This window comes from Humulus lupulus, chromosome X (genome assembly GCF_963169125.1).
Source record: "Humulus lupulus chromosome X, drHumLupu1.1, whole genome shotgun sequence".
Lineage (NCBI taxonomy): Eukaryota > Viridiplantae > Streptophyta > Magnoliopsida > Rosales > Cannabaceae > Humulus > Humulus lupulus.
Window position 1 is genome coordinate 187,493,577 of NC_084802.1, and position 72,089 is coordinate 187,565,665.

The 72,089-nt window shown below is 38.6% G+C and overlaps 4 protein-coding genes across 4 annotated transcripts; 1 reads left to right on the plus strand and 3 right to left on the minus strand.

The window, feature by feature from the left end:
• Window positions 1-14,403: 14,403 nt before the first annotated feature.
• LOC133807418 (nucleoid-associated protein At4g30620, chloroplastic-like) lies at window positions 14,404-17,225 on the minus strand. The gene is made up of 7 exons (XM_062245740.1): window positions 17,037-17,225; window positions 16,163-16,308; window positions 15,646-15,746; window positions 15,519-15,558; window positions 15,152-15,223; window positions 14,943-14,999; window positions 14,404-14,847 (listed from the first exon to the last, which is right to left on the minus strand). The coding sequence occupies exons 1-7, from the start codon at window positions 17,113-17,115 to the stop codon at window positions 14,770-14,772; spliced, it is 573 nt and encodes a 190-aa protein (XP_062101724.1). The 5' UTR covers window positions 17,116-17,225; the 3' UTR covers window positions 14,404-14,769.
• Window positions 17,226-33,502: 16,277 nt separating this feature from the next.
• On the minus strand, window positions 33,503-34,377 carry LOC133807419 (early nodulin-like protein 15). Its single transcript, XM_062245741.1, has 2 exons — window positions 34,123-34,377; window positions 33,503-34,023 (listed from the first exon to the last, which is right to left on the minus strand). The coding sequence occupies exons 1-2, from the start codon at window positions 34,310-34,312 to the stop codon at window positions 33,674-33,676; spliced, it is 540 nt and encodes a 179-aa protein (XP_062101725.1). The 5' UTR covers window positions 34,313-34,377; the 3' UTR covers window positions 33,503-33,673.
• A 1,628-nt stretch (window positions 34,378-36,005) lies between these two features.
• Window positions 36,006-36,473, plus strand: LOC133807421 (uncharacterized). Its single transcript, XM_062245744.1, has one exon. The coding sequence runs from the start codon at window positions 36,038-36,040 to the stop codon at window positions 36,338-36,340; it is 303 nt and encodes a 100-aa protein (XP_062101728.1). The 5' UTR covers window positions 36,006-36,037; the 3' UTR covers window positions 36,341-36,473.
• A 427-nt stretch (window positions 36,474-36,900) lies between these two features.
• On the minus strand, window positions 36,901-40,847 carry LOC133807420 (transmembrane 9 superfamily member 8-like). The gene is made up of 7 exons (XM_062245742.1): window positions 40,623-40,847; window positions 39,251-39,415; window positions 39,037-39,146; window positions 38,857-38,962; window positions 38,659-38,771; window positions 38,392-38,545; window positions 36,901-38,240 (listed from the first exon to the last, which is right to left on the minus strand). Exons 1-7 carry the CDS (start codon window positions 40,740-40,742, stop codon window positions 37,083-37,085), a joined length of 1,926 nt encoding a protein of 641 aa, XP_062101726.1. The 5' UTR covers window positions 40,743-40,847; the 3' UTR covers window positions 36,901-37,082.
• Between the last annotated feature and the right edge of the window lie 31,242 nt (window positions 40,848-72,089).

The following is a 72,089-nucleotide window of genomic DNA, read 5'->3' on the forward strand; positions in this document are numbered from 1 at the left end:
GCTCTTCAAAAGAATTTTCAAAATTATTTTCAGTAGGCACATGAGAAACTGAATTAGTTTTCATAGGAAAAATATTTTCAAAAAATTCAGCATTCTTTGTTTCAATAATAGTATTACAATCAAGCACATCACTTTTCACAACAAGGAATCTATAAGCAACACTATGAATAGCATAACCAATAAACATGCAATCAGAAGTTTTAGAACCTAGCTTTCTTTTCTTAGGATCAGGTAACAAAACCTTAGCGAGACACCCCCACACTTTTAAATATTTCAAGTTAGGTTTGTATCCCTTCCATAGCTCATAAGGAGACTTACCTGTTTTCTTATATGGAATCCTATTTTGTAAGTGACAAGCAGACAAAATAGCTTCACCCCAAAGATTATTAGGTGCACAAGAACTAATAAGCATTGCATTCATCATTTCTTTTAAAGTTCTATTTTTTCGTTCTGCAACTCCATTTGATTCAGGTGAATATGGAGGAGTTACTTCATGTATTATTCCTTCTTTTTCACAAAAATCATTTATCAAAATATATTCACCTCCACGATCAGATCTAACTCTCTTAATCTTTTTATTTAATTGATTTTCTACTTCAGCTTTATAAGATAAAAACATATTAAAAGCTTCATCTTTGTTTCTAAGTAAATATACCTTAGCATATCTAGAAAAGTCATCTATAAAAGTCACATAATATTTTTTCCCACCTCTTGTCATAGTTTGCTTTAAATCTCCCAAATCAGTGTGAATTAAACTTAACAATTCAGATTCTCTTTGAACAGATTTACAAGACTTCTTAGTTAATTTAGCTTCAGCACAAATTTCACATTTATTTAGACTAAAATTATTAACTCCAGAAATTAGACCAAGAGATTGCATTTTATTTATATAACTAACACTAACATGTCCTAGTCTAGCATGCCATAAATCAATAGAATCAACCAAGTAGGCAGAAGAAGATGCATTCTCATTAATAACATCAGAAACATTCAATACAAAAAGACCCTGATTACAATAGCCTTTCCCCACAAATATATTATTTTTGGTCATTACAATCTTGTCAGATTCAAATGACACCTTAACTCCAACCTTTCCTAATAGAGCCACAGAAATTAAATTTGCTCTTATATTAGGAACATGAAGTACATCATTGAGAGCCAAAGTCTTGCCAGTTGTGAGTTTAAGAACAACTTTTCCTTTACCAAGAACTTGAGCAGTTCGAGAATCACCAAGATACACATGTTCTTCTCCATCCCCTACTGGTTTATAGGAGGAAAAGACATCTTTGTTAGCACAAATATGTCTAGTAGCACCAGAGTCTACCACCCATTCTTTCACATTGGCCACAAGATAAGCTTGAGAAATGACCGCAGCAATAATATCATCTCCTTCCACCAAATTTGCATTTGGTTTAGGAGGATTGTCATTTCTCACCCTTTTCCTACATTGAGGTGCATGATGACCTGGCTTTCCACAAACAAAACAACTCCCTTTTTTCTTAAAGGAAGTGGTGTTATTAGCTTTAAGTTTGTAATCAGAGTTATTTGAATGATTGGGTTTGTTGGCATACCTTTTATTTTTGTTTGAGTTTGCACCAAATTTGCCTTTGCTGCCATTTCTCTTGCTTTGGTAGCTTGGAGTTCCTTGCGATTAGTATCTTCAATAATGATGTGAGTAATCAAATCTGCAAGGGACAACTGCTTGTGCTTGTGCTTTAGGTGACTCTTATATTCTTTCCAGGATTCAGGAAGCTTCTCAATCAATAGTCCAGTCAAAAAATTTTCTGGTAGGATAATGTTTTCTGCCTTGAGATCTTCATTAAGTTTGTGGTATTCATTAATCTGAACCTTGATGTCTTTGTTATCCTCCATCCTCCAACGATCAAGATTACCAACCACAAACTTTTGTTTTCCAGCATCTTCAGCGGTATACTTTGCAATCATAGAGTTCCATATCTCCTTGGCTTCCTTGTAAGAGCAGTAGACATCAAACAAATCATTAGAAAGAGTACTTAAAATTGTGTGTCTACATACCTTATTGGCATGAGTCCAAGCATCAGAATTGGTGTCTGTTTTCTCTTCAGAAAGTGCCCAAGCAACAGCATGTATATCAAGGAGTGAAAAGACTCTTTCTTGCCATCTCTTAAAAAATTGACCATCAAACATTTCTATTTTAGAAATGTCAGGGAAGGGCTTGGAGAATGGAACAGCAGCAACAGAAGAGGAAGGAGCAGATAGATTGATTGCTCCAATACCAGAAGATATATCTCCATTGATGGCAGCAGTGACAGAAGGAGTACCACCAATAGGAAGAGAACCTGAGGTATTATCAATAGTAGCAGCAATAGTAGCATTGGGATCCATAAATCCTTAAGATTGTTAGAAAAATTATAACAATAAAATGATAACACCTGAGGCGTGCAAACAAGACACTGTCCTTAAGGATTTACAAAGTAATCCCCCAGGATACAACAGGCCTTCTGAATTCAAAAATGAAGAATTACAGGAGCAGAAACAGCAAATAAAATAATGAATAACCCAGCCAAAATATGTTTTATATATCGTATCTGTATATATGAGTATTTTTCTATCTATATATCAGCTACTATATATATATATAAAACAGAGCATTAACGTTACTCTTAACGTTACTCTGGAGAATAAAAAGGAGTAGTTGCATAAAAATAGGAACAATATTTAGTGACAAGTAAAAAGGGAATAATTGCAAAAAATTAGGAAAGCATTTACTAAATAAATGAAACTAAGTCAATAACCCACCACTTCTTTCATACGTGTATGATTCCTTTTGGAATATAAATTATATATATATATATTATATACATAATTTACAACAATACACATACAAATGTCATTTTATATAATAAATAAATTTAATTAATATAACTGTATGGCTAATAATATCGATCGTTCACTAATAGTGAATTAAAAATATAACATGATATAGATATACATAAAATTTTGAATTCAAAAAAATTAAAAATATAACGTATGCATGGCTAATAATAACAACTATTGAGTTACATACACATACAAATGTCATTTTATTTGATAAATAAATTTAATTAATATAGGGTAGCTACTGAGTTATACAAATATTCTTGAAATTGCACATTTTAATAGGAGTAAATACTTAAAACTGAAAAGAAAAAAAAAGTGAAAATTGTCAAAAAAAAAAACTCAAAAAGTGAATAAAAAATGAAAAAAATAGATAAATCCTTCAAAAGGGTTCTAGGAAGCCATATAAAAAACTCAATTTTATATTTATAATATATAAATATAGATGAGACACTCTTAATGATTACTATCAATAGTCTATATTTATAGTTGTTAATTAATATTTCTAAAATTAAATTTTGATTTTTTTTTTAATTTTTAGAAAGTCTACCTAATTACATGGCGGTCACATACTTATTAAATTAAAGAATTAAAAAAATATTATTTAAGCATTATATATGAAAATTCAAAATTAATGTAGAAAAAAAATATTTACCTGTTGATAACTTGCTATACCAAGTCACTATGTTATCACATCATCATAATTGTTAGTACTCATCTATGTATATATAAATACCTATATGGTTAATATATAAATAATTATGAAATTAGTATATATTTTCTATAGTGTATTTGGTATATCTGATTTTGATATAACTTGTATAGATTGCTTATATAAGTTAGTCTTTTATTAGAATATTACTTAGCTTGTAATAATGAATGCTTTCATGATATAAATCCAAATAAATAAACAAAAGATAGGAATTTTTGACACCTTATCACTTTTAATTATTGAATTTTATTCTCGCTTTTATTTTATCTTCTAAATTCATTTTTAATCACAATTTTTTTTATATCTTTTGGTTATATTTATTTATAACTAAGCTATTTGTATGCTTATTTTAGCTCTGTAAATGTTGTCAAATTTTAGTTTTAGTATTTTACAAAGAAGTCAATTGTCAGCGTGTTTTTATAAATGTTTAAAAAATTAAATTTACGCTTCTGTACTTTTGAAAACTGAGATATGTATTGTATTTTAAAAAAAAATAATAATAAAATTGAAGGTGTTTTGGTAAATTTCCCCATATTTATTCAATTATTGAGAGTTGGCAGTTAATTAATTTCCAACGTCAATGCAAAATAATAATAATAATAAAAAAAAATTGTAGGATATGATACTCAAAGATCAAGGAACATTTCTATTTATTAACACCACACATTGTGGCCTCTGTTATTTGATGAAATCATATCACTATATGACAACTAGTTCTATTTTTATCTTATTCATTCAAAATTTCATTATAATTCTTGATACCATTCTAATTCTATTCTTCTAAACCAAATATGACCCTCTATGGTTCCAAAAAAAAAAAGAAGAAAAATCATGACACCATTTACCATACCAGTAGTCTAAAAGACCAATTTTGAGACAACTCAAAAAGCATGCATGATCCCAAAGGCTATCCAGAAACAATCAACAAATTTACCCCTTAAGCTACAAAATTAAGACCAAATACGAACTAAACCAAAACAAACAGATATGTCTCGGTTATCACTTTTGCTCCTCGTTCAGGCCTTGTGGTGGCATTCCTAAACTTTGGGCAAGATTGCTCATTCTCTCCTTCATGGCCTGTGAGATGAAACACAAGCACAACACACCTGTTGAAAGTCTTAGTCTTAGTGTCAGATACCTCATCTACCACTACCACTGCTCTCATTTCGTTGTGTTATATCATTAAAACAAAATACAGTAATTTTTTTATCAATAAAAGTAAGAATATTATTACATAAAAAAAAAACCAAATTTCCATACTAAGAGCAAGTCCAATAGCAAATGAATATTTTTTTTAACTAAATGAATAATATTTCTCTAAATATAGTGAAATATTATTTATTAAGCTATAAATATATTTTTTATAATTTTTGTATATATACGAGTATGATACTATTATATTTAATTATTTTATTTCTTAAAATGAATAAAATATTTAAATGATATAGATAAAAAATACAGAAGCTAATGTATGGTATAATGTAAAAATTTGAGGTAAATTAAAAAAAATATACTTTGTGATATATTTTAAAATCAAATCATATATTCTACAAAAGGGAAATAAATTACTAATCACTACTACAAATATAGGCTTTCTCTGCACTTTTTTTCTAGCATTAAATTAAAAATGCAAAGAAAATGTTCAAATGAGTCTGAAACACGAAGTGGGAAAAAAAATAGACTTTTCTCTGCGGTTCCATAAAGAAAACCGCAGAGAAAAATGTACCTTTCTCTGCGATTTTCTTTATGGAACTGCGGAGAAAGCCCTTACCCTACATAAAACCCTCGACTCACAACCTTTACTCATTCTTCTAATTTCTTCCACTTTGGCAGACCCGAGAAGAACGGCGCAAACACTTCTTCCCCAACCACGGTTAGTGCTCTTTTCACCTTTTTTTAGTTTGCTTTTTCATTTTCTTCCATATTTAAGCTACAACTCATGTAAATATACATATATATTGATTTGTTTTGAAGTTTTAGGGCAAAAATCAAGATCTATTGATTGAGTATAATGTGTTTTGAATGTATGTTTATAGGGTGATTTTCAAGCTTTTCTCCAACATTTTTGAACGTTTGTGAAGGATTAAGAGACATTTTTATTGTTCAAATCAGGTATTGATCACTAAAACTTGACTTTTTTTGTTGTTTTTTTAATTATTTCGGTTTTTTGTTATTTTTATATTATTTATCTAGTTTATATGTATTTTGATTATGTTAATATTAATTATGTTTACTCCTTAAAATGTTTGTATTTGACATAATTTTTTATATTTTTTTACGAAATGTATATATATATAATATTGAAAATTAGTTATCAAATTAGGTTATAATATTGAAAATATATATATATATATATAATCAGAATTGAAAATAATTATATACAATCGAAATTGAATTTTTTTTTTTTTATTAAAATGACTTTCTCTGCGGTTTATTCAACACAACCGCAGAGAAAATGGTACCTTTCTCCGCGGTTTTTTCAACACAACTGCAGAGAAAAGTGTGGCTTTTCTCCGCGGTTTTCATACTACTTTTCTCTGCGGTTGAATACACTGCGCTTTTCAATACTCTCGAGTACTACTCCTACTCTGTTCCTTGACCGGAACCACTTCAGAGCCAGTGAGGTTTGTTTCTTGTTTTTTCTTGGATTTGGTGATGCTCGGAGGGAGTTCCAGGTCGGAAAACGAATCGAAACCTTCTGCCAAACCCGTTTTTCTAGAAAGAAGAGAAGCCCTATCCACGTCGATAGCGACGTCGTTTTGCGATGGTAATGATGATGATTTGGTGGGTCTTCTTCTCCGAAGCCTCTGTTTGGATGATTTTCTGGTTGGGGACGGTTTGGTATTTGGTGTTGTGGTTGGGGAAAAGTGTAAAGGTGGTGGTTTCTTGTTAGTCGTTTGGTTTCTGGATTTTTTGACCATATCTTTGAGCTTGTAAAACCAAGCGTTGGGCATCATATTAGATAACCTAAACCTGTAATTCCCCATTATCACACTTGAAAACCCACTCTTTCTTTCTAACTCTTATCTTTTTTTTTATTTTCTCTCTGTCTAGCTATAAAGAGAGTGTGGAGAGAGAGAATGAGTAATAAATATATAGAGGGTAAGAATAAGTGAGGAGACTTTCTCAACGACGTATTGTATTGTATAATATTGTAAATGATTGTGTTTTTATACCATATTGTATTTGGTATTCACTACCCTAACCCCCGACCCCAACCCTGGCCACGGACCTCGACCTTAAGCCCGGACCCGTACCCTCAGCCTTGTATTTATAAACTTATGTCTGTTTATATAGTTATTTAATTATTGTTCAAATCAGGTATTGATCACTAAAACTTGACTTTTTTTGTTTTTTTTTAATTATTTAGGTTTTTTGTTATTTTTATATTATTTATCTAGTTTATATGTATTTTGATTATGTTAATATTAATTATGTTTACTCCTTAAAATGTATTGTATTTGACATAATTTTTTATAATTTTTTATGAAATGTATATATATATATATAATATTGAAAATTAGTTATCAAATTAGGTTATAATATTTAAAATATATATAATCAGAATTGAAAATAATTATATACAATCGAAATTGAAAAATAATTTTTTTTTATTAAAATGGCTTTCTCTGCGGTTTATTCAACACAACCGCAGAGAAAATGGTACCTTTCTTTGCGGTTGTGTTGAATAAACTGCAGAGAAAAGGGTACCTTTCTCCGCGGTTTTCACACCACTTTTCTCTGCGGTCGAATACATTGCGCTTTTCAATACTCTCGAGTACTACTCTTACTCTGTTCCTTGACCGGAACCACTTCAGAGCCAGTGAGGTTTGTTTCTTGTTTTTTCTTGGGTTTGGTGATGATTGGAGGGAGTTCCAGGTCAGGAAACGAATTGAAACCTTCTGCCGAACCCGTTTTTCTAGACAGAAGAGAAGCCCTATCCACGTCGATAGCGACCTCGTTTTGCGATGGTGATGATGATGATTTGGTGGGTCTTCTTCTCCGAAGCCTCTATTTGGATGATTTTCTGGGTGGGGATGGTTTGGTATTTGGTGTTGTGGTTGGGGAAGAGTGTAAAGGTGGTGGTTTCTTATTAGTCGTTTGGTTTCTGGATTTTTTGACCATATCTTTGAGCTTGTAAAACCAAGCGTTGGGAATCATATCAGATAACCTAAACATGTAATTCCCCATTATCACACTTGAAAACCCACTCTTTCTTTCTAACTCTTATCTTTCTTTTCTTTTCTCTCTGTCTAGCTATAAAGAGAGTGTGGAGAGAGAGAATGAGTAATAAATATATAGAGGGTAAGAATGAGTGAGGAGACTTTCTCAACGACGTATTGTATTGTATAATATTGTAAATGATTGTGTTTTTATACCATATTGTCTTTGGTATTCACTACCCTAACCCCCGATCCCAACCCTGGCCACGGACCTCGGCCTTTGGCCCGGACCCGTACCCTCAGCCTTGTGTTTATAAACTTATGTCTGTTTATATAGTTATTTAATTATAAAATGTTGTAATTTAATTATTTCAATTATTGATGTTTAGTTTGAGGTAAAAAATGTGAATGTAAATCGAGTTTCAATTAAAATTTTCATGAGACTAATGTTGTATATTTTATTATTGAAAATATTTAATTTTAATTTAGTTTATGATTATTTTGTAGGAAATAAAATGTATTTTTGTCCAAACGAAAAGTAAGAAAAAGAAAGGAAAGAAAGTGGCAAAAAACTTTAAAGAAAAAAAATTGAAAGTACCATTTGATGCTCTAGGCCCGCTGGCCTAGAAGCCCTCCAAGCCCAGCTGCTACCCTCCAGGCCCAAACCTCATCGGCCTGCCTGGGCTCCTTCATCCTTTACGAGGCCCATGAAGCCTGCGGCCCAACGCCATTTTCTTTCCAGCAGCATCCAATGGTCCTCTCGCCCAGCAGCAACCCCTCCGAGTCGTGGGCCTTCCTCCATTATGTGTGGCCCATGAACCCAGCACGAGTTGGTGGCCCAGCCGCGAGTTGGGCCTCTTCTCAAAACCCAACAGTTTTATACACAACGTAATAAATTTTTCATTATTTAAAAACGGGAAATTGTATTAGTGTTGTTTGGTCCTTACAAAAAAAATAGTTTTTTTATTTAATTAATTAAAAACTTAATAATTAAACATATAATAATGTGTGATAACTCTAATTTTATTTATTATTTTTGTAAATTTTAATTAAAATTCTTCATATTTTGAAAATAATTTTTGTTCATTTTCATAATTTTTTAAAACTGTTTTTAACTTTTCATTTTTTTTTCTTCTCCACTTCAAATAAACACCTTATTTTATATTGTTAAAAAAAAATTAAACGAATTTATTATTTTTTATTTTTTAAAACAAAAAACAAAAATAGTTATCAAACATATTTTTATTTTTTTTAAAATAAAAAAATAAAAATAATATTTCTATTTTTGTGTTTAAAAAATTCAAAAACAAAAATTTTACCAAACACAACCTTACTGTAACCTTTTTTTTTTAACTCTTTTTCAAGGAGGGTATTAAAAATATTTTTAAAAAAGAAAACTTAGCAAGTCACAGTTCATTAAAATGTTTAGAAAATTTATAAAAAAAAAAATTAAAATATACTGTATGTAAAAACATAGAGATATATATATATATATATATAGGGTATAAACTTTTTATTATAACTATCACCGTATAATAAAAAGGTATAGGCACAACCCATAAAATGACTGTGCCTTTTTTTTTTCTAACATTAATAATAATATTTTTAATTAAGAATCATTCTCACAATCTCTCTTTAAGTTAAAAGTAAAGAGCTGGAAGACATACAAGTATAGGCACCTAAACAAACAGAAGTTGGACTGAAGATGATCCATGCCAGTGTTTGTCATACTTAATGATAACATTTGATGCACAAAAGGATTTCCAATTGTCTGTATATCCATATCCAATCTTATATTAAAAGTTTAAGACATTTTAAAAAGTGTATATATAATATCAAAATTGTAATATTTGTATAATACAAATAGGTATGATTAAAATAGTTTAGTAAGAAGAAAAAAGAGATTTTTGCTTTGCAAAATTTTAAGTTTTTCTCATATAGAATAGCTTTTTTTTTTATTTATTTTAAATGGTTCAGTTAAAATAATTATATTTTTGTCTTATATAATTTTGTTTCTAATATCTAAATACAAGTCATGGATTGATATTGTTTAGTGTAACTAGAAAAAGAAGTAGCACTGATTTTAATCATGAAAAATCAAATATTTTCTAATTTACAGAGGAAGTTGTAATTTTCCCTTGTCAACTAAATCCATATTTCAGCCTATCCTAATACTAAAAAATTATCAACCAACACTATCAAACATACAAAATAACAACAATAATAATGAGAATAATAATATATAATATTAGCCCTAGGCCTAACCTAAATATGTTAAATCCAGCCCAAAATATTATTAATAAAAACAATCATAATAATAACAAACAGATTAATAATAATAATTAAAAATAATCTTAATTAAATATACAAATACATTTCTCAGTTTCAGCACCAAACAAACAAATAAACAAAAATTCTGAAATATCTATACTATATATATATATAGTATATATAGAAACCGTGATATTCAATAAGTGAAGGAATATTTTTTAGTGAAAGAATATTCTATATATATCATAATTATTATTAAAATATTAGTATCTTAGTAGTGAAGCAATAAAAATGTTTGCTGAAAAAAAAAAGTTAAATCAAAACGTGTCAAACATGCACAATACACTTATCATTATTTTCACTACAACAAATTTTGATATGATTTAATTTCTATAAAATATTTATTTTATATATCTTTTTTTTTGCTTTTTTCTTTATCTTTATTTACTCTTTTTTCTCTGCATTTCAAAACTTTTTCTCAGCATTCAAAAACTAAGTAAGTTGAAGATAAAAGGTCATTTTAGGGCTCCGTGAATTTTATTTCACATTTTCCATGAATTACTTCTCTTCTATTTCAATAAACAAAATGAAAAAAATAATGGCTTTGTTCTTTACCTTTTTATTTTATTTTGCTTCTTTATTCTCTTTGATAGATATTATAATTCTTCTATATATTTTTGTAGGATTCTGTGCATTTCAGCAGTTGGGGCTTCAGTTGAAGATCTCTGAGAAGTAAGAATTCTATTCAATCTTGTAATTAATATCCTAATTTACTTATATTTATTTTATTCTATAAAAAATGATATGTATAGAATATTTGTTTTGCTGAAAAATAGCTTTATAGTTTGAGTTTTGATAGCAAATACCCCTGATTTTTTTCCTTTATCAACTATCTTTCATAGTTTGATTATTGTTGTTGACCATGGCTTAGGCTTGTATGCCATTAAAAAACTGATCTTGTTGGCTATTGATGCCATTGTTACTGCTTGTCTTGTAGAGATAGATTTGTCGTTTGAGCTTATCAAGAGCTGTTGTAAGAGATCTTTGATCTTTGTTCTTAATGAATGAATGAAAACCATGAGTTTCTACTATCAAAAAAAATAAAATTAGTTAAATTGAAAAGGGAAGGCTCAATTGTTGAGTTCCTTACATCTTTGAAAATCCTTACCCTTTACAATTCGTTTGTACTGATTATAAAACATGCCCTGATTATAAAACATGCCCTTTGGTGCATTCTGTATTAGTTGTTTTAAACAGAGTAAAAAATTATTACTAATTCAGTTGCAGAAGTTTTTTTTTAATATTATTCTCTTACCATTTTTCTCAGATTTTGTTTTCATTAGAATTCTCATCCCTATGGTGTTCATAGTATTTTCGTAGCGTATTTACATAATTGTACAATAGTTTCAATTATTCTTAAACTATGATTTAGATGTTTTACTTAAATTTTAAAATTTTAATTACATTATTAGTTTCATTTTTAGTGATATTTAAAATGCCCCAACATATATACTATGTGTTGATTTTGCCATTTACATTTAAAATCACTCATCCATTTCTCCTTCGTATTTATCAACATATAATTACATCTTTATATGTATATATATTATACTGACTTATTAGTTTCATATATTAAAATTTATAAATTATGCTTATTATTTTTTAACTATTTCTGATATGAAGTTGTCTCCAAACAATCATTAAACATTTTAATTTCACAACCTCTTGCATCTGTTAAAATATATTTTTCTTTTGTTAGTTTTATTATTCCAGTTGTATGATTGAATTCTCATTTTTTATGCAATATAATTTTGTTTTCTTGTCTGTCTTTTTTTGTTCACATTACTAAATACATAAATTGATTGGACTCTTACATATCTTTAAATCTTTGAATGATATTATTATAATAAACATATCAACCACCACTCTTAGGTTTCAACGGCAATACAAGAGAAATTCATCAAAGATATTTTACCAACCGACACAAAATGGAAAGCTAAAGAGATTGTTATAGAGAAAGGAATGCGATTGTAATGCGGAAAACTGCTCGGTATACTACCAAAGTGCTGAAAAAGAGTCAAAAAGCAGTTATCTCTACTGAACTCCAGAGTGCTGAAAAAGTTGACTCCTTGGCATCATCATCATAGAGATAGTTTGTGAAGATAAATCAAATTAATTGACCGTAAAATGAAGGCATTCTCTTAGTAATTAATTAAAGAAGCTGCCAATTAAGAAGGAAGATTAACGTGAGCGGATGATGTGGCTCATATTAAGGGTGGGACCCTAAAAACAGGGTCGAAGCAAAAGGCGTGTGATTAGCTAGTCTTGACTTACACTAAAAAACAAAAACAGGGTCAAAGCAAAAGACGTTTATATGCATGCAACCATGAAGAGATATATAATTACAACCAATTTAAAATGGGAAATTTAACGTTTTATCCTTTTTATCCTTAATAGTCTCTATTATTACCAAAAAATACTACTTCTATTAATTTTTTCATTTTGATACTAAATATTCCACGTCTACCTAAAGTACTCCTCCCATTTTATCAAGAAGACCAAATCTCTCTCTTTCTCTCTCACGAAACTCTCACCAAAATCCACAATGAGTTCCAAATCTCGTGTGAAATTGTTGTTAGTTATCTCCATTGTCTTTCAAAAGATCTCAATATCAAAGACAACATCTATTTTGAGGGATTTTAGAGGAGAAAAACTATGGGTAAGAAGTTTGTTCATTTTTTTTGTGTTGGGTACTGTTTGTTTACTTTTTTTTAGCTATTTCGAACAGATCTGAGCCTTTATTGGTGTATTTTTTGGATTTGTTAGAGAGATATCGCGATCTGTGTTTTTCTGAGTTTTCTGCGCTTTCTACAATAGTTTTGCTTGATAACAACTCGATAACAGCTCGATAGGGGCTCGATACTATGTAGAAGATGATTAATTTGTGAGCTCGATGCTGCTCGATAGTGGCTCGATAGGTATAACATTTATTTCTCGATGGTGCTTGATAGGAACTCGATAGAGGTTCGATTGGACCCTTGATTATTTGGTTTAGTTTTTTCTCGATATGTGTTCGATGGGAGCTCGATAATAGGCAGATGGTGTGGGTTCTGTTAAGATCTCGAGTTCATATCGAGCTCACTTCGAGAAAAATCATACTCTGCCTTAATCAAAACCATCAAGCTCCTATCAAGCTTATCGAGCCTAACCAATTCATGTTCTATCGAGCTTATATCGATATCCTATCGATCCTGTCGAGTCTAACCATAGACCCCATCGAGCCTAACAAATTACTGTCCTATCGAGCCTAACCATATACCCCATCGATCTCCTATTGAGCTTAGCGAGCCTAACCATAGACCTTATCGAGCCTAGCCGTATACCTCATCGAGCCTAGCCGTATACCTCATCGAGCCTAACCAATTACTGTCCTATCGAGCCTAACCATATACCCCATCGAGCTCTTATCGAGCTTAATCCATGATGATTTGAACCGCATTTATAAAATTGAAAACTGCAAACCGTATAACACCGCGCATACTCATTAGATTAAGATCAATGGTCTATATTTATAGTTGTTAATTAATATTTCTAAAAATAAATTTTGATTTTTTTTTTTAATTTTTAGAAATGCTACATGATTACATGACGGTCGCATACTTATTAAATTAAAGAATTAAAAAAAATATTATTTAAGCATTATATATGAAAATTCAAAATTAATGTAAAAAAAAAAATATTTACCTATTAATAACTTGCTATATCAACTCAGTATGTTATCACATCATCATAATTGTTAATAACCATTTAAATAATTCTAAAATTAGTATATATTTTCTATAGTGTATTTGGTATATCTGATTTTGATATAACTTGTATAGATTGCTTATATAAGTTAGTTTTTTATTAGAATATTACTTAGCTTGTAATAATGAATGTTTTCATGATATAAATCCAAATAAATAAACAAAACATAGGAATTTTTGACACCTTATCACTTTTAATTATTGAATTTTATTCTCGCTTTTATTTTATCTTCTAAATTCATTTTTAATCACAATTTTTTTTATATCTTTTGGTCATATTTATTTATAACTAAGCTATTTGTATGCTTATTTTAGCTCTGTAAATGTTGTCAAATTTTAGTTTTAGTATTTTACAAAGAAGTCAATTGTCAGCGTGTTTTTATAAATGTTTAAAAAATTAAATTTACGCTTCTGTACTTTTGAAAACTGAGATATGTATTGTATTTTAAAAAAAAATAATAATAAAATTGAAGGTGTTTTGGTAAATTTCCCCATATTTATTCAATTATTGAGAGTTGGCAGTTAATTAATTTCCAACGTCAATGCAAAATAATAATAATAATAAAAAAAAATTGTAGGATATGATACTCAAAGATCAAGGAACATTTCTATTTATTAACACCACACATTGTGGCCTCTGTTATTTGATGAAATCATATCACTATATGACAACTAGTTCTATTTTTATCTTATTCATTCAAAATTTCATTATAATTCTTGATACCATTCTAATTCTATTCTTCTAAACCAAATATGACCCTCTATGGTTCCAAAAAAAAAAAGAAGAAAAATCATGACACCATTTACCATACCAGTAGTCTAAAAGACCAATTTTGAGACAACTCAAAAAGCATGCATGATCCCAAAGGCTATCCAGAAACAATCAACAAATTTACCCCTTAAGCTACAAAATTAAGACCAAATACGAACTAAACCAAAACAAACAGATATGTCTCGGTTATCACTTTTGCTCCTCGTTCAGGCCTTGTGGTGGCATTCCTAAACTTTGGGCAAGATTGCTCATTCTCTCCTTCATGGCCTGTGAGATGAAACACAAGCACAACACACCTGTTGTTAGTATCAATCATCAAGAAGCAAACGAGATGCCCCCAAAGGAGAATAATATTTTTTTACCTGAACGCTCTTCTGGTGGGCATCCTTGTATGCTTCAGTAACCAAAAGAGAGAGTTTCTGCCATCATGAAAGTACATGTAAGCACAAATATGCATTATCTTCTGATAAACAAAAAGAATAACCGGCTTTGGTTACACACACAGATATATATATTTATTGCTAGAAGAGGTCATAAAGATTGTATATGACACTAAATAATCTCCACCTACTTCTGGCCCAAGTTCCATGGCTGCCTCAGTTATCTCAAGGCGCACTGGCTGCTGGTCACCGGAGAGTGTTGCCTAGAAAAAAAATATTAATCTGATAATTAACGGGTATCTTACAGCAAATAAGTTTGTATTATGAAAAGGAAAAAATTGGGAATAGGATACAATCCAAGATCCATGTACTATGGCGTTCTGAAAATTAAGATAAAAAGCTTTTCTATATATATATTGAAAAGGAAAAATAATAATTGTGCTACTATGCCCACTATGATAAAAGAAAAAGGCATCAATCTTAGGTTCCTGAAATTGATCCTATTCATAAGGAATGATCATAGGACCACCTTTACCCTAAAAAACAAGCAAACCACACCTTTATAAGCTCATCTTCACAATAACCATCAAACTCTGCCCTGAAAAACAGTGAAAATGAAAAGATGTTACCATGACAAAATTTAATATTACAATCCAATAGCAAAAAACAAAGGGAATAAACATACACAGCAAGCTCTTTCTGCACACGCACTGCCTCAACTTGTACCACCATTTGGGCTTTCTTAACAGTTTCGTATAGATTTTGCATATTACCCATTTTCCCTGCCTGAAATAAAATGGCACATAAGGAAGTTGAGGGAAAGGAAAAGTAAAAAAAGGACAAAACCTTGCAGTATATGCAGGATATGATATGACATTCAACATTACTATAATGGTATCTTTTCCTCCTCATCTACTTCTGAAAAATTACCTGCGCTACCCAAGTGACTTGGGTTTCGTTTTAATTTCATCACAACTTGGTTGAAGGGCAGTTCTGTTAGTTTATAACTGAATCAAAACTAGAAGGATTGCCTTTAGTTAGCACATGCATGCTCAGATGGCTTGTGAGTGTTAAGTTGCAATGACAACAAAATCGTAGAGTTGGGCTATATATGCATAACTACTTTCATAAAGTAAAGTTTACTGCTACAATGCATAGTCTAGATAATAATTAACAGGAGCAGGAAAGCTAAGTTGCTAAACCTTTGAAGTTCCATCATCACTTTTTCCATTGTCATCCTTCTTCTCACCAAATAAGCCATATAGACGAAGAGATCTTGTTCTCCTCCCAGTCTTATTAGTAGACCAAGATAGAACCAAGGGACGACCTTTACACAAGTCTGCTTCACCTGGATGCAGTATAGGATGTTTGTTAAGCTTGATTTACATCATGGTATGCCATAAGTTTTCGAGGAAAAATATTTATTGCACTAAGAACCTGTTAACAACAAACACAACGAAAAGACCAAGCGCACCCAAAAAGAACTATTCCATAAACTCTGACATATGCATTACAAATTGGGAGAAAGAGGCCTTTTTAGTGTAGGATAGGGGTTCCAACTTCAAACCAATTGGTTTCTATATAAAGTTATTGTGTTAACCATATTGTACCAATGGCAGATTATTTCTAATAATATGCAAACACGTTGAGATGAACGGAATCATGTTTACCATGTCGTACAAGTATATGATCACAAATGGCTTGACATTTCTGTCACCAATTCACAATTACTCGGAATATTTAGTCTTTACTGACTAAACCAACCATAATCCATGCATGGGGATGTTCATGATTGAAAACATATTAAATCTTGGAATAACTCATTGGTTATCTTCTAAAGCTTCCCACGCTTTCTTTAAAAATAAATAAATAAAAACATACACAAAACCAAACACCCAATATCCAAGAAGACGAGTAAATTCATGTTTACTACAACAAAAGGGTACTGGCTTCTAATAAGCATGAATACCAGAATCCACAGAGCGTTATGAATACAATAATAAGAAATGAATTACACAGAGAACAAGAAAACATTAAATTAAGCGTCAAACTTAAGCAAAGCCGTGAAGAACTTACAGAAAGAGAGGCGTGTTCTGGGGTCAGCGAGTCGGTTGCCATTAGCTAGGTGTGACGTTAAAGCAGTGGTAGAAGCCATTAGAGGTAAGCGAATGAAAACAGAAGAGAAGGTTGTTGAACAAGAACGGAAGAAAGAAACTACAGACAGGAGGAGTAAGAACTAAGAACAAGAACAAGAAAAGGCAGTGCTCCTACTCTTCCGGATTTGCATTTGGTGGCAATTTTGGTACTATTGGGCCTTTATCGCTCTATTGGGCCTTTCTTTCAGGCCTCTGAATTACCTTGTTGGGCTAGTGTATCCGTACATTTTCGGTTAATTTGGACTACCTACGAAATACTTAGAGCATCTCCATTGAAAGCAACTTTGTTGTCGCGAAAAGTACATAAATTTGTATAAAATATTATTAATTTTTCAAAATAAGAATAGGCAACGTTGCCTGAAAGTGACAATTTCTCTAGTCACAACAAATAAAAATCTTACTTGACATTGACAAGATGTCATTTTATATTACAAATATGTTCAAGCCACCTCTGTGGCTACAAGCATTGGAGATACTCTTACGGGTGCTTGTATGACTACCTTCAAATTTACACAAAATTAATTGAAATTGATCAAAATAAATTAAAAAACATAAATTTTAATAAATTAAACTAAGGGCGCTTTTAGCTAAACTTTTATTTTATATTTTAGACCGTAAAAGAGTTTAAATTTTTTTTTAGTTATTATTTGGACTTTTTTAAAAAAAATAATTTTAAAATCACTGTTGACTGCGTTTTTAGCCAACGACGTGAGAACGTCAAATACGACGAACCTTCAAGAGAATGTAAACGACAACAGACGGTATAAACAAGAAAAGTAAATAACACAGAATTTTTATAGTGGTTCAGCCCCGATTGTCGGTAATAGCCTAATCCACTTAGAGTTGTGATTTATAAATCTATACTCAAGATCAGATGGACTATGCCAACTGAGTTTCTTCAGTATAAATTGTGAAAATACAAGAATTCTCTCTAATTTCAGCACTTTCTCTCTCTAGAATAGACAGACCCAATTTTATCTCTCTAGAAAGAATAAGCAGAAGGGACCCTCTCTCATCTCATAAGCTCTCTATTTATAGAGATGGGATCCTCAACTGATATCCCCTTATAATAGGGATATTTTACTATATTTATTATATTTATATTACAAATAAACATTCAACATTCAAAATGTAACAAACTCCCCATTTGTGGGAAGAATGAGAGATTCCCGCGCATGTTGTTGAAGTTGTATCTGACTTAGTCTCCTCTAGCTAGTTGGTCCACCTCCTACTCGCTACCCATGCAAGGGCTGGTTGAACGTGCATGGTGGTAGGTTGAACGTGCATGGTGGTAGGAGATGCACTTCTCTCCTCTAACATGCACTCTCCTCTAGCATGCCATGTTCCTCCTTGAACCAATCTCCTTGGCTTCTCCTCGGACTAAGGTGGTCCGAGGCAACCTCCTTGGCACCTCACCTTGGACAACATTGAGGCAACCTCACCTTGGACAATATTGAGGCAACCTTCTTTAGCATCTCCCAAACATGTCCGATCGAACATTGTATAGACTTTCCTTATGAAAGTCTAAGTCTCCATTCTCTTGCATGAGAGTCCTCCTCCTTAGCTATTTACCTTGGACACGTTCGAGCCAACACTTAGAAAACCTTGGGAGGCTTGCCTCCTACACACCCTTGGGGTCTCCTAGGACCACACCCTCCTTGGGGTCTCCTAGGACCACATCCTCCTTGGAGTCTCCTAGGACCACTCCCCTTAGCTCTCCTAAGAGGCACTCTCCTAGATGCATTCTCCTTAGCCTCCTAGGATGCATTCTCCAATTTTTGGGTATAACAATCACAATAAAATATTTAATGTTTTTATTAGAATAAGAATAAAATATAAATTTATTACTATAAAATAGGTTAAATAAATAACATTAAATTTCATTATGTTGACTGATTTTTTAGTCAACTGATACGGAGTCCAAATAATAATGAGCAATAAAGAATAAAGAACACTAGGATTTATAGAAGTTCGACCCCAAAGATTGGTAATAACCTACTTTCCCTCAGTTTTGTATTAATCTTGAAGGTTTACACAAGATCACAAATGATTACAAGTGAATTTCTATGTGTAAAAGACAATACATTAAGGCAGAATCACTGCTAGGTATAAAAATAGGTTGTCCGAAATATTTCTAAACACTGGTCGGTAGGCGATTTCGTGAACCCCCTCCACTGTGGTGGAGGTTTTGTATTTATACCGATCCAATGGCCCATAGGTTGCGCCCGAGCGTAACTGGTAGGAAAATATCCCCATATTCTCCCAGACAATTGTTGCCCTATTCTTTAGGAGCCTTGACCGAGTTTTCAGGTTGTTAGGTGCATGGTGTGCGTAACTGCTTTCCACCAACCTGGTTTATCTGTCTATCATAATGAGCAACAAGTTTTCTGGAGGTCCTGCCGAGCAGTAACTATTATATATTATGTGAGTATACCCCAACCAGCCTGCCCGGCCTAACGCCATGTCTAAAACATAATGCCACGTGTTCAAGATTATTGCCACATCATATATGTCAATTTTTGGGATAGCATTTGCCCTCCAAGTTTGTAATGGTGCTAAGCAACATGGAAACTTTCTTATGGGGACCATACTGTCCAACCAGGTCAGGGGTATATGCTCCTTGCTACGTGGCATAGCATCTGGTACAATTAATAACCTTTGTATTTCTTTAAGTTTCCAATAAATGATTTTTCACTCATTCCCGCCTCTTTTTGGTAACCATAAAGTGTCATAATTACTTGATTGCATTGACGATTGTGCAACTTTCAAGAAGTGGGCTGACGTGGGTGGCAGCTGAGAGGGCGTGATTGGTGAGAGAGGTGGACGGGCGGTCAGGGTTTATTGCTGACGTGCGTGGGGAGGCGTATTGGGAGCAACTGAAGAGACTGCTAAGTGGATGAATGCATTAAATTTTGGTAGGACGAAGCTCACTTATTTTTTCCAATAAATAGGGGTACCCAACCTTTTCTTCTCTTTTCACCTTCTTCTTTACTTCACACAAACCAGAGCCAACCTAAAAACCCTAAACCTTCTCATCCCAGTTTGTTCGAGAGCTAGCCCGTGCCCAATTATCCTTTGATTTTGTAAAAATCCACCTCACGATTCCCTTTTCTGAATGGTTTGTGTTTGGTGTTCTTTAAGAACATGAAGAACATTTCTTGAAATTTTTTTGAATATTTTTTTCGTTTCCTCGGTTTTCTTGTTCTTGATATGTTTTTCACTGTTCGTCATTTTATACTGGTCAGTACAATAAAAACGTATACATCGACCATCATTTTTCGGTGCTCTCACCTCTTCCTTTCCCCCTTTTTAATGTACGTGCAGACTGCTAGGGAGGTTATCACCGAGCTAATATCGGCCTACCGCAACAATCACCGTGCAGAGGTACTGACCAGCCTAAAAGGCCCCTCTGCCAGCCAATGATTATGGCTTGTACAAAGAATACGACTCGTGCGTACAATGCACATAATCCCCATGTGGCCCGTTGTGCCACCGTTACTGGAAACCAAGAGGCATCGCCCACTGATGAAGGGGCAATCAGATTTGGCCAGGAAGAAGAGTCCGAGCTAGAATATGCCACAAAGATTTATACTGAGGCTATTTTAAACCCGTCTCAGGAGAAGGAAAAGCCCCCTATACTCAGCTCCTACTAGCACCATCTCCAACAAGCAACCGAAGAACGTCAAGGGGCATTTCAAACCTTGGAGTGCCACTATTCTCAAGCCCACCGCCCAGCAGATGGCAGAGAATCCTGGATTTGGGTTTTACGCTTAGAGTAGGTACCACATTACTTCTGGTGCCACCATGCCCCTACTGCCATACTTTTGGAGTGTGGCAGACTATTTTGGGATTTTCCCTACCCAGATTAGTCCTAAAGATATTAGGTTTCTATCCGCCCTATACGTCTTGTACAAATCCGAGGGCTGGCCAGTGCCCTCCGTTCATGAAGTAAATTATTTGTTTGACCTCAAGCCCAACCCTCGCCAGGGCCGCTCAGGGTATTTCTGTTTTAGCCTTAGGGATTCAAACATTTATCTGACCAATGCCGAAGCCATTTCTAAGGTTGGGAAGTATGCCAGCCAGTACTTTGTCACCACAGACATTGTTTCCAACCATCTTTGTAACGCCCTACTTCCTTAGAGTCGTTACTAAATGATTTTAAAGTGTGCATTTAACTCACTAATCGAGGTTTTAGGTCAAAAGTGTAATTAAATCATAAACAGAGTTATAAACTTTGAAAATAATTCCATTTACTGAAAATCATAAAGTGTTTGATAATTGGGATCCCAAAATACTGTTTAAAAATATTTACAACATGCAAGTACAACAAAGTTGGCTAGACGACAAAATCTAGGTTTTACTACAATCATCTCTCAAAACCACTGGCTGTGGCAGCCAGGCAGGCCAAACATGTACGCGCCGCTTCATGCTCTCCGTACGCATGGTTGGTCGACTTTCCCCTTGCCCTTACCTGCACCACAGAGCACCCGTGAGCCGAAGCCCAGCAAGAAAACCCTCACAAGCATAAAACACATGCATAACAAACACTTAGCATATAAATAGGTCATCAATAGGATAAACACATACGGCCATGCCGTCCCAAGCGCTTTACCAGGCCCTGGGTTCGCGATCCACACCGTCCCAGGTATCCTTTAGGGTCTCACGCTGGCAACTTGCACTCCACGTGCTCAACGCTGCTCCCGACCCCTTGCCGCACTCAGCCTTGCACTTCACGTGCCTAACGCCGTTCCCGACCTTGCCGACTTTGGCTTGCGTCGTTCCCGGCTCTTGCCGAACATTTACACATTTGCATCCATAGCATAATAAAGCATATACTGAACATGGACAAATTCAATCAAAGGGCTAAGCCCTGCAATACAGTCATATAGGGCTCTGCCCTGCATACAAGCTCTATGGGAACAGTGGTTTTCTTACCTGAGTCCCGAGCTTTCCAAGCACCGATATCCCGAGCACAGTCCCCTAACCTGAGCCTCGCTGAAACCCTAGTCACAACGCATTAACAATATTCGTCCATCAAGTTCTAATCCATTAAATAGCTTTGAGTCATAATTCTAATCTCCGGAACCTTGAATTCTATCAATCCGGGTGATAAAATCCATCCCGAGCCTTAGTAATTAAGTTCCCAAGTCAAAACCCTCAAGTCACCCTGCTCCTTGAGCTAGGGTCGCGGCCCAACCCCACAAGCACCGCGGCTAGCCTCAAAATAGAGGCTAACACCTCCCTGGAACACGCATGGGTCGTGGCATGCTTGGCCAAGCGCCGCGATGCGCCTCGAGCACCATGGCCTCCAAAGGCCTCGCGTGCACACGGGCTGCGACATGCCCCTCCTAGGGCCGCGGCCCTCACCTCCAAACCCAGAAAAACACCATTTCCTTGCATTTCCTTTGAGCCAAACTCCACTTATCTCAACCAAAATCACCCCCAACCTCAGAATTAAGCCCAGAATTCAAACTCATGCAACTTAGACATACCAACAAACTCAAGAACCAATTCCCACACCCATCAAACAATCAAAACCAGTCCTAGAATCCAAACCATGCATACTCTAAGAAAACCAGTAGAAATTCCAAACATAATCCTTATAATTTAAAACTTACCCTTGCTGGATTAAGTCTCTGAACCAGCTCCCTAAGCTCCAAGCTTCAAGCTCCCCTAAATACCAGCTGAATTCCTTAGTCTTGACTAATTTCCACCCAAAACTTCCCTTACTAAACTTACAGAAAAGAGAGAAAGAAGAAAACCAAGAGATGAAGGGAAAAGGGTTGGTTTAGAGTGTTCTGTTTGTTTCTTAAGTTTTGTTTTATTTAACTTAATCTCTAAGGTTACCTCAAGGCTCGGGGTACCAAAAACATCCCCGAGGGCAAAATGGTAAATTTCCTCAATCTTCCCTCCTAGACATTCTAACCTCAAATATATCTCCAAATATTTATTTCCATAACCTGATAACCCCATAAAACATCTAATACCCGAAATACCCCTCGACTCGCCCTGAGTCGGATTCTCAACCCCGTTGTGACTTTCTGGCTAACTGCTCCCTAGGATTGTCTTGGATCGTGCTACACAAATATATCACAAACATATCACATTTATACCCTCAACGGGCTAAAATCTCAAACATACCCCTAATAACCAAACGGGGTCCACATGCATATTTAATTCAACTAAACATTCATCTCTATCACATATTCACATAAATTCACATATTATAACAATAATTCACTTATTGCCCTCCAGGCACGCTAATCAAGGTCCTAAGCCCTATTAGCAAATTTGGGTCGTTACAATCTTTCCTTTCAGCACAACGATCATTTTAGATGTCCGACGCCTACTAAAGAGATGGAGAAACGGGCTCAGAACTTTGGCCGCTATGGAATCAAGCTGCAAAGACTTGGTCACCTTGACTGCTGAGGATAGGCTCGTAGGTGCTGGACTCTATCCTAATCCTAAGTCAAAGGGTAAGGGCAGTACATCTAGAAAAATTTGCCCAACAAATTGCCACTCTGAAAAGAACCGCCAAGTAAGCAACTACCCAGTCAAGTGTCGCCCAGTAAGAAACAAAAAAACACCACTATATCTTCTGCCAGACCCTGCGTTGCGCATCACACCTGGAGTTCGGCTGGAATTTCTATTAGAGAGACCACTGAGTAGAGTGCCCCTCAAGCTAATACTGCTCCCTAACACGAAAAGGGGAAAGAGATCCTGGTTGAGCGTATGGATCTTGACTCGTCAGATAGTGATGAAGATATCCCAATTGGGGTCACTGGCTGCTCGGAGGGAGCAGAAGAAGGTGATCTGACACTGCCTATTTGCACTTATTTATAGTCTGCTTGTTTATTTCTGCATATTTCGACCCTGCTCGTTCTACTTTCTAACCTCTTGTTTTTGTTTTGCAGAAATGTCATCCGCTTTCTTTAAGAAGTTTGCTGAGAGACAAACTGATAATTCTGGTGGTGAGACTCCTTAAGCTAAGCGCCATAAAACTGATCCTCATGCTGAGACCACCAAGTAGGTAGAAAAGGCCCCCGAAAAGAGTCCCCGCCCTCAAGAAGTTGTACACCCCTCTGGAAAAGGCAAAGGGACATATTCCTTTAGGCAAAACTAGTCAGGGCAAAAGCAAGGCAGCCTCTACCGAGAAGCCCGTCCCTACTGCTCCTGTGAAAGAGCCTTCTGCCCCGAGTCAGGCTCAAGAGGGTGACGTTGAAAATCCTATAGAGGAGCCCAGCGAACCCTTGAAGAAAGCCATGGCAATCCATCAGGCGCATGTGACTAAAGTATCCGCTGCTAAGAGCAAACTCATGATCGACATGGGCACAAGATCTCTGGAGAACATTACTAGCAATGGTCTCTAGGATGTCATCAAGGTAAGTCCTTTATCTACTCGGTGTTTTGTGACTTCCTTCTTTTAATGTTGCAGGGCTTCTTGGCACTTAGCTATGCTCACCACTGGGTCAAGATGGTGAACAAGCAGGTGGGCAGTTTGCTGAACGAATCTGAAGAGAATGCCTCTCTGAAGGCCCGTATTGAACAACTGACCAAAGATGCTGAAGGAACCTCCCAACAGATCCAGAAGCTAAAAAAGACTGCCAAGCAGTTTTCTACAGATAATGAGGACCTCAAAAATGTCGCTGAGCAAAGGGAGTTATATATCAATCGATTGGAGACAAGGGTGGAGAAACTCAAGCAAATAGCCCTAAACAACGCTAAGGAGGGGAGAGTCGTCCAGAAGGAAAAAGAAGACTTGGAGGATGCCCTAAATGCCGAGAAAGATGCAAGGCCACTGATGTTGTGGCCTATGAGGCTTTTGGCATGAGTACCTTCTACGACTTCTGGGTGCGTAATAAGGGGGTCAACTACAACTATCTGGGGGAGGCTTTTGATGAGCTCATGCAGTACTGTACTAGGGAAGAACAAGCCCAGGCCCAGTCTGCGTCTACCAAACATATTCTAGTTGTTCAGGATCTGACTTTCTCTATCTCTGAACAAGATAATGTGGGGGAGCATGCTAATACACTAGCCCTCAAGGATTTTGCTCTGCCTTCTAGTCTGAATGCTTCAGCTGACACCTCTATCCCTGCCAACCAGCCTCAAGACCCGCCTACCATCTAGCCTCAAGACCAACCAACTGACCAGTCTCAAGACCATTGAAGCACTTACCATTTCTAGCCTCTCTTTTCATTTTGCAAAGATAAAAAAATGGCTGAGCCAAGCAACCTTTATTCTCGAGCAATCTTTTATTTTTATTTAGATAGTATGGTTGAGCCGAGTAGTCTTTAATCTCGAGCAATCTTAACACTTATCTATAAAATGCTTATCGATTTGACTGTATTTCTGCTCGTATTATTTTTCATTATTGCTCGACACACTATTTTTTGGAGCTATGTGGCTCTGTTTGGAGCTGAACGGCTCTGTAAATCGGAGTTGTTCAATTTTTTTGAATGAGTTGTAAACAAAAACTATTCAACCCTATCTATAGAAATTGTTTTATGACTCTTTTTGTTGCTTGGTACATACAGGAAGCACTTTAACATAAATAAAAATTAACGTTTCTAAGTCCTTTTAATTACATGCTTTTTCCTTTGTTTGTCCATGTATGACTATGGTGTCCCCCAAGTGACCGAGCAAGAGAACTCTTGGGTTATCTTCTTGGTCACTTGCTAACTAACAAGAGATGCTCTTAATAACTTGTTTGGAACCACTTGGGTTTGCCAAAACCTATAAAGGTTTCATACACTGCTGACAATCTGTGAAATACATCACTAATTAGCAAGATAATCATTATAAACTAAGGCTTGTAAAATATGGACAAAAATCTTGTCTTATTGATTAAAAATTAACCATACAAGTTGTGTCACTACAATCATAGCTTACATTCATAAATATCAATTACTACAATAAATGGGCAAATATGCCTGTTCATAATTAATATAACTAATTTGAACTGATCGGTGGTAGGGGCAGTTCGTGCCTGTACCGATCAGTCAACGATCACTTGAAAGTGATCCTTATTGGAAGTACTTCCTCAGGTGCTCCCTATTCCAGTAACAGGGGACAAGTACTAGTTGTAGATCTTTGTCGTACCGTGCTAGCTTTTACGTGCCGGGCGGTACTATTTCTGTAACCTGGTAGGGGACTTCCCAGCTTGGACCTAGTACTCCTGTCGAGGCATCTCGAGTTTCTAGGAATATTCTTTGCAGGACTAAATCACCCACGTCAAACTTGCGTTCCTTGACTCTAGAGTTGAAGTACCAGGCAAATTTTTCCTGATGGGCAGCCAGGCGCATGTTGGACTTTTCACTTCTTTCTTCAATCTGGTCTAAGGGCTCGTCCGACAATTGGTGGTTACGATCTTGGTCATATGATGTACGTCAGTGAGATGGGGGAGAGACCTCAACGGGCAGCATTGCTTCATACCCATATGTGAGTGCAAAGGGGGTATCACCAGTGGCTGTTCATTCGGTAGTCCTATATGACTGGAGTAGTTCAGGCAATCTCTCAGGCCAATTTCCTTTAGCTTCTTCTAGACGCTTCTTCAAAGTGTTTTTTAGAGTCTTGTTAACTGTCTCGACCTGACCATTGGCTTAGGGATGTGAGACTGCTAAGAAGATTTGTGTGATGGCATGCTTGGCAGAGAAATCGGTGAACAAATGGCTGTCAAATTGGGTACCATTGTTGGACACTGTTTTCTGGGGTAGACCAAACCTACAGATTATATTTTTCACCACGAAGTCTAGTACTTTTTTGGAAGTGATGGTTGCCAGTGGCTTAGCTTCCGTCCACTTGGTGAAATAATCAACTGCTACAACTGCATACTATACTCCCCCATTTCCCTTTGGTAACCAACTAATCAGGTCAATTCCCCAAATGGCGGAGGGCCATGGATTTTGCATTTGAGTAAGCTCATTCGAGGCTGCTCAAGGTATCTTGGCAAACCTCTGACACCTATCACATCTTCAAACACATGTGAAGGCATCTTCATTCATAGTTGGCCAGAAGTAGCCTTGCCTTAGAATCATTTTAGAGAGACTTTGCCCCCCCCCCCCAGCATGATTTCCACAAAAACCTTCTTGTACCTCCTCCAGCAGCCGTCCTGATTCTGTTTGGTTGACACATCTCAGCAATGGTATGGAAAATCCCCTTCTGTACATTACCCTGTCTAGAATTAAGTATCAAGAAGTTTTCCTCATCAATTTTCTAGACTCATTACGGTTGTTTGGTAGGGTCTTGTGCTCTAGATAAACTGCAATTGGGGTCATCCAGGATGGAGTGTTGTCTATCAGAAGGACTGGTTTTGGTAGGTTGATACTGGGTTCGGCCACGTACTCAATGGGGACGAGGTTGGCCTTGTCCACAATAGCACCGCTGGCCAATGCATCCACTGTGGAGTTTACTATAAACCCCAAAAGCTTGCCTGAACCCACACCGAAGGAGCACTTGAGAGGATTCAACTTCATCTTGTAATGCCTTAAGATGTTGAAACATTCCTGCAAGTCATCGATGTGCCCCTCAACCTTCTTAGATTTCACTAACATATCATCAACATAAACCTCCATGTTATTGCTAATCTGATCCTTGAACATACGGTTTACCAGTCGTTGATATGTGGCTCCAGCATTTTTGAGGTTGAACGACATTACCCTGTAGCAGTACAACCCTACGTCTGTGCGAAAACTAGTTTGCTCCTAGTTACCCTTGGTAGGCATCCATGAACGTTAAATTCTTGTGACCGGCTGTAGCATCCACTAACTGGTCAATTCTTGGAAGTGGGAAATAGTATTTTGGGCATGCTTTATTTAATTATGTGAAGTCTATGCATACCCTCCATTTTCCATTAGGTTTTGGTACCAATTCGAGGTTGGATACCCATACCGGGTAGAAAGCTTCCTTAATGAAATTGTTATTCCAAAGTTTCTCCACCTCATCCTTCAACGCCTTAGCCCTATCCTTATCAAGTAACCTCTTCTTCTATTGTACGAGCTTGAAGTGGTCGGTACCAATGTTAAGGGTGTGGCTTATAATAGTTGGGCATATCCCAACCATATCCTCATGGGACCAAGTAAAAACATCGTGGTTGTGACGAAGGAACTAGATCAAAGCGGATCTTATGTCCCTGGACAACCCTTTCCCCACCTTGACAACTCTAGTCAGGTACTCTGGATCAAGTGGGACTTCTTCTAATTCTTCGACTGGGCCTACTCCTGTATCAATATCCCCAAAACAAGGGTCTATGTCCTTACCCCACCCTTGTTTTGGGATCATCCTATTTCTGGTTACTGGGTCCTGCAGGCTGTGCGGTGGAAACTGCATTTTTTCACTGAAGAGTTATAGCACTCCCTAGCCACCAACTGATTCCCCTTGAGACATCCGATACCTACTTGAGTTGGAAACTTGACAAGCAGATGGAAGATTGAAGTTACTGCTCGGAGGACATACAGGGCTGGTCAACCTATCATGACATTATATGGAGAAGGGATGTCGATTACAACGAACAAATCCATGACAATGTTGCTCTTAGGTGTCGTCCCCACCATTAGAGGCAATCTTATGCTTTCTGCTGGGGCCATGTCGCTTCTTGTGAACCCGTATAGTAGCCGTTCGCATGGCTCCAGATCATTGATGTTCAAATTCATCTGCTCCAGGGTATCCTTGAACAGGATGTTGGCAAATAACCCACGATTGATCATTGTTCGGGCCACAATCATGTTGGCAATCTAGACTACCACAACCAAAGGGTCATTATCTGGATGATGCACATGACCAATATCTTCCTCGTTGAATATGATGGGCTCACACTCATAGCGAGGCTGTTTGGGAGTACGCTCCTAGACAGCCAGTACGTCATCATCCTGCTCGTATCTAAGGGAATGAGCGTACTTATCTCATGCCTTGCTAGTATTACCGGCCAAATGTGATCCTCCACATATCATATCTAGCCGACCAGCGACTGGTGGTGGTAAGAGAGGTTGGTTACCTTGATACTACTGCGGGGATTGTTGTTGAGGATGTTGGTCGATAGTCGGCCGTACATACCTCTTCAGATGAGTATTATTCTATCTAATGAGGAATTCTATTTCTTCCTTCAGGTAGTTACATTCATTGGTTTCATGACCATAGTCATTGTGAAACTGGTAGAATTTAGTCATATCCCGTCTGTTAACATCATTTCTCATCGGTGGAGGTCTTCTGTATGGTATGACTGTAATGCCCTGGATAACCAAGACCGTTACATTGTGTATTTGAAATAGTGCAAGACTTTCTAATCAAGTCACTTGAATACAAATGTGTTCCTAAAGTCAACTATCGAGTTAGGGATAAAAGATTTTGATCATAAATAGTTAATTTTCACTAAAATAGATGTTTGGTACACGAGATCCCAAAAAACGAGGTTTAAAAGACAATTTACAATTCTCAAAAGTTATATACAACCAGTGGCCACTCTGATGGAAAAATACAAAATTTAGGCTTTCTCCCTGTAATGTCCCTCGGCCGTGGTAGACGAGCAGCTGGCAATGTACACCTCACCCCCAGAGCTCTCCAACTATTGGTTGGTCTAGCTTACTCTTGCCTATACCTGCACCACGTAGCACCTGTGAGCCAAGGCCCAACAAGAAAACCATAACAACAAATACAAAATCAATAGTAGCAATCAATCAGACATATGACAGTCATCCACAAGTTCAACAGATCATAGGCATCAAACTAATAACAGTAAACACATACGTTTAGAAATATATCTTAATCAATTTATGAATGCTCACGGTCGGCGCTCTTAGGCCGAGCCCTCTGTTTACTCAATTGACTGCGGCTCGCTTAGGCCGAGTCCAATGTTTATTTAACTAACCCCAGCTCATAGTGGTCGAGCTGCGTCCTATGCGCAAGTCATCAGCCCCGACTCTCTTAGGCCGTTCATTTCATGTTTCGCATGACAATATCACAGTTACACAACACATACATCCAAATACAGGGAATCTCAGTCCCAATATAGCCACACAGGGGTGCAGTTTTCTTACCTTGAATTTCCGAGCGAAGAAAAATAGAAAGATCCCGAGCATGATTCTCAGTCCTGAGCCATGACGATAAACCTAGTCATAGTGGCCAATGGGTAATCATCAATTTCTAATCCGAATAAGTACCTAGAAAACAATAACTAGCCTCTGGGACCTTGATTTCTACTAAACCGGGTAGTAGAAATCGTCCCGAGTGCTTAAGTTCAAACCCCCGAGCCATACCAATCCTAGAAACCACCCTAAGGCAAAATCCCCTAGGCGGGTCGCGACCTGACCCTAAGGGTCTTGGTGCGCCCCCCAAGTCAGAGACTCAACTCCCAAGCCTCAAGGGAAGGTGGGCCGCGACTTGCCCCCTAGGGCAGCAACGCGTCCTCAAGGCAGAGAGCCCACCCAGGGCATGCTGGACATGCAGGCCGCGGGGCGCCCCCTTGTGCCCATAATTTTTGGGTTTGCTCAACATTTTTTCCAGCCAAATTTCCCAAAATTCAATCTTAGCAAACCTTTCAACTAAAACCAAGCTTAGCTACAAATTTAGGACTTTTAATCACATATTCTAACACACAAAACCTTACACAATTATACTGAAATCACTATCCCAATTTAGTAGAAATCCATCACTCAATATCCAGCTTATTTCTACCCCAACAAGCAGAATTCTATATCATAATTAAGGACAAGAACTTACCTCAATTATTGGTTGAATCCTCACAAGATTCCAGCCTTCTATCCTTGAGCTTAATTTCCTAGGTTTCCCAGCTGAATTCCCTGGTCAGATGCTTCAATTCCTCAAGACTTCCCAACATAATTTTCCTAAGCTTTAACCTTCAATTCAACAAGAACTCTCCAAGAGCAAGAGAGAGAAGGAGAAATCGTGCAAGAGAAGAGGGAGAGGGTGAGAGAGAGTGTGTTTGGGGTCTTTCTAATATGTCTAGTGAGTTCTGAATACCTCTAGGTCCTTAGTTGATCACATCCTCAACAAATACAATGACCAAAATGCCCTCCCCTAATTACTAAGCCATCTAATTTCTCTATGGGTAGAGTAGTCTTTTCCCCCAGTTCCTGCTAATTCCACGAGTGTTCTTAATATTTACCAATTAATCCCATTGTCCAATTAATTACCAAATACCTATTGAATAGGTATTTGGTAATTAACCCAAGATATGTTTCCAAGAGGGGGGGTGAATTGGAAATTTAAACTAATTTCGGAAATTTAAAACTTAATATGCCAAATTATGCAATAAATCAAATTTATCAAGTAAAAGCAAATAATATGGCAATCAAATAGATATAGCAAATAATCAAACTTGTAATGTAAAGAGTTTAAGGTTAAGAAATTGCAAACTCTCGAATTTTACAAGGTTCGGTAGAACTAAGCCACCTACGCCCTTGGTCTTCAAAGCTATGGACCTAGCTTTGAGTTCCACTATCGAGTCAAGTTAACGGGCTTGACTAACCCTTACAAACGGGAATTTTTCACCAAGGTATTTCCAAACCTCTTACAATAGTTTTCCACCACCAAGGACTATCAACCTCTTTTTCGGATTGTTGAAGTGCCAATCTCACTCTAACCGGGTTGTTTACAAAACCGGTGCCAACCTCACCTCAATCACAATATGGGAATGTGTTTGATATTACAAGCAAAAATCACTTTAGAAGTATGATGATACAATGAGAAACCTAGAGTGATTAGCAAGCACACTTAGAAGAAATAAATACAAATTTTGGCTCAAGTGTGTGAATATGTGTTTGGATGATTTAAACTTTGGGAGCTCTTTGAAATCAATGGATTAGGTTTGATATATGTAATAAATGCTCAGCCAACAACTAATTTTGAGTGAAAAACGAGTTTATATAGAGTTTGGAAAAAACTAACCGTTTATAGCCGTTGGGGGTTATTTTTTGAAGCTGCCTGCCGCGAATCGGAAGTCCGGATGGGGAACCGGAATTCCGGTCTGGGAGCAACCGGAATTCCGGATGGCAGGCAGAGAGCAAAAATTCAAAATATGCCTATTTTCCCGTTTTTCAATTCTTTATAACTTTTAGCTCGTTTATCCGATTTCAAAAATTCCAATTGCGTTACGACCGTATCGAGATGTATTTTCTTAAATTTCCCATTGTCTAATAATTCCCAAAATATTTCCACTAAATTCTCAAAATACCCCTAAGCTCCCCCCGAGCCGAGTATTAAACCACACTGTGACTATTTTGCTAGTCCGCTCACTAGGACCGTCTCGAACCATATACTGCAAATATATCCACATAATACTGTGGTCTCAATCTTTTATCACATATAATCACATTTATGCCCTCAACTGACCAAAATTACAAATATGCCCTTATAAGCTATAAAGGCCCACATGCATATCCAATATTCATAAACATGCATATCACATATTCATATAATCGTATTAATCATGCATGTCACGTAGTCACGCATTTAACCAATTAAACATACATATAAACAAAGTATGCCCTTCTGGCACGCTAATCAAGGCCTTAAGCCCTATTAGCAATTTTGGTCGTTACAACTGTCCCCTCCTACTGAGAATTTTGTCCTCAAAATTTACCTGAATAACTCGGGATACTGATCCTGCATTGATGACTCAAGCTTCCAGGTCGCTTCCTTGACCCTGCTATTCCTCCACAACACTTTTACTAGAGGGATCCTCTTGTTTTGTAAAACATTGTCTTTCCTGTCTGGGACCTGAACCGATCGCTGCTCATATGACAAATTTGTCTACAACTCCGAGTCCTCATACTTCAACACATGTGTCGTATTTGAGACGTACTTCCAAAGCATATAAATGTGGAATACGTCGCGAACCCCTGATAATGATGGTGGCAGTGCCAATCTGTAGGCCACCTGCCCGATCCTCTCTAGAATCTCAATTGGTCTTATGAACCTAAGGCTCAGCTTGCCCTTTTTCCCAAACCTTCTCACCCGTGGCAAAAGCACTACCAAAAAGCAATCGAACTACTTCGAGGGAGTTATTGAAATATATGACGAGGTGTATTAAAAGTTGCTACACATGTACTAAAAGTATAAACTTTCTAGTTATACTTGAGAAGAAATAATACAATAATTATTATTGTGAAGTGGTTGTAAAAAACACTATTATCAAATGAGTGCAAGAAACAAAAAAAATAATACAATAATTATTATTGTGGATTCGCAGAATATTATCTCACAGCCTAGGTGTGGTTCATAATATTATGCATTGAGGATTGGGAGAGGATTGGGAGAGAAGAAAAAATGGAAGGGTTTTTTTTTTTTTGAGCATATATAATTTCGGAGCTGTTATCAAATGTAACTTGACATAATTCTTATTCTTCGTCGATCGAGGCCAAGAAGATAACAATATAAAAAAAAAAAAAAATGTAATCATTATATTACTGGATAGCAGATTTTATATGCCAAAGCTCGCATACAATGAATCAAATAATAATAAAATAATTTGAAAATTAAAAATAAATAAATAAATAATACTAGTAAGCTCAACCCACTGATGATCTGTCCTCAAATAAAAAAGATTCAAAACAACCAAAAAGTCAACACTCCAAAAGCCACAACAAGACCACTTCTCAAGCTCGAAACGCCGCTGGTCGGAGCAATAGCCGGACCATCGATTTCAGCCGGAGAAGGCGCCGGAGAAATACCGTAGAACCTGTTTCGTCTTGGGGACAGCACAACCACGATCAGCTTCTGGCCCTTCTCACAGTGTCCCTTGGCCCCGCTAATGAAGTAGAATGGCCCGGCTCTGTCCAAACTCACCTTCGTGTTCCCGTCCTTGTACTCCTTCATGGCTCTTGAAGTATTGCACGCCTCGTAGTCCTCCTTGCTCACTTCCAACACTGAATCCTTCTCACCGTCATACTTCCACACTGAAAAAAGAAAAAACGATGTAAGCATCAAATTAATCAACACGAATCAGCAAAAGGGTATCTTTAAATAAATATAAAAACCAGAGAATAGGAAAATACCAAGAGTGTCCCCTATGCGGAAACGGCTTTTTTCAGCCCATTTGTTGAGTAGGGTTTCAGTTTCATTGGAAGTTGGGATTGACCATGAATAGGAATTGCCTCCAACTAATATTTCCTTAGCTTCTGAGATGGTGAAAAGAAGAGAGAAGAGTATAATCAGAGAGGATGATAAACCTGAAAAGCTAGCCATGATTGATGGACGAAAAATAGATTAAGCGTGAAAATAGAAAGACAATGGCGATGATTTGATATTGAAGGTGTGTGTTGTGCGTATTTGAGTATTTATAGGGTCGATAAATAGGAAACTAGCCGTTGAATGAACTAGGGAAGAGGTAATTGGGGTCCCAGCTAGGTTTTCTTGGTATGTGGTCTTACTTGTCTTACACTACTACATCTTTTATTTTTTAACGTTTAAAAGATTCAGAGGGAACAGAAAATGGGTCTTTCAACGGTCAAAAATGAGATAAAGTTAATACAAAATTGAAGAAGAAACGGTCAAAACTTGGATAGATTATAAATTTTTTTTATAGGGGTTTTTATAGGATTCATTACATATTATTTTTAATTACTATATTATCTCTAATTAATATATTTTCATTTATATATACAAATCTTAACTAATTTTTCATTTTATTTTTTATACAAATATTACCTAATTAATTAAGAAGCCTTATATTAGAGTATGTATTTAAAACTTACCATTTTAAAATCTAGGGTTAGCAATTCGTGTAAACGTGTCAGATTCGTGTCGACACGATTATGACACGACACGATTAAAGTAAAAACAAACACGACACAATTATTAAACGTGTCAAAAATACAAACACGAACACAACACAATTATTAAACGGGTCAATACGACACGAACACGATAACACGATTATTACACGATTAATCATACGTATATGAAAAAAATCATAAAACCTATGCAAATTATTCGTGTTATCGTGTCTGACACGATTATGACATAACACAATTATTAAATGAGTCAACACGATTATGACACGACACGATTAAGGTAAACACGAACACGACATGTTTAATATCGTGTCATGTCGTGTTCGTGTTTACCTTAATCGTGTCGTGTCGTGTCATCATGTCGTGACCCAAATTGCCACCTCTATTAAAATCTTTTCTCTTTTTGGTTTATTTCAAAAAAAAAAAAAATTTGAACATATGTCATAAACACACATGTTATATACATTTCCCGTACTTTTATACTAAATACTTTTATGTTTATTTTTTTTTCACTTATATTAGTTATCATATCAAACAATTTTATTTAGATAATTTATAGTAGCTTTTATGAAGATGGTTATTTAAATATTTTATGAATTGCCGTCAGTTAATTGTGGTATCTCATTTAATTGAGATAATAATTTGAATATTATACAATTACTAAGAAAATGGTATAATTGGTGGGATTATGTTTATATAATTATGTTTAATAAAATAGTATATGTTGTATATAATTTTGTAAATAATATATATGATATTATTATAGTAAATTCTTAGTACGACTGTTTGCATATAGACTATTTTAGTAGCCGTATAAATCAATTTTTTTTACTCAAAAGTATTTTTGTGAATTTCTCAACCAACTAGCCAAAAAGCCCACACGGATGTTGTAGCCATGGGCTAGTCGGGTAAAATCCACCAAAGGCCCAAAATGTTTTCTGACTTCGCACTTTCCCAGCTAATACCCTCACATCACAGTTGTCCTACAAATTATGGCAACAACGCTCTGCATGCCAACAACAACGTGTCTAAAGAGCTGATAGTGTCATCGTCCAAACGTGGCATGATTGGCCTCTGCACACACGACACGACGTTGGTAGGTCTCGGGTCTCGGTTTTGAAGTTAAAATAGATGTAAAGAAAATTTCGAAAATAGATCAAGAGAGACACCGAGGAAAATGGAAAGAAACGAAGACTGGAGGAAAATGGCGGACACCCACAAAATGAGTTCAGAAGAAGTAAAAGCAGCTGGAGTAGAGGGGTCCAAGAGGCCACCAGGCCACAATCCTGGGGGTATCCTCCATCAGAGACGCAAGCTTCCCTACAGCCCAGCCACCATGGCCATCGGTGGCCTACTCATTATCGGTACCATTGGATATTTCACCCTATACACCACCAAGAAGCCTGATGCCTCCGCAAAAGATGTCGCCAAGGTCGCTGCCGGCATGGCCGAGTCTGAGGATACTCGCCCCAGGAAGTAGACTGGCTTTTGTTTGTCGTCTGTTTTCTTATCTTGATTAGATAACTTCCTTTATTGTAAAAGTTATGTTGGTTCAACGTTAGTATACCTTGTTTCTCCACAAGCCTAATTAATAGACGAGTATTTCGGCATACAATAGGTGATCTAGTCTGCGCAACTCTAACTGTGCTCAACATTCAGATGGCAAGTATTAAGTTTGGCGAAATTAAGGGATTGGAGATCTTTGTCCATATCATTAAGACTCCAGCACTTGGGAATAATAATAGAGACCGGATCAGGTTAAGCTTGGCGATAATCTTGAAACAAAATAAAATGGCTCTAAAAATATATGAAAAGTGAAGATGACTACAGAGTATTTATTCAAGAAAACTTTCATTTCAAGATTAATATTTGAGAAACTCAATCGCCCAAAGACCATTTAAGGATGATCACTCCATATCACATATCAACTACACTACATTAATTTGACAGCAGCTTAAATTTACACGCCTACAATTCAACAACGGGCACACATACACACTAAAAATATATGCAAACAGAAGACTAATCTTATCATGTAGATTGAAGAAACTGCTTTTTCCTTTTTAATTTGACCAAAATAAGACGAATAGTATAACAGAACTATGAGTTATGAGCTAGTCAATGTTCAAAATTGAGTACAAAAACCATACCTTAATTTCAAATCTTACACTAAAATATAGTCGGCGTTCTTGTGAAATGAGATTATAACTGGCACAAACACTCTAATCAATTTTCACCGATGAGTAAATGAGCCTTGTGAACCAGAAACATGCATAGAACCCAATGGTGCCAGTAAGCACAAAAAATGCGTACGAAGCAATCAACATGTAACCGAAGTACAAGAGGCCAGACACCAGCTTCGTGATTTCAAGCTTCGTGAAGAAGTAGAACGTAGCGTAAAGGAAGAAGTACAAAGCAGATGAACCTGAAGTGAGGTATGACCTCCACCACCACAGATAATCCTCGCTGCACAACTGGAAGTAGCAGAGCACAATGGTTATCTCAGCACAAGTGATGATGAGAATCACGAACACCAGGAAGAGGAAACCGAAGATATAGTAGAACTGGTTCAGCCAGATTGAGGTGAGTATGAAGAAAAGTTCAATGAAGACGGCTCCAAATGGGAGGATTCCTCCTATGAGAATCGAGAAAATTGGGTTCATGTACCAGGCCTGTTCAGGAATCTGCCTTGGAATTTTGTTGGTTTTTACAGGGTCTTCCATGGCTGGCTTCTTGAACCCAACATAGCTGCCCACGAATACGAGTGGGACTGAGATACCGAACCATAAAAAGATGAGTGCAAACATGGTCCCGAATGGCACAGCCCCAGATGATTTCTGGCCCCATATGAGTGCGTTTAAGACAAAGAAAATGGAGGAGACAATAGCTGGGAACATGACAGCAGTTCTGAACGCGATCCTCTTCCATACTGTTCCTTTAAACATTTTGTATATGCGAGCAGCGGAGTAACCAGCGAAAAGGCCCATGAAAACCCAAAGCAAGAGCAGGGCTGTCATGAGACCACCTCGGTTGGATGGAGATAGGAATCCAAGAACAGCAAAGATCATGGTCACAAGTATCATTCCAAAAAATTGAACTCCAGTTCCGACGTACACACAGAGGAGATCAGAATTCTGCGGGGGCCTGAAAACATCCCCATGAACAAGCTTCCATCCTGTCTCTTCTTGGGCTTCTTCCTGGGTCTCAAGCTCATTGTACTTGGAAATATCACGGTAAAGTGTCCGGAGCATTATCATTGCGACCATACCCGAGAGGAAGAGGACAATCATCAAAGAATTAACAATGGAAAACCAGTGAATTTGGTCATCGTTCATTAAAAGATAAGCATCCCATCTAGAAGCCCACTTCACATCACTCTCCTGCAGGCAGATATGACAAAAACCACATGAGAATATTACTCCGATCAAGATATAGAGATCATAAAAACCAATAAAGGATGCTTGATCTTTCAAAGATAGGCAACGAAAAGCTAATTCTATAACTTCAGTGTTTCAAGTTAGAGAAGCTAACCTTGAAATCCACATCATATGTGAAAATAATTTCTTTGCCGTCTTCAACCTCTTGAGGAGAATTGGAGTTAACGACCGTTTGCTTGGTATGGGGATCACAGGTACTCAAACGAGTGTTTTTCTCGTTCCATTTCCCTTCGTATTCATGTTTAACACTATAGATATCCGATATAATTAACGAAACCGACAACACATACACTACTCTTGAAACGACAATCGGTGAAATGGAATTCCTTAAAAATAAAATAAGAGACACAGAAGAACTGACCTGAATGGCCTAACCTCAAATCCCACAATTCTTGCTGTGTCGGTTTGCAAATCTCTATGGTACTTGACAGTGAATGACAAATGGTTGTAGATATAATACCTTTCGTCCTTGCCCTAACCACATAAGAAGTAAACCAAGTAAATTGCCAACTTTTCCCATTCAAAACGAAATGAATTTCTTTGATGATATAGCAAATACCGCATATTGTCCTTTCACGCCAACAGGGTAGCCAAGCTGATAAATTGGCGTAGATTCCTGATCCAACCTTCGTGCGGGAAACACTAGAGGCAGGTTATCAAGGATCCTGACATTCGAGGCAATGTTAATAAAAGACTAAACAATTTGGATTTGTATTAGCAAACTCTTATGTGGCCTTACATGTTGACCCGATATTCATCATTTATCTTCTCCTTGAACTCTTTTGTACTCTTGGCATCAAGTACCAGCCGACCGACAATGTTGCACATTCGGGTCTCCCGCATTTTAAACTGCAGATGGTTAGTATATATATTTATATATATACACACATAAGTCATTAAAACAAAAGTATAATAATGCAGACCTGAAGTTATTAAATTCTATAAAAACTAACCACAAAAGGAGCATTTTCGATACGGTCCCCACGAAGTACTTCCCCGAGATTCTCAGTGCTGTCTACGATTTTCTCTGGACGGCAAAAGGGCAGAGAATAGTAGGTGTAAGGAAGTTGAGTCTTTGTAGACGTCAATTTGTTAACTTTCACTTTCAGTTCATCTCCCTGCATCAACATATTCCAAAGAAAATCCCAATTATTTGAATATCTCGTACAAAAAGGAAAAATTCACAATGAGATAAGACTTCCAGTATATCCCTGCTTCCCCTCCCCATTAATTGGTTTCTTTGAAATTTGAAAAGCGCAAAGAAGCAATTGCCTAACAGGTAACGGATAACCAGTCAAATCAACATTACGGTTTAAGAAAGATACTAGAAGTGAAGCAATTTAGGGAAAAATTCATTACTTTGTATGGGGTGTGGTGATCACAATTGCATGCTAATATGCATTAAATTCATAGTACGATGTCTAACCCAATATAGTAGAAGTAGAAGCTTCCAGGAAAATGATTTTTCATCGTTAGAGTGAAACGAAAATGAAGCATAATGAACTTAAACTGAAAAATTAAACCATAAAGAACTAAAACGAAAAAAAATAATGCTACAAAGTAAAAAAAAAATGTATCTAATGTGATAAATAAAGGCCACTTGAGCTAGGTTGGGTGTGTGAGTGTGTGTAGGAGACGAGAGGGGATCAACTCCTCATTATATCAAGAAAAATAATATATAGTAAGCTAAGGCAGAAAAACTCCAGAGGTAAACTACTGTTGACACAGAATTCCATATGTGATGATAATTGTATCTATACTTTCCATAATTTACTCGGTCTAACCAGAAACTAATGTATTTACGTCCAAGAAGAATTTTAGGCGAACTTTGCCAACCTCAAATCAAGCGCTTCGTTGTTTACAGATTTATTTCCATTTCTGTGTCTCAACACTCAAAAAATTCATGCTAATAATGGGATCTATACCAAAACAAATAGAATAAACAGTCCATACAAAAATACGAAAATCAACAGAGAATGGTGAGAACTAAGCTGAATTTGTCAGGTCAAAGTCCTACAGAAGCTTCAATCCCAAACTAAAATCACAGAAAGTAGCTTTCAGTACTCGTAAAAGAGAACAAAAGACATTCAAAGCAATCAATCCAAGAATCTCGTAAAGTTCAGTTGAATCCAATAAAAAAAAGGCCTCCTAATTAGGTGAATCTTCTCTAATTCCAAATTTCCAATCCATTTTCCTCTACTTTCTCCACAACCAGCCGAGATAAAACTTACAACCAAGTAAAGCAACCATAGATCGCATAAACGAAAACACATATCACGCAGAATACAAAATTCACACGAAACGAGCGATCGATCGAGAGCTGACCTGTTTGAAGTCTTCAGGAGCCACACCAGGGAGATAGAAAGAATAGGCGCCACTGATCAGAACCAGAATAATCGTGAAGAACGTCGGAGTTAGAAACGGTCGAGATCCAGGGGATTCCATGGCGTCTGATTAGGTGTCGGTGAGAGAGAACCCCAGAGTCTCGAGCGATTCCTGGATCTGGAGAAAGTTCTTTCTTCCTTGCCCTTGTCGTAGTTTTATTTTTGTCTTTTTAGTGGGCCTTATCAATATTATTAATATAACAAGTAATTAATTTACAAGAAATCTGAATCAAAATTTTCAGATGAATAAAAAATCTATTTTTTTTTTTTTAAATAAATAAATAAATAAAAAGAAATATTATATAGTTAGTGAACAGTGAATAGGAAAAGAAAAGAAGCAAGGCTGGTGGGCGAGTGGACTTTGTGATTCTCTCTCCGGTCACGGCGTGATTTGGTATGGTGACGTTCTCTACTTGTTCTGATTGGACAACGTGGCGTTTTGAATCCGGCTCTTTTAACCAAAGGAACTACTATTTGCCTTGTTCTTTTCTATTGCTAATGTCAGGTAATATCGTCTTTATTAGCCCTTTTGAATTCAAAGCCCATGCTAATTAAAGGAAAGGGAGATTTATAAAGGGATCATTTTAATTATGGCATAATCCAAAAAATGTATAGTGAACGCAAGATTAACATCAAAGTTAGGACTAACAATTTATGTAAACGTGTCAGATTTATGTCGATACGATTATGACACGACATGATTAAGGTAAATACGAATATAACACAATTATTAAACGTGTCAAAAATACAAATACGAACACGACACGATTATTAAACGGGTCAACACGACACGATACGATTAATCATAACTATATGAAAAAAATCATAAAACCTATGCAAATTATTCGTGTTATCGTGTCTGACACGATTATGACATAACACGATTAAGGTAAACACGAACACGACACGATTATTAAACATATCGTGTTTGTGTTTACCTTAATCGTATCGTGACCCAAATTGTCACTCATAACCAAAGCAACAACAAGTCAACATGTAGTCGTAAATATTTGAAGAAGAAGAAGTAATATAAAAAGAGATGGAGAGAGAGGTGTTGGACTTGAGAAACAAAAAAAGAGAGAGATGACGGGAAGTGTCATATGTTAGATATTCATACAATATCTTATCAATAATTTTGCATACAACTTAGAACACAATAAACAATTAAAGAATATAGAAAAAATATTTGATTCATCCATATAGAAAATGTGAATGGTTAGTGCAATACTAACCAACTAAGCATTCCTCCCTAGGACCTCTATTTCTGAAGCAGATTATCGGACTACATAATAGCGATGAGACTATTCATATATATAGAGTTAGGGAGAGGAATTAGCTTATGTTAACCTAGTTAGACTGAACCTCCTCATCAAATGCTTCAGTTAACTAGAAAGCTCACACTTCTACCTCAACTATACTATTATAGATACTAAGCCCATAAACAAGAGATCACTAAAATTAAATGAGTTATATCAGCAAAGAACTATTTATCAACTCATATTTTATAAACACATTAAAATAAATAATGTAAGCCCAAATAAAAGTCTAACATTCTCCTACTTGGGCTGCATTAATTTTGTAATACATATATATATTAAAATAATTTTATTTAAAAAACGACTCATAGGTTGAGTAACAAGAAAAATATTGTGGCCACTTTTAAAGACAATAGTTCTTTGATAGTATCTAAAACAACCGGTCCAATTTAATCATTGATATTGAACTATGATTATCAATTTGCTTTCCAATCAACAAAAAACATTCATAATCACAAATACCAAAGTATTATATCGACATGGTCAATAAATCTAGTAGTGTGGTAAGAGATTATGTCCAACATGTGATCAATTATATAACATAATTTCTTTATCAGTCCTCATTTCATTGATACTGTGATGCCTAATAAATAAGCCAGTGAAATAACTAAAGCACTACTTAATAAATAAGTCAATGTTATATCATTAACTATGCATAAAACAGTATGATATTCACGTCATTAAGCAAATAAACTTAAATGACGATAACAACAATATTATGAACTACATGCCTTCAACTCAACATTCTCGATAATATAACAAAACATAAATGAAAGCATAACTATTCATTGATCAAAAGAAATAAAAAAAACAAACTTTGTAGTTCATAAGTTCAATAAAGAAATTACAAATAATCATAATTCCTGGTGGTTAAAAGAAAACAGAAAAGAAAACTCCCACTAACCAAAAAGATCAAAGGATTCTAAAATGTCCATATCAACAACATGTTTATTAAACAATGACACACTTAATCCCTTGGTTAGATGATCTTCCAACATCAATTCTGTCTTGCAATTCTCTATAATAACATCTCCTTTCTTGACTAGGTCTCTGACAGTAAGATACTTGATCTCCATATACTTCGAAGCACCACTGATCTTATTATTCTTGGCAAAGAAAACGACATCACTATTATCACAATATATCAGCATAGGTAAGGCAATAGAATCAACTACTCATATCTTTGTAATCAGATTCTTTAGCCACATAGCTTGCAAGGAAGCCTCATGACAAGCTACAAACTCAGCATACATAGTAGATAAAGTAACCAAAGTTTGTTATACACTTTTCCAAGAAATAGCTGTGCCAGAAAAAGTGAAAATATATCTAGAAGCTGGCTTTAAATCATCCACAGAACCACCAAAATTAGAATCTGAATAACCAATAACTCGGAGATTCTCAACTTTCTCATAAACAAGCATAAAATTCTTGGTTCTCTATAAATATCTCAAAACTGTCTTTGCAGCAACCCAATGATCATGCCCAGGATCAGACAAATATCGTCCAAGAACATTTACCACAAAAGCAATATCAAATTACAGAAATTTGGCAATCTGAGATTCAACAATTCTAGTACCGCGAGTAGGACAATAAAATCGATAACCTTTTGAATGAGCTGGATAACCAATGTAAAAACAACGAACTGTTCTGGGGTCTAACTTTTTCAAGGATCATAAATCTTCACTTCAGCTGAACAACCCCATACACGAAAATGGTTCAAACTAGGCTTTCTACCAGTCCATAACTCAAAAGGAGTTTTGGGGGGCAAATGTTCGATCGGACCTTAGTTTGAGCTTCCAAGGTGTGTGGCTCGGACATGACCGAGGTGAGCTTCCAAAAATATGTGGCTCGGACATGTCCGAGGAGAGCCAAGGTGATTGCCTTGGACCCATACCCGAGGAGAGTGCCTGCATTCGATCGGATCACATCCAAGGAGACCCTGTTTTGCATGGTGTAGGCCGAGCATATCCAAGGAGCCTAATGCATGTGTCCGATCGGACAATGTCATGAAAGCTCAGTCTGAGGAGACCGTGCATCCGTTCCAAGATGGTTGGCTCGGACCAAGTCCAAGGAGAAGTCCCATGCATACCCAAAAGATGAACTTAGTTTTTGGCCAAGGGTATGCAATGTCCGATCGGACATGATCTGAGATGCCAAGAAGAGTGTTCTTCCGATCGGGCATGGTTGAAGATGCCAAGAGATTGGACCTAGATTTTGGCCAAGGAGAGGCCACACAAGCTTCGATCGGACAGTGTCCGAGGAGAAAGCCAAGTCATTGGCTTAGATTTTAGATCGAGGAAAGGCCATGGAAGCTCCGATCGGACCATATCATGAAAGCTCCGATCGGACATAGTTGGAGGAGCCTAGTGCGTTTGGCTCGGACATGTCTGAGGTGAACTTCCAAGATGTGTGGCTCGGACCACCTTGGTCCGAGGAGAATGCAAAAATATGCCCGATCGGACCCTAGTCCGAGAAGCCAAGAAATTGCCTCGGAGGAGAAGACAAGAAGCTCACCCATGGTCCGATCGGACAAAATTGCTAAAAAAAAAAAAAAAAAAAAAGGGAGCTTATGTTTTCATTACATCAAGAAAATAGAGTTTGAAGAAATCACAAGGCAAGTTCGAGACAAGTTCTGACATGGGAGTTTACGTGAAAGTTATCAACCGGATAGGAGCTTTGGGATGACCTCGAGAGCATTTTGCTAGAATAAAAGTTTATCATACGAGAGAAATCGTATAATAAACTTGGGGGGCAAATGTTATACCCAAAAATTGGAGAATGCATCCTAGGAGGCTAAGGAGAATGCATCTAGGAGAGTGCCTCCTAGGAGAGCTAAGGGGAGTGGTCCTAGGAGACTCCAAGGAGGATGTGGTCCTAGGAGACCCCAAGGAGGGTGTGGTCCTAGGAGACCCCAAGGGTGTGTAGGAGGCAAGCCTCCCAAGGTTTTCTAAGTGTTGGCTCAAACGTGTCCAAGGTAAATAGCTAAGGAGGAGGAGTCTCATGCAAGAGAATGGAGACTTAGACTTTCATAAGGAAAGTCTATACAATGTTCGATCGGACATGTTTGGGAGATGCTAAAGAAGGTTGCCTCAATGTTGTCCAAGGTGAGGTTGCCTCAATATTGTCCAAGGTGAGGTTGCCTCAATATTGTCCAAGGTGAGGTTCCCTCAATGTTGTCCAAGGTGAGGTTCCCTCAATGTTGTCCAAGGTGAGGTGCCAAGGAGGTTGCCTCGGACCACCTTGGTCCGAGGAGAAGCCAAGGAGATTGGTTCAAGGAGAGTACATGTCTGAGGAGAACCATGCACGTTCGACCCACCAAAAGCATGTCCTACCACCATGCATATCCTACCACCATGCATGTTCAACCAGCACTTGCATGGGTAGTGAGTAGGAGGTGGACCAACTAGCTAGAGGAGACTAAGTCAGACACAACTTCAACAACATGCGCGGGAATCTCTCATTCTTCCCACAAATGGGGAGTTTGTTACATTTTGAATTTTGAATGTTTATTTGTAATATAAATGTAATAAATATAATAAAATATCCCTATTATAAGGGGATATCAGTTGAGGATCCCATCTCTATAAATAGAGAGCTTATGAGATGAGAGGGGGGCTCTCCTTCTGCTTCTTCTTTCTAGAGAGAGAAAATTGGGACTGTCTATTCTAGAGAGAGAAAGTGCTGAAATTAGAGAGAATTCTTGTATTTTCACAATCTGTACAGAAGAAACTCAGTTGGCTCAGTCCATCTGATCTTGAGTACCGGTTTATAAATCACATCTCTAAGTGGATTAGGCTATTACCGACAATCGGGGCTGAACCACTATAAAAATCCTGTGTGTTATTTACTTTTCTTGTTTATACCGTCTGTTGTCGTTTACATTCTCTTGAAGGTTCGTCGTATTTGACGTTCTCACGTCGTTGGCTAAAAACGCGGTCAACAAGATGTACTTGGAACTCGATTCAGGATGTAAGTAGCAGTCAAAATAGCTTCACCCCATAAGAACTCTGGCATATTAGATCTACTCATCATACTTCTGGTCAAATTCATAAGAGTACGATTTCGTTTTTCAGCAACTCCATTTTGTTCAGGACTACCAGGCATAGTGTATTATGCAATTATATCACTATCTTGTAAGTACTTAGCAAATGGCCCCATATTTTGTCCAGTCTCAATGTACTTGCCATAATACTCACCTCCACGATTCGAACACACAATCTTTATAACTTTTCCTAATTGTTTCTCAACCTCAGTCTGAAATACTTTGAATTTATCAAGAGCATCTGATTTTTCTTTAATCAAATAAGTAAAACCATATCGAGAAAAGTCATCAATAAAAGTGATAAAATATTTCTTCCTACAAAGAGTAGTAGAGTAAGGCCCACTGATATCGGTGTGTATAATATCTAATAGATTCTGACTGCGAGTGACACTTTTCTTACAAGTTTTGATTAACTTCCCCGAGCACAATCAACACAATTGTCCAAATCAGAAGCATCAAGAGGAGGAAGAATATCAGCTTTAATCAATCTATCAATCGTTCTTTGGAAATATGACCTAACCGTTTGTGCCACAAAAGTAAAGAATGTTCCTTTATACGAGATCTCTTAACCACAGTATTCTTAACATTAAAAGAGGAAACCAAAGGAGCCAAAGATAATTTGTAGAGACCATCAAAATAAAAACAATTTCCAATAACCTTTGAGTCAAACATAATTTCAACTGTAGAATTTGCAAAAAGATGGGAACTTAACTCTAAGGGCCTGGGATCGATCCTACTACCTAGTTGAGTGGGATTCGATGTCTCGGAGACTTAGGTTGGGTTTGGAAGTATTTATTTACTCATTTTGATGAGGTTTTATATCATGGTTGTGACTAGGTTATCACTAGAAACTTGGAATCAGGGTCGTGCTTGTGGCTCGTTTATTGGTAACCTATGCTTGGACCAAAGGTAAGAAAACTGCACCCTGTGTATATGTGACATGCATGGTTATTATTGATGCATGTTGGATTATTAAATGTGGCATGCATGATTATTGTTGAGGCATGCCAAGTGGTTAAATATGATGCATGTGATGCATGAGAAACATGTGATTAGGACATGCTTTGTATACTGAGTATGATATTGTTCAGAGCTTGAGCCTCTGTGTTTATGCATGATCCTAATTGTGCTAGTAATTATTGAGTAAGCATGCTGAATGCCTTTTATTTGGATATTTGACATATGATATATGTTTGGTGGCATTGCTTACTTGTATATGTACTGACTAGTCAGGGATATTGACCTAAGAGTCAGAAATGGCATAGTGTCATGAACGCAGGGCCAAATGAAGATTAGATCTAATCGATATCAGCGTTGAATGGCTCTAAGGCATTAACGCTGGACCGACCCTAAGGTCGATGAACTTATAAGCGCATGTCTAGTCTAAGACTAGTTACTAGAGCCAGGGCCTAAGGCCCCGATGACTGCTTGTCACATGGCTAGGGAATGATGTTCCAGGGTTATGACTCTATGGTCATGAGGAAGGTTATGTTGGTGACTAGTCACCATGCACCTATCCTGTTCGAACTAATAAAATTTCACTTATCTATTAAGTCCCGGTGACCCTACGTCACAAGGCTAAAGGGAGCTAGACCCAACTTAGTGACTTTTGCGACTGTCACCTATTTGTTTGGACTAAAAGTCCTGGATGATTATTATGATCATTGGTTGATGTGTTATACTCAACATTATGTTTCTATTTTGGGCTAAAAGCCCTGGATGGCTATTATGGTCATTGGTTGATGTGTTATACTCAACATTACGTGGATCTGTTGCCTGTTGGAATAGGGTTATATCTGCTAGGCGTGTGTCTTATGATTTGATGTCATGTTATTACTGTTCATGAGCACATTAAGTTTTTTTGCTGGGCTTCGGCTCACGGGTGCTATGTGGTGCAGGTAAAGGCAAAAGAAAGCTGGACCATCCTTGAGTTGGAGAGCTTAGATGACGATGTGTACATATGCAGCTGCTCGACCACCACGGCCGAGGTTTGAAGGGGAACTAGGGCTTAACCATGTTTTGCCGCTTAGATCGGCCTGTTGTAAATATTTTCTTGTAATAGACCTTTAAATTATATTTTCGGGATCCCAATGTATATAATAAACGTTCTAATGGAACGTTATATCTTAACCAAAATTTTTAATCCCTAAATCGCTAATCATACTTATATAAATGATTTTGGCCAAATGACTTGATTAGCGAGTTTAGCACTGTTTACAAGGCACACCGTAACGGTCCCTGGAGTTGGGGCGTTACAATCCTGGCTCGGTATTTATAATTTTTAAAACCCCACCCCTTCTGCTGCGACCCTATTTTTCTATTTTAATACCAACACTAAGCACATTTGCTTCTACTCCCAACGAACTGACCAACGTCTAAGAGCCCCACCAAGATTTGACTAAGGACTAAGAGAGCTTCAACCCAAAACCAATGCAAGAGAATTTTGAACAAGAGAAGGAAGAGAATTTTTTTTGAAAATTGAGAGAATGATTTTCAAATGGTGTGTAAAACAATGAGGTGAAGCCCTCTATTTATATCACTCACGGGGGAACAATGCATTTAATGTCATCATTAATGGCAAAATCTACTTGATAATCATGTCTAGAGATTCGTTCTTGAGAATCAAGCAAATCTACTTGGTTGTCACACAATTAACAAATCTAGAAGATTTTATGCTTGGCTATCACACAATTAAGAAATGAAAGGATGCCCTAGAGAACATTCTCTTTCTCATTTTGCCAATTTTATATGACAATTTTTTATTCACCCCATAACTATTTTGAGCATATTAATATTTGATGTCTCAAAATGCTACTTTAAAATAGTGTTACACATTATTTTCCCAACAATTTGTTTCCATAAAATAGAGGGAAGTTACCCATTTTGAAATATAGTAATTAAATACAAAATATCTTGATGATCTTTAAGAGTCTGGCCAAATCCTGGATTTATAAGGGAGAATCCCACGTTTATAGCATGTTGTTAATATTACTTCTAAGATGCTCATATCTATCAGCTTTTCGACCTCGAGCTATCGTTACAATATATCATGTGGTAATGTGGCGAGCCAATTATCTGTGTTTGGGTCGCAACACTACGTAGGTTCTGATCCGAGCTAAGTGAATAGATTAACCTATGTACTTTGCAAAACACTAAGGTGATGTTTGGTTGGGAGTAATGAAATAGAAATGAAACTATTGGAACGGTTATTCCATCCAAAAGTGGGAGGAAATACTATTCTAATACACAAATAAAGAAAATTATTAATTTTTTTTTATTCATATTAAATTTTATTCCATTCCTATTCCCATTCATATTTCATTCTCTTCATTACTCTAACCCAAACATATCCCAAGTATATATATAATCCATCTTTAGCAATGCTTGAGAAACACCCGCTCTCAATATGTATATATTCACCTCACGCTAAATAAATATAGCCCGAAATTTGGAGGACAACACTCTCAAACAGGCCCATCTCCTTCACAATCCCAATTTTCTCTTAGCAAGAAGGTAGGCTTCATGTCAAATGGGCCTATGACCTCCAGCAGCTCCAATCTTGGCCCAACTCTCTTCCTTCTTTCTCCAATTAAAGCTAGCCCACTTTCAATTGATCCCCCAATGTGCAAATTAGGTCGTGTACCTTCATTGAAGTTTTACCCAAATTTTTAAATCATCAAATATATACCTAAATTTATAATTATAATACTGATTATATTACTTCCTCTACCTTTTATTTACAACATAAAATCTCCAAAAACATCAAAATGTGCTTATACTAAGCATAACAAACATTGTATTCTGTGAAGAATCACAATGAGTGAAATTTATATCCTAATCAAGTTTCCCACGTTCAGCCACCCTTCCACAAGTCAACACTTAAATAATTTTCTCAGCATCAACTCCTAGTACTAAATTCATTATCTCCTCTAGTATTTTGTAGCAGTTTTTGGCACCTCTCAGTACTATAAATAGTAGGTAAGCCAAAGATTTAGGAGATTTTTATGGGAGAAAAAGATAGATTTTAGTTCTAGTTTTATTTTCTACTTTCACAATCTATTTGTGAAAATAATGTATAAATTATATTTGGAACATTTGTGAGGCTAGAGTAACGAATGTGTAGTGATTATTCTAATTAATTATTCATTGATTCTTTTTGTGCTTTACTTAGTGATTATTCTAATTAATGTTATTTTCTAATTTATTCCAAAATAATGTGTGCAATTATCAGATAAGTTCAACTATGTTTGTTTTTATATAGAGGAAATTATATTTTATATGAGTTTTTTTTTAATAAAGTTTGTAAAAATATAATTTTTTTTTTTAGAAATTTTCACTTTTATGGGTTTAATTTTTCATATTTTAGTATAAAAGTTGGTTTATGTAAACACCGAAAGTACAAAACTAAAAACATTGCAGAAAATAACATTTTCATTATAAACATGTCCCAAAAATTCCCATAAAAAATACTTTTTACAAAGTCGTGTGTGCAAACTTAATCAGTTACAATTGTTTTTAAACATTTAAAGTAATCATAAATAGCTTAAACATAACTGATAAAACAGTGTTAGCCCCAAAAGATATTTTCCCAAAATATTCTCCAAAGGTTGGGCCACATATACACTCCTGCAAGCAGACTCCAACGATCACTGCTCCACTTTTCCCTTTCACTTACCTACATCATGAAACAACTAGGTATGCGAAAACGTTTAGTAAGATTAATCTTTAAAAAAAAACCTACTATGGCCCAAAGACGGGGTTCTGCTAAGAGTAACCGAAGAATAAGTGTAACGCCCCAAACCCCAGGGACCGTTACGGTGTGCCTTGTAAACAGTGCTAAACTCGCTAACCGAGTCATTTGGCCAAAATCGTGAACTAAGTATGATTAGCGGTTTAGGGATTAAAAACTTTGGTTAAGATGTAACGTTTCACTAGAACGTTTAATTTATACATTGGGATCCCGAAAATAAAGTTTCAGAGTTTATTACAGAAAATATTTACAACAGGCCGTTCTAAGCGGCAAAACAGGGTTCAACCCTAGTTCCACTTTAAACCTCGGCCGTGGCGGACGAGCAGCTACATATGTACACATCATCACCTAAGCTCTTCAACTCAGGGATGGTCCAGCTTCCTTTTGCCTTTACCTGCACCACGTAGCACCCGTGAGCCAAAGCCCAGCAAGAAAACACAATAAAGCATGATATAATATCAACAACAACCATAATAACCATTCAGGACTATCAGTCCAAGAAAATAGGTGACAATAGCCAAAAGTCACAGTAATGAGCATCGCTCCTTCTAGCCATGTGACGATAGGGTCACCAGGGCTTAACTGATAAGTGATTCTTTCTTAAGTTTGATTAGGATAGGTGCAAGGTGATTAGTCACCAACATAACATTCCTCACGACTCTAGAGTCGAAACTATGGACAACGTCCCTTAGCCATGTGACAAACGGTCACCGGGGTCATATACCTTGGCTATAGTCATCTGATCATAGACCAGGCAAGCGCTTATAGTTCTCATTGACCTTCCGGTCGGTCCAGCATTAATACCCCATATGAGTCATTCAATGCCGACCTTGATTGGATCCAATCTTTATTTGGCCCGGCGTTCACAACGCACTGCCACTTCTGACCCTTGGGTCGGTGAAACACGACCAGTGCTCAGCCCGTGGTGAACTTAACTAGTAAGTCACAACTTCACAGACGGATCTGACACCATTGTCGATTCTGACTAATAATTCAGCGCCATACACAGGTAAGCCATGCCGCCAAACATATATCACATGTCTATTATCCATAAACAAGGTATTCAGCATGCTTACTTAACAGGTATTAGTACAATTAGGACTATGCATAAACACAGAGGTTCAAGCTCTGAACAATATCATACCCAGTATACAAAGCATGTCCTAATCACATGTTTCTCATGCATCATATGCAATATATCCTGCAATCAACGTGCATCAATACCAGCCATGCATGCCACGCTTAATAACCAACCAACATGCATCAAGAATAGCCATGCATGTCATACTCAATAATCAACCAACATGCATCATAATAGCCATGCATGTCATACTCAATAATCAACCAACACGCACCAATAACAGCCATGCATGTCACATATACACAGGGTGCAGTTTTCTTACCTCAAAGTCGAGCTAGAACGATTAAAAGAACGACCCTTGAGAACGATCAACTTCTAGTCCATTAGCGGTCACCTAGTCATAACCAAATATAAAACCTCATCAAAATGAGTAATTAAATACTTCCAAACCCAACCCAAGCCTCCGGGATATCAAATCCCACTCAACTAGGTAGTAGGATCGATCCTAGGCCCTTAGAGTTAAGTTCCCATCACAAAACCACCATTTAGTATTTTTTTTTCCCTTAAGGGCCGCGGCCCTACATGGACCATGCCGCGGCGCGCCCCCCTGACAGATTCTCCACCACCTTCTTCAAGTTAGGGCCGCGGCGCCCAAGAACAGGGCCGCGGCCCAACTTCGCACCAGCCATTTTTCTTCGTTTTTCCACTTCTAAAACCTTCCAAAAACCCATCTAAACATCTCCAAATCATCAAATCAATATTACCAAACTTCTCAATGGTCCAAAACCACCAAAACCTGAAGCTCAAACCAACCAAAAACTCAACAATTCACAAAGTCCAATCCTAAGCTTAAAAACTTAAGAAACTCAAAACTTAACTAAAAAAAACAGAGCACACCTTAAATTCATAACTAGAACTCACCTCAAACACGGTTTTGAATCCCCTTTAATGGCCATGACAAGTTCCCTAGCTTCCCCCTTTGATCTCCAAGCTTAACTCCTCAAGGTGGCTCTCAAAATTCAAAGAAAAGGATGAAGGAAAGTTTGTACGGGAGAGAAAGGAAGTAAGGATGAGGTTGGGCTCTATTTTGCTCTGTTTCTACAGCCTACTAAACCTCATGTATATCCAAGCCAAATGACCTAAATGCCCCTAGGTCATTTAAAGGCTTCCAAGCACTCCCAAGGGTAAAATCGTCCTTTTCAACCTATACCGTTAATCATAATTAACGCTCTCCAATTCCCGCTAATCTCAACATTCCCAAATACCAATAAATCATATCCCATTACCCTTTAATTCCCGGTAATGCTCTAATCATTAAATTCACCCCGAGACTCACCCCGAGCCCCGAACCTAAACCTGTTATGACTAGACCGAACACTTACATTTCATGATCGTCTCATGCCGATAGCTCGAACCAATCCACATTATGATGCATGGCTATTATGATGCATGCATGGCTATTTCACGTTTAACGATCGTCTCATGTCGGAATACTCGAACCAAACCACATTATCATGTGGTCTCACAATATATCATTATCACACATACAAATATTCAATTATACCCTCAACGGGCCAAATTACCATAATACCCCTGTAAACAAATGTGGACTCACAAACATGCATTGAACATCATATGATAATATAATTCTCATAAACATGCATAAACACATTTAATGGCATAATTAAACAGTTATGGCCCTCCCGGCCTACTAATCCGGCCATTAACCATAATAGGGAATCCGGGGCATTACAACTATCCCCTCCTTACAGAAATTTCGTCCTCGAAATTTACCTGAACAGTTCGGGATACTGACTCCGCATATCAGACTCCAGCTCCCAGGTCGCCTCCTCGACCTTGCTGTTCCTCCACAATACCTTAACCAAAGGTATCGTCTTGTTCCTGAGGACTTTATCCTTTTGATCAAGTATCTGAACAGGCTGCTCCTCAAAGGAGAGATCTGGTTCAAGCTCCAGATCTTCATAACTCAAGACATGTCTCTCATCAGATACATACCTCCGAAGAGCGGATACATGAAACACATTATGCACGGCCAACAACGCCGGAGGCAAAGCTAGCCTGTAAGCCACTTGACCAATCCTCTCCAGGATCTCAAATGGACCTACAAACCTGGGACTCAGCTTGCCTTTCTTCCCAAACCTTCTCACCCCTTTCCATGGCGAGACTCTAAGGAAGACATAGTCTCCTACCTGGAACTCCACGTTCCTGCGTTTGGGATCCGCATAGCTCTTCTGTCTACTCTGAGAAGTAAGCATCCGAGCTCTAATCTTATCAATAGCCTCATTGGTCCTCTGAACCGCCTCAGGACCTAAGTATCTCCTTTCACCTGTCTCATCCCAATGAATGGGGGATCTACACTTCCTACCATATAACATCTCATAAGGTGCAACACCAATGGTAGACTCATAACTGTTATTATAGGAGAACTCTATCAAAGGCAGATACTTACTTCATGATCCACCGAAGTCTAGCACACATGCTCGCAGCATGTCTTCCAGTATCTGGATCGTCCTCTCAGATTGCCCATCTGTCTGAGGATGATAAGCTGTACTGAACTTCAGTCGTGTACCCATGGCTGTCTGTAAACTCTTCCAAAACTTGGAAGTGAATGTAGGGTCCCGATCCGACACGATCGACCTAGGAGCTCCATGAAGGCGCACGATCTCTCTCACATAGAGATTTGCATACTGATCAACGGTATAAGTAGTCCTCACTGGTAGAAAGTGAGCTGACTTGGAATGGTAACACTTCACCTTTTAGCAATTTTGGCCCTATGGGTGGCGGCCCTCAAAAGCCGTGCCGCGGCGCGCCCCAAACAGAAAGCCCCCCCCTTCTGCCAGACGCTCATGGGCCGCAGCACGCTAAAGCCGTGCCGCGGCACCCAGCCCAGGAAGCAAGAACACCCAAACTCGAACCAGTTTTCTCCCTGAGCTCCTTCCTCTCAAACCTGCCCCTCAAACCCACATAGAACCACCTTCAAACATGTAATTAAACCCCCAATAACACCCTTAGCTCACTCACATCAAACCCCAATCAAACTAACATCAAAACCCTCTTTGATTCACACTTTCCACAACCAAAACTCATGATCTAAGAACTAAAATGAAAACAGAGTATATGTAAAAACCAGTGGCTAAAAGCTTACCTTAAGCTCAGGTTATGGTGATCTTCAACAATGAAACACTCTCCCAAGGTACCAAGGCTTGGCTTCCAAGCTCAAATCCTCAACAAGCCCACAAAATTTCACAAGGAAGATGAAGGAAAAGAAGGTACGGGAAGGGAAAGAAATCACCTCTGATTTACTCTGTTTTATTCTACAGCCTTCAAGTCACTTAGTCATATATATTCTCCCCTAAAAAGACCAAAATACCCCTTATGTCAACTTAAGCTTCCAAAGCCTCCCTAAGGGCAAAATTGGTACATTCCGCTAAACCCGTTAATTATAATTAACGCTTCCCATTTCCCGCTAATCTCAATATCCTCAAACTCCAATATTTCATAACCCATTATGAATTTAAGGTGTGCTCTGTTTTTTTGAGTTAAGTTTTGAGTTTCTTAAGTTTTTAAGCTTAGGATTGGACTTTGTGAATTTTTGAGTTTTTGGTTGGTTTGAGCTTCAGGTTTTGGTGGTTTTGGACCATTGAGAAGTTTGGTAATATTTATTTGATGATTTGGAGATGTTTAGATGGGTTTTTGGAAGGTTTTAGAAGTGGAAAAACGAAGAAAAATGGCTGGTGCGAAGTTGGGCCGCGGCCCTGTTCTTGGGCGCCGCGGCCCTAGCTTGAAGAAGGTGGTGGAGGCTCTGTCTGGGGGGCGCGCCGTGGCATGGTCCATGTAGGGCCGCGGCCCTTAAGGGAAAAAAAATACTAAATGGTGGTTTTTGTGATGGGAACTTAACTCTAAGGGCCTAGGATCGATCCTACTACCTAGTTGAGTGGGATTTGATATTCTGGAGGCTTGGGTTGGGTTTGGAAGTATTTAATTACTCATTTTGATGAGGTTTTATATTTGGTTATGACTAGGTGACCGCTAATGGACTAGAAGTTGATCGTTCTCAAGGGTCATTCTTTTGATCGTTCTAGCTCGACTTTGAGGTAAGAAAACTGCACCCTATGTATGTGTGACATGCATGGCTATTATGATGCATGTTGGTTGATTATTGAGTATGACATGCATGGATATTATGATGCATGTTGGTTGATTATTGAGTATGACATGCATGGCTATTCTTGATGCATGTTGGTTGGTTATTAAGCGTGGCATGCATGGCTGGTATTGATGCACGTTGATTGCAGGATATATTGCATATGATGCATGAGAAACATGTGATTAGGACATGCTTTGTATACTGGGTATGATATTGTTCAGAGCTTGAACCTCTGTGTTTATGCATAGTCCTAATGGTACTAATACCTGTTAAGTAAGCATGCTGAATACCTTGTTTATGGATAATAGACATGTGATATATGTTTGGTGGCATGGCTTACCTGTGTATGGCGTTGACTTATTAGTCAGAATCGACAATGGTGTCAGATCCGTCTGTGAAGCTGTGACTTATTAGTTAAGTTCACCACGGGCTGAGCACTGGTCGTGTTTCACCGACCCAAGGGTCAGAAGTGGCAGTGCGTTGTGAACGCCGGGCCAAATAAAGATTGGATCCAATCAAGGTCGGCATTGAATGACTCGTATGGGGTATTAATGCTGGACCGACCGGAAGGTCAATGAGAACTATAAGCGCTTGCCTGGTCTACGACCAGATGACTATAGCCAAGGTATATGACCCCGGTGACCGTTTGTCACATGGCTAAGGGACGTTGTCCATAGTTTCGACTCTAGAGTCGTGAGGAAGGTTATGTTGGTGACTAATCACCATGCACCTGTCCTAATCAAACTTATGAAAAGATCACTTATCAGTTAAGCCTTGGTGACCCTATCGTCACATGGCTAGAAGGAGCGATGCTCATTATTGTGACTTTTGGCTATTGTCACCTATTTGCTTGGACTGATAGTCCTGAATGGTTACTATGGTTATTGTTGATATTATATCATGTTATTCTGTGTTTTCTTGCTGGGCTTCGGCTCACGGGTGCTACGTGGTGCAGGTAAAGGCAAGAGGAAGCTGGACCATCCTTGAGTTGGAGAGCTTAGGTGATGACGTGTACATATGCAGCTGCTCGTCCGCCACGGCCGAGGTTTTAAAGTGGAACTAGGGTTGAACCCTGTTTTGCCGCTTAGAACGGCCTGTTGTAAATACTTTCTGTAATAAACTCTGAAACTTTATTTTCGGGATCCCAATGTATAAATTAAACGTTCTAGTGAAACGTTACATCCTAACCAAAGTTTTTAATCCCTAAACCGCTAATCATACTTAGTACACGATTTTGGCCAAATGACTCGATTAGCGAGTTTAGCACTGTTTACAAGGCACACCGTAACGGTCCCTGGAGTTTGGGGCGTTACAACTTGGTATCAGAGCGAGCCAAGGTTTATGGTTCCTGAAGACAAGCTGGGCATGTACACTCATCACTGAAGATAGCTTCACTCAAGGAATGGTAACTATTTCTGTAGCTATGTGTATAGCTGTTTAAATAAAATGTGAATGATGTACCTGCACATTGTATTAGGGAGCATGAGATTCTGATAGAGCCTGGCTCTTGACTAAGTGATTATATGCTCCGTGAATATATATATATGACTGTGATCATATGATTACCTGCTTTGTGAATATATAAATTGTGTTATTGCATGCTGGAGTTGAGGCATGGTTTGAGTATTGAAAGAGCAGGGATTATGAATAATGTATGAATGCCATGGGCATGTTGTAGCACTACAAGTGGTTTATGATTACGGTGTGGTAAGATTTATTCCGTGGGAGAAAGCCCTTGATATGCTAATTATGATTAATGGATCAAGTTATTGACTGCAGATTGAATCAGCAGGTTTATATTCAAGGCAGATTATGAGGCCTGGTGATAGTTATACAGGGGCTGGGAGTTACAGCCAGGGTATTAGTTCTCCGTCTGCATCTGTGAATGTTCAGCAGACGCTTACAGATTTGAAATTAAGATTGCAGAGGCAGGAAGAAGAGATCAGGTATCTGAAGCAACAGCGGAGTCTATTGGGGAGTATCTCTTCTTTTCCTATGCCAGGGGTGGCATCAGTTTCAGCTCAGCCTAGGGTTGAGAACAGATGGGAATTTCTCTGTGGAAGATTCCTGAAGTTTTATCCTCCAATCTTTGAGGGAGGCCTAGATCCATTCAGAGCTGAGCAATGGATGGGCATGATCAGCTCCATTCTTGATAGTATGGGACTGGTGGGTCACGATAGGGTGATCTGTGCTACATGTGTATTGCGGGATGATGCCCGGACATGGTGGGAGGTAGTATCCCAGACACGAGACACAGCTGTGATGGACTGGAAAGAATTCAGGCAGCTGTTCAATGAGAAGTATTATTGTGATGTAGCTAAGACTGCCAAGATGAATGAGTTTCTGAATCTTATTCAGGGTAATGCATCAGTGACTGAGTATGTTACTGAATTTGATGAGTTGGCCAAGTTTTCCTTAAGCATGGTACCCACAGATGTAGCCCGAAAGGAAAGGTTTATTCAGGGGTTGAATCCTGGAATAGTTCAGGGCATTAGAGTTGCCCCAGTGCATGAAGTCTCTACCTATGCTCAGGTGGTAGAGAAGGCTCTTGCTGTTGAGAGTATAGTAGTTGGGAAGCAATGTGCTGGAGAGTATGGAGCTCAGATAGTGGTACCTCCACTTATTGGAGCAAGTAACACGGAAGGCCGGAAGACATATCCGGTATGCACTCGGTGCAAGAGGCATCACCTTGGAGTGTGCCGAGCAAAGGCCTGCTTCTTTTGCAGAATGTTTGGACATCGTAAGAAGAATTGCCCAGTGTGGAAGAAGGTTGAGCAAAGGGGGATAGACAGCTCGATTCCAACTTGAGTGTTTATTCCAGGGCAATCAGAGTCTGGGACTGAGACTAGTTCCTCGGGGACGACAGGTCAGTCTTCTAGTTCTGAGTTTTGAATTATGTTGTTCGGCTTTAGCGTCATGCTATTCTTTTGTTGGTATGTATATAGAGAAGGGTATATTGATGATATATGTAGATCACATGGTTATGTTGTGATGGGAAATGTAAGACGGTACTGGTAATCTAAGAGATGAGTTGGGTTATGAAAGGGACTCATTAGTGGTTTCCCTGAGTTAGTTATGACTGGCTTTGGTTTGACCCAGGTATGGATTGGTTAAGTAATTAAAGAGTGGTCTTGAATGGCAAGGAAAGTGCAGCAATTCTTGAGCTTGAAAGCGGAAAGTCTTGTGACAATTGACACTGTGCATGGATTTGATATGTTTATGATACCGGATGTGAGGGCTGGAGTTTGTGCAGGGAGGTGCATGGAACTCTTAGCTAGTGTGGTGGATACCACCTAGGTTGTGTTAGTGAGATCAGGACAGACTGGATTAGTCTGTGTGTTTTCAAATGTGTTTCCAGGTGGTCTGTCAGGCCTTCTTTTTATTAAAAGAAGATTAGAATGGTGATTGGTTTATTACCAGAGATGGAATCAGATGTAAACACTGTTTCGAGTGGCTCAGTGGGGTTATAAGAATTAAAGAGTTAGATGCTGAGTAAGATGGAATCTTGTAAGGTGGATCTTGGATCTGGTTAAGACCAGTTAGAAATCAGAGTGAGAAAATCAAGTAAAGGGTTGTGTTGGTATCGGATTGGAGCACTGCGAGTGCTGAGCATATCTTGAGAATTGTTTGATGCTAAGTGTTTGTGAATAAGATGTATAGCGCATTCAAGGGTAGATTAGAATGGGATTTATGATCGTCTCGAACGATGGTATAGTGGTGTTTTCTCTGCGGAGAATTGCCAAGAGTGAAGGGTGCCTTGGGGACAGGAGTGTCCATGGATAGTAAAGATATTGCAGGTGCCTTGGGGGGGAAAGTGCTAGGTCTTTATAGACCAGGATTAGTTTGAGGATTGTTATGACATCCTAGTGATAGAGAAAAGTGATGTTCTATGCGACATGTTGATTAGAGAATTTGACCAGAACTGGAATAGAGTTTCTGGTGGGCCAAGTGGCCAGTTTATTGTTTGAGATTATTATCTCGAGAAAGGTAAAAGGGAAAGATGGTTAAGTGAGCCACAAACGGGCAAGATTGAATGGAAAGCTTTAGCTGGATTAGCTAAAGGTTGTTTGGTGACAGACATGAGTTTATGGTGGTATAGAGATCGGATTTGGGATCCGATGGACATTGAGATTAACTGAGAGATTCCGGATGAATCTCACGCTATTCTTTTATTAGCTTCATTCAGGCATCGTGAAAGGGTTACATGATGTGAAAGCTTTATAGTGATGGCCTGAGATGAAGGGACATATATTAAGGCATGTGTAAAGTTCTTAACCTGTTAGCAGATCGAGGCAGAATATCAGGAAACAGCAAGGCCATTACAGCCTTTGGGTATTTTATGGTGGTAATAAGAGAGCATCGTGGTGAGTTTCGCGGTGGGATTCCCAGGTTGATGGATCGGTATGATTTGGCATTAAGACATTGTGGACTGGCAGTCCAAGTGAGTTTATTTTATCAGTAAGGATAGAGAGCCTTCGTGAACTCAAGGTCTATCTTATCAGATGAAGACTTTATTGTGACTTCCAGGTTTTGGAAGGGTTAGGAAGGTGATGAGTATATAAATGGAACTCAGTACAGATTATCACTCTCAGACTGGTGGTAAATCAGAGAGAGAGGGTTATCCAATTATTATTGGAGGAACATCTTATAAGATGAGTGAGGAAATATATATACATATCTGAGTCCTGAGGTGGTTCAGGGAAGTTATGAGATCGCTGGAGCTTGAATTTTGGTTGCTCATTTCTCAGAATAGACAGAACAGTATTATTGAACTGGAAGGTAGGAATGTGGAATTCCAAGTAGGAGAAGGTATTTTCTCTAAGGTATCACTATGGGAACTAAGACAAATTAAGCCCTAGTTTGTTTCAGCAGTTGGATCCTGATTAGGTCTGGATAGGGTGACTCTGAATCAGTTTTACTTTTGGCACTGGCAGTTGTATACAGTGAGTTATGTGCTTCCGTGCAGTGGGCATGGGACGAAGGAACTTATAAATTGAATTATGAGAATCTGAAGGTTAGGTTAAGTATTCCGGTAAGGAATAGCCAGTTCAGATTGTGACATAAGTAATGAGGTTCTGTTGAACGGAATGTACCTCGGGTTAAGGTAAGGCTATCGAAATACTGAAGTCAAGGAATGACTTAAGGAATTTGTGACAAGTAAGTGGAATTCTAGTTCCGAGCTGTTGAATAAATTTCGAGGACGAAATTTCTGTAAGGAGGGGATAGTTGTAATGCCCCAAATTTCCTAATAAGGTTTAGGACCTTGATTAGGAGGCCGGGAGGGCCATAATTGATTTATTATAGTATTTAATGATTATATGCATGATTACGTGAATTATATTGTTATATGATGGTGAATGCATGCATATGGGCACATATGTTAATTATGTGGGTAATTTGGTAATTTGGCCACTGTGGGCGTAATTGTATATTTTGGGTGCATGATTGTGATTAATTAATATAGCCACACTATAAGGTGGATTGGTTCGAGCTATCGACATGAGACGATCATGAGATGTAAGTGTTCGGTATAGTCATAACGGGTTTAAGTTCGGGGCTCGGGGTGAGTCTCGGGGTGAATTTAATGATTAGAGCATTACCGGGAATTAAAGGGTAATGGGATATGATTTATTGGTATTTGGGAATGTTGAGATTAGCGGGAATTGGTGAGCGTTAATTATAATTAACGGTATAGGTTGGAAATGACGAATTTACCCTTGGGAGTGTTTAGAAGCTTTTAAATTGGTCTAGGGGCATTATGGTCTTTTGACCTTAAGGATTTATATCAGATTTTGGGGGTTTGGAAGGCTGTAGAAACAGAGCAAAACAGAGCCTAACCTCATCCTTTCATCCTTTCTCTCCCGTACAAACTTTTCTTCATCCTTTTCTTTGAATTTTGAGAGCCACCTTGAGGAGTTAAGCTTGGAGATCAAAGGGGGAAGCTAGGGAACTTGTCACAGCCATTAAAGGGGATTCAAAACCGTGTTTGAGGTGAGTTCTAGTTATGAATTTAAGGTGTGCTCTGTTTTTTTGAGTTAAGTTTTGAGTTTCTTAAGTTTTTAAGCTTAGGATTGGACTTTGTGAATTTTTGAGTTTTTGGTTGGTTTGAGCTTCAGGTTTTGGTGGTTTTGGACCATTGAGAAGTTTGGTAATATTTATTTGATGATTTGGAGATGTTTAGATGGGTTTTTGGAAGGTTTTAGAAGTGGAAAAACGAAGAAAAATGGCTGGTGCGAAGTTGGGCCGCGGCCCTGTTCTTGGGCGCTGCGGCCCTAGCTTGAAGAAGGTGGTGGAGGCTCTGTCTGGGGGGCGCGCCGCGGCATGGTCCATGTAGGGCCGCGGCCCTTAAGGGAAAAAAAATACTAAATGGTGGTTTTTGTGATGGGAACTTAACTCTAAGGGCCTAGGATCGATCCTACTACCTAGTTGAGTGGGATTTGATATTCCGGATGCTTGGGTTGGGTTTGGAAGTATTTCATTACTCATTTTGATGAGGTTTTATATTTGGTTATGACTAGGTGACCGCTAATGGACTAGAAGTTGATCGTTCTCAAGGGTCATTCTTTTGATCGTTCTAGCTCGACTTTGAGGTTAGAAAACTGCACCCTGTGTATGTGTGACATGCATGGCTATTATGATGCATGTTGGTTGATTATTGAGTATGACATGCATGGCTATTATGATGCATGTGGGTTTTGGTGGTTTTCATGTAACCTTATTAGGAATTTGGCTCTGATACCAAGTTGTAACGCCCCAAACTCCAGGGACCGTTACGGTGTGCCTTGTAAACAGTGCTAAACTCGCTAATCGAGTCATTTGGCCAAAATCGTGTACTAAGTATGATTAGCGGTTTAGGGATTAAAAACTTTGGTTAGGATGTAACGTTTCACTAGAACGTTTAATTTATACATTGGGATCCCAAAAATAAAGTTTCAGAGTTTATTACAGAAAATATTTACAACAGGTCGTTCTAAGCGGCAAAACAGGGTTCAACCCTAGTTCCACTTTAAAACCTCGGCCGTGGCGGACGAGCAGCTGCATATGTACACGTCATCACCTAAGCTCTCCAACTCAAGGATGGTCCAGCTTCCTCTTGCCTTTACCTGCACCACGTAGCACCCGTGAGCCGAAGCCCAGCAAGAAAACACAGAATAACATGATATAATATCAACAATAACCATAGTAACCATTCAGGACTATCAGTCCAAGCAAATAGGTGACAATAGCCAAAAGTCACAATAATGAGCATCGCTCCTTCTAGCCATGTGACGATAGGGTCACCAAGGCTTAACTGATAAGTGATCTTTTCATAAGTTTGATTAGGACAGGTGCATGGTGATTAGTCACCAACATAACCTTCCTCACGACTCTAAAGTCGAAACTATGGACAACGTCCCTTAGCCATGTGACAAACGGTCACCGGGGTCATATACCTTGGCTATAGTCATCTGGTCGTAGACCAGGCAAGCGCTTATAGTTCTCATTGACCTTCCGGTCGGTCCAGCATTAATACCCCATACGAGTCATTCAATGCCGACCTTGATTGGATCCAATCTTTATTTGGCCCGGCGTTCACAACGCACTGCCACTTCTGACCCTTGGGTCGGTGAAACACGACCAGTGCTCAGCCCGTGGTGAACTTAACTAATAAGTCACAGCTTCACAGACGGATCTGACACCATTGTCGATTCTGACTAATAAGTCAACGCCATACACAGGTAAGCCATGCCACCAAACATATATCACATGTCTATTATCCATAAACAAGGTATTCAGCATGCTTACTTAACAGGTATTAGTACCATTAGGACTATGCATAAACACAGAGGTTCAAGCTCTGAACAATATCATACCCAGTATACAAAGCATGTCCTAATCACATGTTTCTCATGCATCATATGCAATATATCCTGCAATCAACGTGCATCAATACCAGCCATGCATGCCACGCTTAATAACCAACCAACATGCATCAAGAATAGCCATGCATGTCATACTCAATAATCAACCAACATGCATCATAATATCCATGCATGTCATACTCAATAATCAACCAACATGCATCATAATAGCCATGCATGTCACACATACATAGGGTGCAGTTTTCTTACCTCAAAGTCGAGCTAGAACGATCAAAAGAATGACCCTTGAGAACGATCAACTTCTAGTCCATTAGCGGTCACCTAGTCATAACCAAATATAAAACCTCATCAAAATGAGTAATTAAATACTTCCAAACCCAACCCAAGCCTCCAGAATATCAAATCCCACTCAACTAGGTAGTAGGATCGATCCTAGGCCCTTAGAGTTAAGTTCCCATCACAAAAACCACCATTTAGTATTTTTTTTCCCTTAAGGGCCGCGGCCCTACATGGACCATGCCACGGCGCGCCCCCCAGACAGAGCCTCCACCACCTTCTTCAAGCTAGGGCTGCGGCGCCCAAGAACAGGGCCGCGGCCCAACTTCGCACCAGCCATTTTTCTTCGTTTTTCCACTTCTAAAACCTTCCAAAAACCCATCTAAACATCTCCAAATCATCAAATAAATATTACCAAACTTCTCAATGGTCCAAAACCACCAAAACCTGAAGCTCAAACCAACCAAAAACTCAAAAATTCACAAAGTCCAATCCTAAGCTTAAAAACTTAAGAAACTCAAAACTTAACTCAAAAAAACAGAGCACACCTTAAATTCATAATGGGTTATGAAATATTGGAGTTTGAGGATATTGAGATTAGCGGGAAATGGGAAGCGTTAATTATAATTAACGGGTTTAGCGGAATGTACCAATTTTGCCCTTAGGGAGGCTTTGGAAGCTTAAGTTGACATAAGGGGTATTTTGGTCTTTTTAGGGGAGAATATATATGACTAAGTGACTTGAAGGCTGTAGAATAAAACAGAGTAAATCAGAGGTGATTTCTTTCCCTTCCCGTACCTTCTTTTCCTTCATCTTCCTTGTGAAATTTTGTGGGCTTGTTGAGGATTTGAGCTTGGAAGCCAAGCCTTGGTACCTTGGGAGAGTGTTTCATTGTTGAAGATCACCATAACGTGAGCTTAAGGTAAGCTTTTAGCCACTGGTTTTTACATATACTCTGTTTTCATTTTAGTTCTTAGATCATGAGTTTTGGTTGTGGAAAGTGTGAATCAAAGAGGGTTTTGATGTTAGTTTGATTGAGGTTTGATGTGAGTGAGCTAAGGGTGTTATTGGGGGTTTAATTACATGTTTGAAGGTGGTTCTATGTGGGTTTGAGGGGCAGGTTTGAGAGGAAGGAGCTCAGGGAGAAAACTGGTTCGAGTTTGGGTGTTCTTGCTTCCTGGGCTGGGTGCCGCGGCACGGCTTTAGCGTGCCGCGGCCCATGAGCGTCTGGCAGAAGGGGGGGGCTTTCTGTTTGGGGCGCGCCGCGGCACGGCTTTTGAGGGCCGCCACCCATAGGGCCAAAATTGCTAAAAGGTGAAGTGTTACCATTCCAAGTCAGCTCACTTTCTACCAGTGAGGACTACTTATACCGTTGATCAGTATGCAAATCTCTATGTGAGAGAGATCGTGCGCCTTCATGGAGCTCCTAGGTCGATCGTGTCGGATCGGGACCCTACATTCACTTCCAAGTTTTGGAAGAGTTTACAGACAGCCATGGGTACACGACTGAAGTTCAGTACAGCTTATCATCCTCAGACAGATGGGCAATCTGAGAGGACGATCCAGATACTGGAAGACATGCTGCGAGCATGTGTGCTAGACTTCGGTGGATCATGAAGTAAGTATCTGCCTTTGATAGAGTTCTCCTATAATAACAGTTATGAGTCTACCATTGGTGTTGCACCTTATGAGATGTTATATGGTAGGAAGTGTAGATCCCCCATTCATTGGGATGAGACAGGTGAAAGGAGATACTTAGGTCCTGAGGCGGTTCAGAGGACCAATGAGGCTATTGATAAGATTAGAGCTCGGATGCTTACTTCTCAGAGTAGACAGAAGAGCTATGCGGATCCCAAACGCAGGAACGTGGAGTTCCAGGTAGGAGACTATGTCTTCCTTAGAGTCTCGCCATGGAAAGGGGTGAGAAGGTTTGGGAAGAAAGGCAAGCTGAGTCCCAGGTTTGTAGGTCCATTTGAGATCCTGGAGAGGATTGGTCAAGTGGCTTACAGGCTAGCTTTGCCTCCGGCGTTGTTGGCCGTGCATAATGTGTTTCATGTATCCGCTCTTCGGAGGTATGTATCTGATGAGAGACATGTCTTGAGTTATGAAGATCTGGAGCTTGAACCAGATCTCTCCTTTGAGGAGCAGCCTGTTCAGATACTTGATCAAAAGGATAAAGTCCTCAGGAACAAGACGATACCTTTGGTTAAGGTATTGTGGAGGAACAGCAAGGTCGAGGAGGCGACCTGGGAGCTGGAGTCTGATATGCGGAGTCAGTATCCCGAACTGTTCAGGTAAATTTCGAGGACGAAATTTCTGTAAGGAGGGGATAGTTGTAATGCCCCGGATTCCCTATTATGGTTAATGGCCGGATTAGTAGGCCGGGAGGGCCATAACTGTTTAATTATGCCATTAAATGTGTTTATGCATGTTTATGAGAATTATATTATCATATGATGTTCAATGCATGTTTGTGAGTCCACATTTGTTTACAGGGGTATTATGGTAATTTGGCCCGTTGAGGGTATAATTGAATATTTGTATGTGTGATAATGATATATTGTGAGACCACATGATAATGTGGTTTGGTTCGAGTATTCCGACATGAGACGATCGTTAAACGTGAAATAGCCATGCATGCATCATAATAGCCATGCATCATAATGTGGATTGGTTCGAGCTATCGGCATGAGACGATCATGAGATGTAAGTGTTCGGTCTAGTCATAACAGGTTTAGGTTCGGGGCTCGGGGTGAGTCTCGGGGTGAATTTAATGATTAGAGCATTACCGGGAATTAAAGGGTAATGGGATATGATTTATTGGTATTTGGGAATGTTGAGATTAGCGGGAATTGGAGAGCGTTAATTATGATTAACGGTATAGGTTGAAAAGGACGATTTTACCCTTGGGAGTGCTTGGAAGCCTTTAAATGACCTAGGGGCATTTAGGTCATTTGGCTTGGATATACATGAGGTTTAGTAGGCTGTAGAAACAGAGCAAAATAGAGCCCAACCTCATCCTTACTTCCTTTCTCTCCCGTACAAACTTTCCTTCATCCTTTTCTTTGAATTTTGAGAGCCACCTTGAGGAGTTAAGCTTGGAGATCAAAGGGGGAAGCTAGGGAACTTGTCATGGCCATTAAAGGGGATTCAAAACCGTGTTTGAGGTGAGTTCTAGTTATGAATTTAAGGTGTGCTCTGTTTTTTTTAGTTAAGTTTTGAGTTTCTTAAGTTTTTAAGCTTAGGATTGGACTTTGTGAATTGTTGAGTTTTTGGTTGGTTTGAGCTTCAGGTTTTGGTGGTTTTGGACCATTGAGAAGTTTGGTAATATTGATTTGATGATTTGGAGATGTTTAGATGGGTTTTTGGAAGGTTTTAGAAGTGGAAAAACGAAGAAAAATGGCTGGTGCGAAGTTGGGCCGCGGCCCTGTTCTTGGGCGCCGCGGCCCTAGCTTGAAGAAGGTGGTGGAGGCTCTGTCTGGGGGGCGCGCCGCGGCATGGTCCATGTAGGGCCGCGGCCCTTAAGGGAAAAAAAATACTAAATGGTGGTTTTTGTGATGGGAACTTAACTCTAAGGGCCTAGGATCGATCCTACTACCTAGTTGAGTGGGATTTGATATTCCGGATGCTTGGGTTGGGTTTGGAAGTATTTCATTACTCATTTTGATGAGGTTTTATATTTGGTTATGACTAGGTGACCGCTAATGGACTAGAAGTTGATCGTTCTCAAGGGTCATTCTTTTGATCGTTCTAGCTCGACTTTGAGGTAAGAAAACTGCACCCTGTGTATGTGTGACATGCATGGCTATTATGATGCATGTTGGTTGATTATTGAGTATGACATGCATGGCTATTATGATGCATGTTGGTTTTGGTGGTTTTCATGTAACCTTATTAGGAATTTGGCTCTGATACCAAGTTGTAACGCCCCAAACTCCAGGGACCGTTACGGTGTGCCTTGTAAACAGTGCTAAACTCGCTAATCGAGTCATTTGGCCAAAATCGTGTACTAAGTATGATTAGCGGTTTAGGGATTAAAAACTTTGGTTAGGATGTAACGTTTCACTAGAACGTTTAATTTATACATTGGGATCCCAAAAATAAAGTTTCAGAGTTTATTACAGAAAATATTTACAACAGGTCGTTCTAAGCGGCAAAACAGGGTTCAACCCTAGTTCCACTTTAAAACCTCGGCCGTGGCGGACGAGCAGCTGCATATGTACACGTCATCACCTAAGCTCTCCAACTCAAGGATGGTCCAGCTTCCTCTTGCCTTTACCTGCACCACGTAGCACCCGTGAGCCGAAGCCCAGCAAGAAAACACAGAATAACATGATATAATATCAACAATAACCATAGTAACCATTCAGGACTATCAGTCCAAGCAAATAGGTGACAATAGCCAAAAGTCACAATAATGAGCATCGCTCCTTCTAGCCATGTGACGATAGGGTCACCAAGGCTTAACTGATAAGTGATCTTTTCATAAGTTTGATTAGGACAGGTGCATGGTGATTAGTCACCAACATAACCTTCCTCACGACTCTAGAGTCGAAACTATGGACAACGTCCCTTAGCCATGTGACAAACGGTCACCGGGGTCATATACCTTGGCTATAGTCATCTGATCATAGACCAGGCAAGCGCTTATAGTTCTCATTGACCTTCCGGTCGGTCCAGCATTAATACCCCATACGAGTCATTCAATGCCGACCTTGATTGGATCCAATCTTTATTTGGCCCGGCGTTCACAACGCACTGCCACTTCTGACCCTTGGGTCGGTGAAACACGACCAGTGCTCAGCCCGTGGTGAACTTAACTAATAAGTCACAGCTTCACAGACGGATCTGACACCATTGTCGATTCTGACTAATAAGTCAACGCCATACACAGGTAAGCCATGCCACCAAACATATATCACATGTCTATTATCCATAAACAAGGTATTCAGCATGCTTACTTAACAGGTATTAGTACCATTAGGACTATGCATAAACACAGAGGTTCAAGCTCTGAACAATATCATACCCAGTATACAAAGCATGTCCTAATCACATGTTTCTCATGCATCATATGCAATATATCCTGCAATCAACGTGCATCAATACCAGCCATGCATGCCACGCTTAATAACCAACCAACATGCATCAAGAATAGCCATGCATGTCATACTCAATAATCAACCAACATGCATCATAATAGCCATGCATGTCATACTCAATAATCAACCAACATGCATCATAATAGCCATGCATGTCACACATACACAGGGTGCAGTTTTCTTACCTCAAAGTCGAGCTAGAACGATCAAAAGAATGACCCTTGAGAACGATCAACTTCTAGTCCATTAGCGGTCACCTAGTCATAACCAAATATAAAACCTCATCAAAATGAGTAATGAAATACTTCCAAACCCAACCCAAGCCTCCGGAATATCAAATCCCACTCAACTAGGTAGTAGGATCGATCCTAGGCCCTTAGAGTTAAGTTCCCATCACAAAAACCACCATTTAGTATTTTTTTTCCCTTAAGGGCCGCGGCCCTACATGGACCATGCCGCGGCGTGTGGCGTGCTGCCCCTTTGGCACACCCACATGGGGCCATTTTGTAATGCCTTGGTGCTTGATCATTAGTCAAGTCTTGCACCAAGCAACCTCATGGGATAGGGTAGTGGCAGTTTTGTAATATTGCATATGTCTCCCAGACAAAAATCATATATGTTCCTGGGAAGACTTTATTTCCCTAGAAGGCTCCTTAGGGGGAGGTGACCTGGTGACTTAGGGAAGCACCATGGCCATCAGCAGATAGGGGCCAAAGCTGTGTACTCCCTTGCCCTATCAAGGCTATATATTAATGAAATAACATTTATCCATACTTGCCCCTGTGTACTTCCTTGTTGCTTATGTGTTACTTGTTTGTTACCTTCGTTGGGCCTTTGTGTGCCACTTGCCTTGTTGTGTGCTTTGTGTTGTGTGGACGTTCCTAGGAATGACTTGCTTTGTGCTTGCTCATACTTCGTTATTGCCCGTTGCATGTCCGAGACGTGTATGTGGCTAACCGCTGAGTTTGTTTGCCTGTAGGTGTGTGTTGTAGGCTGACTTGCTAGCTTGAAGAGTCTGCAAGTGCCGCACGTTCCGTCTAGTTGGAATCCCCAAATAGCCGGCCCGTGACAGTTGGTATCAGAGCCAAGTTAGAAAGCGCTTGGCAAAAACACACTATGGTGAACCACACTCAGAGGATCGAAGCTCTTGAGAAGCGAGTTGGGGAACTGGATGGCCTGGACGAGAGAGTCAGGGATCTTTCCTTTGCAAGTCAGGACTCGGGTTCGTCTGATGCATACAATCGCATAGCTGCGTTGGAGAAGGAGAATGATGTTCTTCTATCCAGAATTATCGCGTTGGAGAAAAGAAACACTCCAACAAGTACTTCTGTTTCCCCGCGGTGGGAAGAGCGCATCGCGGCAGTGGAGCGCATGCTAAAGGAACAAGAAGTTTCAATAAATGACACGACGGAAGATTGCAGGGAGGCAGTCAGTGTACTCAGAGAAGAAATGGCTGAGCTGTCTGCCAAAGTAAACCTAACCATGCGAGCGGTTGGGAATGCCGCTGCAACAGGGCCGATGGGTATGGAATATGGCCGAGCCAAAGTACCCGAGCCGAGGCCCTATAATGGGGCCAGAGATGCAAAGGATTTGGAGAATTTCCTCTTTGACATGGAACATTACTTTAGAGTCGTGCGGGCCGATTCGGAAGATGGAAAGGTCGCCATGGCTACCATGTATTTGTCGGGGGATGCCAAAGTGTGGTGGAGGACCAAATATGATGATATAGAGAATGGCAGGTGTACCATCACATCTTGGGCGGACCTGAAGAGGGAATTAAAGACGCAGTTTCTGCCAGAAAATGTAGCTTACATAGCTCGTCGCCAGTTACGAGAGCTTAAACAAGTCGGGACAGTCCGAGAGTATGTAAAGAGATTTTCGGGACTGATGCTCGATATTAAAGACATGTCCGAAGTGGACAGGCTCTTCTGCTTCCTCGAGGGACTGAAACCGTGGGCCAAGCAAGAACTTCAAAGACAGCGGGTGACTGATCTAGCCACCGCTCAAGCTGCTGCCGAACGCTTAACAGACTACACTCCGGAGAGTAGCCTGCCGAAAAAGGCTACCCCTCCAACCAGCTCAAGTAGCGTCGGGAGTAAGAAGTTTGGGAAGTCCTGGCAGGGCAAGAGTGGGGGAGAGAAGAGGACAGCTGAGTCCAATTCTTCCAGTGGGACAGATGCTGCTGTAGGGAAGAAGCCGCTAGCTTGTTGGATTTGCAAAGGCCCACACAAGTCGGCAGTATGCAAATTCCGGGGCCAGATAAATGCCTTCATTGGCCAAGAACAACAGGGTGAAGGAGAAGAGGAAGAAGAAGAGTACGCGCACATGGGCGCTGTCCGCCTGTTGAACGCTCTCAAGAAGCATGGCGAGAAAGGGAAGAAGACCCTGGGGAAAGGGCTAATGTTCGTGGATGCCGCTATCAATGGCAAGCCTGCCAAAAGCGTGATGATTGATACTGGCGCCACCCACAACTTCATCTCTGAACTCGAAGCAAAGCGACTGGGACTAAAGCTGGAGAAAGATGCAGGCCGCATGAAGGCGGTCAACTCCAAAGCCTTGGCCACATCTGGCGTGGCTAATGGGGTAAAAGTGAAGATCGACACGTGGGAAGGGCAGACTGATTTGGTGGTCGTCCATATGGACGACTTCGATGTAGTTTTGGGAATGGACTTTCTAACCGAGAAAGGTGCCATTCCAATTCCTGCCACTGGAAGCTTACTCATAATGGGAGAGACTCCTTCAACGGTACCTGCAAAGGTGAAGCCACCCCCTGCTGTGAAGCTTCTATCAGCTTTACAGTTCAAGAAGGGT

Bases quoted from the DNA above. Each gene is read 5' to 3' on its own strand.
- LOC133807419 (XM_062245741.1), bottom strand. From the start codon at position 34,312: ATGGCTAGCTTTTCAGGTTTATCATCCTCTCTGATTATACTCTTCTCT. The intron at 34,024-34,122 runs GTATTTTCCTAT...TTCTTTTTTCAG, and splicing joins CCGCATAGGGGACACTCTTG to TGTGGAAGTATGACGGTGAG.
- LOC133807420 (XM_062245742.1), bottom strand. From the start codon at position 40,742: ATGGAATCCCCTGGATCTCGACCGTTTCTAACTCCGACGTTCTTCACG. The intron at 39,416-40,622 runs GTCAGCTCTCGA...ATGTTGATGCAG, and splicing joins CTCCTGAAGACTTCAAACAG to GGAGATGAACTGAAAGTGAA. The intron at 38,772-38,856 runs GTATTTGCTATA...TTATGTGGTTAG, and splicing joins GCGTGAAAGGACAATATGCG to GGCAAGGACGAAAGGTATTA.
- LOC133807418 (XM_062245740.1), bottom strand. From the start codon at position 17,115: ATGGCTTCTACCACTGCTTTAACGTCACACCTAGCTAATGGCAACCGA. The intron at 15,747-16,162 runs GTTTAGCAACTT...ATTTTATTTCAG, and splicing joins GTGATGATGGAACTTCAAAG to GCAGGGAAAATGGGTAATAT. The intron at 14,848-14,942 runs GTAAAAAAATAT...TTCATCTCACAG, and splicing joins CCCACCAGAAGAGCGTTCAG to GCCATGAAGGAGAGAATGAG.
- LOC133807421 (XM_062245744.1), top strand. From the start codon at position 36,038: ATGGAAAGAAACGAAGACTGGAGGAAAATGGCGGACACCCACAAAATG.